The sequence below is a fragment of the Lytechinus variegatus genome, chromosome 7, assembly GCF_018143015.1.
Source record: "Lytechinus variegatus isolate NC3 chromosome 7, Lvar_3.0, whole genome shotgun sequence".
Lineage (NCBI taxonomy): Eukaryota > Metazoa > Echinodermata > Echinoidea > Temnopleuroida > Toxopneustidae > Lytechinus > Lytechinus variegatus.
The window spans coordinates 21761981-21822928 of NC_054746.1; the positions used below are offsets into that span (position 1 = coordinate 21761981).

The 60948-nt window shown below is 35.7% G+C and overlaps 4 protein-coding genes and 1 long non-coding RNA gene across 5 annotated transcripts; 2 read left to right on the forward strand and 3 right to left on the reverse strand.

Annotated features, from left to right (window-relative positions):
• Positions 1-904: 904 nt before the first annotated feature.
• Positions 905-11534, reverse strand: LOC121418742 (prolyl hydroxylase EGLN3-like). The gene is made up of 7 exons (XM_041612821.1): positions 11433-11534; positions 6074-6927; positions 4672-4791; positions 3823-3956; positions 2940-3010; positions 2292-2393; positions 905-1586 (listed from the first exon to the last, which is right to left on the reverse strand). Exons 2-6 carry the CDS (start codon positions 6770-6772, stop codon positions 2293-2295), a joined length of 1125 nt encoding a protein of 374 aa, XP_041468755.1. The 5' UTR covers positions 6773-6927; positions 11433-11534; the 3' UTR covers positions 905-1586; position 2292.
• Positions 11535-16025: 4491 nt separating this feature from the next.
• Positions 16026-18546, forward strand: LOC121418743 (microsomal glutathione S-transferase 1-like). The gene is made up of 3 exons (XM_041612822.1): positions 16026-16273; positions 17642-17730; positions 18254-18546. Exons 1-3 carry the CDS (start codon positions 16163-16165, stop codon positions 18501-18503), a joined length of 450 nt encoding a protein of 149 aa, XP_041468756.1. The 5' UTR covers positions 16026-16162; the 3' UTR covers positions 18504-18546.
• Positions 18547-22381: 3835 nt separating this feature from the next.
• LOC121418744 (kelch domain-containing protein 3-like) lies at positions 22382-40374 on the forward strand. Its single transcript, XM_041612823.1, has 10 exons — positions 22382-22641; positions 29781-29987; positions 30754-30927; positions 31742-31857; positions 34484-34555; positions 34886-35099; positions 35548-35743; positions 37436-37515; positions 39069-39147; positions 39857-40374. The coding sequence occupies exons 2-10, from the start codon at positions 29834-29836 to the stop codon at positions 39927-39929; spliced, it is 1158 nt and encodes a 385-aa protein (XP_041468757.1). The 5' UTR covers positions 22382-22641; positions 29781-29833; the 3' UTR covers positions 39930-40374.
• A 4002-nt stretch (positions 40375-44376) lies between these two features.
• Positions 44377-47325, reverse strand: LOC121418745. The gene is made up of 2 exons (XR_005970510.1): positions 44828-47325; positions 44377-44794 (listed from the first exon to the last, which is right to left on the reverse strand). It is a non-coding gene; the product is annotated as an uncharacterized LOC121418745 (long non-coding RNA).
• A 1157-nt stretch (positions 47326-48482) lies between these two features.
• Positions 48483-60175, reverse strand: LOC121418746. Its single transcript, XM_041612824.1, has 9 exons — positions 60025-60175; positions 58096-58262; positions 57409-57552; positions 55157-55315; positions 54066-54381; positions 53119-53436; positions 51932-52176; positions 51338-51513; positions 48483-50847 (listed from the first exon to the last, which is right to left on the reverse strand). Exons 1-9 carry the CDS (start codon positions 60152-60154, stop codon positions 49491-49493), a joined length of 3012 nt encoding a protein of 1003 aa, XP_041468758.1. The 5' UTR covers positions 60155-60175; the 3' UTR covers positions 48483-49490.
• Positions 60176-60948: the final 773 nt, after the last annotated feature.

Consider the following 60948-nt stretch of genomic DNA (forward strand, 5'->3'; position numbering starts at 1 on the left):
ATGTATTTCAATGCATATACTTTCAATATTTTTTCAGCAATTGGCAAAAATATAAATACTATGTAAATATTCACAATTAGACATGATTAAATGCAGCACAAGAAGATTTTTAAAATGATGCTATTAGCACTCTAATAAGAAAATGACACACCATGAAAAATAACACACAGGAATATACATCAATGTTATGTTACTGTTACTAAAATACAAAATAAAAATGAAGTTAATTCATATTTAATGGAAGCAATGAATATTTTGATTTTAATATTTCAGAGGACAAGTCCACCCCAGCCAAAAAATGAATTTGAATAAAAGCAAAAAATCAAAACCAGCATAACACTGAAAATTTCATCAAAATCGAATGTAAAATAAGTTATGACAAATTTCACAAAACAGTTTTATGTACCGGTACATCCTGGTCGGTATGCAAATGACATCACTCACTATTTCTTTTGCATTTCACTACATGAAAAATGAAATATTCAAATTTCCTCCTTATTGTCATGTGAAACAGTGAAACAATTTATCCCCTTTGAACATGGGGAGTTACCATTGTTTTAACATTTTTTAATTCAGTCAAGTTGATCCAGATTGTAAAATCTTTAAAAAATGAAATAATGTATCATTCAAACAATAAAAAATAAGAAATAGAAAGTGAGGGACATCATTGACTCTCTCATTTGCATATCACTGAGTTGTGCCTAAAACTGTTAAGCGAAACTTTAAAGTGTCATAACTTTCTTATTTTACATCCGATTTCGATGAAATCTTCAGAGTTATGCTTGTTTGATTTTTCTCTATTAATTAAAATGAAACATTTTTCTGGGGTGGAATTGACCTTTAAATGAGTCTAATAAGCTTGAAAAATGAAGAGCAAGAAAATATCTGAGCTGTAACTTGTTAAACTTACTAATACTCAAGCTGCCTAGAGACAAGATTTGTCAGTATTATATCAAGCACATTCATGAGGCAAATCACAAATTTGTGTCTACACTTTCAGGGCAGATCCAGTCAGAACAATAATTCATTTTTTTTCCCAAAATATATTTCAGCTTCTGGCAAAGTTTCAATGGTAAATGTTTTAGTTCATCGCTACATGGGAATGTCGAGTTGTTAATTATCATTCAAGAGTTGCTCAAAGAAGTACAAAATGAATCATTTTCAAGTAGTTCAAGATCATAAAAAAGGAAATTTAGAATACCATGCTCTTGATATTCTTTCATACTTGATGGCATTAGTGACGGTCGTGAAAATTAAAGAATTTATCTTATATAAGGTTTGATTTCTATTTTTAAAAGGAATTTTGGACCAATGAAAAGATTACCTTATAACATACCCTCAAACTCCGTGGAATAAACAGTTCTTTCAAAAAAAATTGCAGCATATACATAATAATTATACAAAATATAAACAACAATAAAATTGGATCATTAGCTTGAATTGGGCAAAAAGAAAGGCATAATATTGGTCTGACCTCAGGAATATAGAGCTTGCAGCTGAGAATTAATGAGATGGACCATTGGGAGGCTACAAGGGTGTGGCTTCATCGTCAATTCTGTAACATCCTCTTGAAAGAATCTCGTCCTCTGATAACAAAAAGACAAAAGGCAACAGGTCAACAATGTTAATGAATACATCGCATATAAACAAAAGACTGAAGTTAATAGTAAGGTCAAAATGCAAATGAATAAAGTGGTACACATTATGAAAAATCCTCAAGCAAAAATCTTGTTCTTTGATGAACAAAAAGGACATGTCAAAAGTCAAGTGTTAATGAATACACTGGTATACATAAACAAAATAAATATGGTGACAGGGGAAGGGGTGAGGTGGGTGCTATTCAAATTCTCGTTCAAGATGCTTGGCCCATATTCTGAAAACGGAAGTCTGTGCTAAAATTAGAATCAAAATGTCTGAACTCTGATTTTACTGTAGTTTCTCATTATTTCGTGTTTAGTGGGTTTTTTTTCATGAAATATTAATTGCAATTAACAATACCAGAATTGAATAGATATTAAATAGATTGGATGCCAAATGTGCCAAATAAAAGCATCTTCTACTAAAAATATTTGAATTCTTGTAGTTGAACCAAACAATTACACCAAAGTTCCATTCGAACCAAACTTTAGAATCTAGGCCTATGAAACTTAAAATTATTTCCAACTTGTTTCAAGTAGACATTTCATAATTTGAGTCACATGAATTACCCCCCGCCACCCCCCCCAAAAAAACCTTCCCCAAATTTATAGAGTCGGATTAGACAAAATGGCTTAACACTATGTCAGACATACCTCAGGAAGGAACTTCTCTCTTCTCTCCTTCACTTTCATCCTTTTCACCCGATTTACTACTAAGATTCATCATGGAATACTGTTGCTGTAGTCTACTCACATCTGTCACAATAGATACAAAGATACAACTTCAAGCATTCAGTTCAGTTTATGTAACTATATCAGGGGCCCGTCTTACAAAGAGTTGCGGCTGATCCGATCAATCGCAACGAAGGAAAGCCAGCAACATCAACATCTAACATGCATGTTTGTTCAAAATATTTTCTAGATTTATTGTTTTCTTGAAAATTCAGAGTGACTCAAAGGACATCATGCAACTTTTTTTGAGAAATAATTAAGGGTATGACATTGATGGATTTCAACATAGTTGAGATTGATCAGATCAATCGCAACTCTTTGTAAGATGGGGCCTGGATCTAGATCTAGGATGATGTGGGGACAATTCACCTTGGTTTAACAGAATATCTCATGAAATCAGTGTTTACCGCCACTACAAGTGGTGGTGTGATAGCCAACTGCTCTTGATTTCAAACACTTCCCCAAAATTTTGTGCTCAATATAACCACTCGAGTTGGGCTTTAATTCTGGAGTAGCTTGTGGATTGAATGGCTAAGCCACTGATTATTGCGAGTTGGTGATTTTCATTACCTTCTGTGTTGGCAGCCTTTCGAGCTTCCAGACGTTCATGCTTATCCAGATACCAGACTGTGATTGCGTACCTAAGATTATGATATTCAAAAAGGAAAATTGACTCCATAATCAGATAAATTATTGAATTCATTATTCATTTAATTCATTTTTAATTTCATCCTTTCTACATTGTATTTATTGAACTCTAACGGTAGTTTATCTCCATGTATTGTTCACTGGACTGATCCAATCCAAGCACTGCTAGTATTGGTCCCTGCTTGCTTTATTTCCGGTGTTTTGGACACATTCCTTTCAGTGAATAACTTTGTTAGAAAATACAGATCAATTTTTCTAGTGGTGACTTTAGCTCCATCTCTCTGGAATGCTATTCCACTAAGAATCTGATCCACAGAATCGCTTGAAGCATTTTAAAAGTATCTAAAATCGCATCTGTTTTCTGATTTTTTTTTTAAATTACAAGCTAATTTGATCTGTTCATACACCTGCACATCATAAGCAAACATTGTTTTTCTGTGCCTCAGAATAGTTCACTAAATAGATGGCGCATTAACATACTGTGTTTATTATAATGTGGAAATCGTTGGAAATAAATGCAATTAATCAATTGAGCAACGCACTTACTGTGCCATCGCTAAATTTCCTTTGACCTTATCATTTTTTTTTTTGGGGGGGGGCTAGGTCAAGGGGGTAAGCTAGTGACTTAACTATATGTGGAATGTATGAAATACATAGTGCTAGTCATTACACGCTTTCTCTCCTGAGTGAACACCTGTTTTTTCATGGAATTACACATCAAGACTCCAATGAATGCTAATGATATGGCTTTAGATGCACTTGTGAATACCGGTACTAAGAAATAAAATAGTATAAAGCCCCAGACCTAGTCTTGAATGCAGGCTGGACCTCGTGGGGATTCCTTCGATCAGACCAGAAGAATATGGCTCGGTTTAAGATCGGTTCAACATCAATATAGTCATCAGAACCTTGGAAGAGTCGAAGCAAACCACCATTTTTCTGCAAATAAAACAATGAATCTTAAAATATGGAGACTAAGGTGCATGTAATTATATAGACATTAAGACTATGGGTGGTTTTAAGTTTGATGATTTTATTTAGTGTTGGTGTTAAAGATCTTTTTGTTTACATCAGTACATTACGAAATACAGAATGACGCTTATTCTGGAACAAATCTCTCTCGCTGATGAGCTTTCAATTGCCCATTGAAGCTATGGAAGGCAGTGGAAGGCAGTATGAATTGGGCTTCAAACACCTACAGCAATTTGGAATCATCCAATGTTCTTTCAAAACCTGCCTTTACAAAGTTCAGCCACATCTTTCACTCTGGAAACTCACTCAACTTCTGCTCCTTCTAAACCCTTCCCCTTCCATTTTTACATTGTCATAAGGAATCTAGGAAGCCTTTGTGAAATGTCACATGCGGTGAAGCAATGGTCACGGCCTTTGCTAAGGTACTTAATATATTTTAGAGACTGCTCTCTGGCTAACATATCTATAATCAAATACCCAAAGGTGTTTTAATTTTTACTAAAGCAATTCTTAAACCAGGTTTAGTGAAATGCCCTAGATTGAACTGAACTGTTACCAGCCAGCTATGAAGAGAACTTGAAGCTACATGTAACAATATCTTTTTTCTACATCTTTTCTCAAACTGGAATAACACATTTAGCCCCCAGTCAATCTGTGACTGCTTTACCCTACAAGTACTTACTCTCACATCCCAGCCCTCATTGAGATAGAACAGACAAGTAATACAGCGACCATCTCTGTTAGGGTTGTCGACATGGCAGGCATATCCTGTCCCATTGCCTGGATAACACGCAACCATGGCCTGGGATACAAATAAAAGATACAACATTGTGTGAATGAACTTGATTGTTTTATTTTCTGTTTGGTTTACTACATGACATCCATTATATTACAGTACCTTATTATTCACATCGGTAAATAAAGAAAATAATTTTACAAAGAGAGGAACACACAGGAAAATTAACAAATTATCACAAGGAAATAATGAGAATAAAAGATCATTGATATATAAGAACCACCACATATGTTAAAAAGTTGAGTTTGTTATGAAATATATCTAAACTTGAACTCTTTATAAAACTACAGATAACAAACGTACACTCAAGAATTCATATTACTTCAAGAGAAAAAAAATCATCAATGTGGAGAGGAGGCTCAGACACAGGATTAACTGGTTTCAATTGACACATTTGGGGACAAGTTGCTACTATGTGTTTGAAAAGAAATATTTTAGCTTTTATATTTGAAAGCACACACAGAGGCAGTATTTACCAGGTGTGAAGAGAGATTGTTCTGATATAATGGTCCAGAAACAATTATTGTATTATACATGTACGAAATTGTCCAAATGGATTTTGGATTTCATATGGAGCAACATTGTTAAAGCTCATCTTTTTTAATATATATCTAAAGATCATTGATATCATTTTAAAAGCAATTAAATTAGCTTAGATCTTATCATCTCAATTAGAAAGTAAACTATGATTATAAAAGAAAAGTCAATAATTCAGGCACTCTTGACATCATGCAGTAACTGGGATTTGTACAATTATGAACTCTTCTCTCAATGCTTCTCTGACTGGCATAAAGCCTTACATCTGCCTGATTAAAGTTTATGTAAAGCTTTAGATTTGAATTATAGTAGACTACTATTCATCTGATTCTAATACTACAAATTTTTTATAAGCATTATGATATTTTTATGATAGAGTTGTGATATTTTTATGATCCTACTTTAAAACATCATTCATCAAAAATTAGAACCCACTCACAATAAATTGTTTTTATCTTTCACAATGGCCATTAAAATGCCATCTCATTGATTGAGTTATTGTGTATCATTAAGCTTTACATGTACAAAGCATGGAATAGGTTAAAAATCTCATGTTTTTGCACCATCCATTCTTGTTAAGTGTTGAAATACATTAAGTATCAAAACTATATCTGACCTCTATAGGGCTGATGTTAAGAGAATGTTGAAATAAAAGACCTACAAACTACAATTAACAAAACTGAGACCCCCCCCAAAAAAAGTACATTTATTTTTTAAAATCAAATTTCTAATAAGTAATTTTCAACTTTACCTTTGTTCTTCCTCCAACATCACATTCTCCTTTTAAATAAATGTTCATTTTGGAGAGCAACTTATCCAAGGTCTTCACTAACATGCAGATGTACGGAAACTGTTTCTCGTTTCCTTCCAACCACGTAATCTCATCTCCCCGAATAGTCTTCTTTGTGACAATTGTGTCGCTGCTGTTTCGCCTCCCACCACTCAGCTGGCCGTCAATGAAAATGCCTGAAGAATGCACTTCAATGACTTCCTTTAACACCTCATTGGCAAGGGTTGGGTTGAAGATACTGTCCACAACACAGAAATTGTTGCTTTTCAGCTGGCTGGTCACGTGCTCGGCGAGAGAAACCAAGTCCTTGCCGGTCGGTTGGGGGTAATTCCTAGGTTTGTACGGACGCTTGTCGAATTCAAATGTTAGGTTAATACTGGCACTTTGGTCAAGTTTGCTATCTTGGTTTGTCTCTTTAGAAGAGGTGGAATGGGTGATGGGGCTGCGATCGTCATTCTGCTTCCCGTTCTGAAGTAGTTTCTTGCAGTTCTTTCTATGTTTCTTCCAGTCCTGTACCTGATGTTCTTTGGAACAGTATGCAACTGACAAGCACTTGGCACACTGCTTGATGTTTTCGGTTGACCCACATGTTACGCAGGAATTACAAGTAGTTTCTGACTTACCACTCCGCGGATCAACTCTCCCCTCCTTCTCAGCCATTCTGAAATTACATTTTACTGTCAAAGTATTGCTTCAACTGCAAAAGTAGCCGTATGATTAATTCATTTCACTGATTTGTTTGTTGATTTAGGTACTGCAGAAACCTATCTTGCTGTCTTGATCAATGCTTTACTTCATTCTGGAATGCATAGTATCTGAAATAGAAAAAAGAATTACAGAGAAGGTACTATTATAGGGAGATATCCACTGAATTATCATCATTGTATTTGTAGTTGAAAATGTCAAATTCTCGAAAACAAATTGATACCTAAATATATTTGATTTATGATTGAAGAGTCATGCAATGTACTCTGTCACTTAAATTCTTAACATGGCATCAAACATCCATTTCTTTTTCAAACAGAGGTCTACATCTATATCATGATGTCAATCATAATGATTATAAGACTTGGCTTAGACCCTAGAAAGTACAAAAATAAAATCCACTTGGAAATAATATTTGAAGTTCACAAAAAATATTATCCATCCAGTAGAACCTCAAGACTGCACAAAGAATAATCTATACAAACAGATCATGTGGGAAGTCAAGTGCATTAGTGCATCAATTAAATGGGGTGTTTTGCCTCACTCTATTAAATAATAAGAAATAAATAAACAGTACATAAAAATAACGATACAGATTTATTTTATACATTGAATTAGACATAAGAAAAGAGAGCCAAGGACACGGTCATAAAGTGACACAGGCAGGACATATTAAACATAATGTATTAAACAGTAACATGAAATCCGGGCATGAAATACCAAGACTGTTATGGAAAAGAAGAGCAAGGCAAATTGTCAGTACCGGTATCTTATTTTGTATATTTTAACATGCAGCTGATCAACATCTAACATATAATTTGTGACTTTTTTAATGTGGAAAATCAGCACCTTGATCCTGTTTGGGGTAGAGTAATCAATTAATATCTACCCCAATCAAAGTCAAGTTGCACATTTCTACAAATGTGTCAAAACAAATTCTTTTTCTTTGTTGGTGAAAAACACATGAACCTTTTGGAGATCAAGTATATCAATATATATGCACTTTTGTGACCCAAAAATACTAATTTCCATACAGTGGCAATTCGTTTTTCATTACCGGTAGTAAGCCTACAGTATTTTGGGAATTATTATTGTATTGACCAGAGCGCTCAAAAACTTGAATTTTTGGCATATTTTTTTGTATAGTGAGACCACCACATATCACGTATTACAAACGCTATGCACGGGCAGGGTGACCAGACGTCCCGTATTTCCCGGGATCGTCCCGTATTGTCCCCCTGTGTCCCGGCGTCCTGAAAAACCCTTACCGGGACGCCTATTTGTCCCATATTTCAGAATATTGAACAAAGTATAATTAAAAACGTAGAAAAGTGTAGAATATTCATCAAATAACCAAGATGACAAAGCAGAGATAACAATAAAATCGATAACTGTTAACTTATGCAAGTTCTACGGTGATTTTCTTACTACCCAATGCACTTGCAAACAAACTGGCCTCCTGCCTGTGTGTGGCAGGCTACTATAGCTAGGCATGTTGGATCGGAGCAGATTCTCAATGGTGCAAACAGATCTCACATGATAAACAGTTCTTCCACCAAAATAATCAAAAAATCGGCAGGAAATTTGTATAATTATATTATGGCTTCTCAGATTACTGATTAGGTAATGTAATCGGAGTAGAAAATTATTGAGTTTTCATAACTAGATCTAGTTGTTTCAGTTTTCGTTTTGAGTCTTGTTGTGATAGGTGCGAACTTTGCCAGTGTGTGATGCTGTGAAGTTTGACATTGTTTTATTTTGAATTCTATCCATTTCTAAAACATTTTAATCAGTGTTTTTTTTTTAAGTTTTAAAATATATTTAAAAACCCAAAATATATCATTATAGATTTTTGTTAAATTGATTGGATTTTTTTGTTTGCTTGAAGTTTGAACTTTTTCCTCTTTCTTTTTTTTTTCATTTTTCTTTTTTTCTATCCTTCTTTCGTCATCCTTCTATCCTTCCTGCTTGCATTTTTGTTCCATTTATCCTTTTTTCCAATCTTTCCTATCTTTCTTTTTCTGATCAGCTCTCTGTTCTTTTGTCTTTCCTTCCTTTTTAATGTTCCTTGTTTTTAATTCCTTCATTCTTTCTTTCCTTAAACTTTTCTTTGCTTTGTTCTCCGCCTTCCTCCTCTTTTTCTTTTCGTTCTTTCTCTCCTTCCATCTCCTTTCTTTTTTTCATTCTCTCATCTCTTCATTATTTCCTCCCTCTCTTTAATTCATCCTTTCTTTCTCTAATTCTTTATTTACTTTTCCCTTCCAATTATTTTCCCTTATTCTTTCTTTCCTCCCCTCCTGATTTATTCTGTCTTTCATTGTTTCTTTCAAAGAATGAATGAAACATTTTTTTTCCTTCATTCTTGAATTCTTTCTTCCTCTTTTTTTTACTTTCATTTTTACTTTCTTTCCTTTATTTTTTCCCCACACATTGATTCCCTTTATTCATTCCAAAGAACGACGGACACCTTTTTTATGTTTCTTTTATTCTTTCTTTAATCATTTTCTTATTCTAACTTTCTTTCTTTTATCTTTTTTTCTTGTTTCCTTAATTTTCTTTACTTCATTTTCCCCTTCATTTTTTTTCTTTCCTCTCAATTAATCTCTTTTCTTTCTTTCCTTCATTCTTTCATTCATTCACTCTCCCTTCCTTTTCTTTGCATTTTTTTGGGGCAAGTCTAACACTGTGTAGCCTTATTTGTTTATTTTTTAGAATTCTTATCATGACCTGGCTCGGTCTATCCGCTCGTGCAGCATGCTTTGTCGATTGTCCCGTATTTCATTTTGTGAAATCTGGTCACCCTGTGCACGGGAGAGTAGGCGCAGTGTCCATAGGAGCAGTAAGAATCGATTTTACAAGAAAAAAAAGAAGCTAGAGAAAAAAATGTGACAATTTAGTAGAATTCATTTAAATTGTATTGACCAGACATGAATCCCACCGAAAAACAGTTGATCATACCAAGAAATATGATCGTGAAGAGCTTTAGAACAAATATCTGTTGTCAAATCATGTGCAGGAGCTCGCAGTGGAAGTAGTGAGACGATCACTTACTTAGCATGTGGACATCATAGAACTGATTTGGAAGAGTCAAAACATTTCACCACCATGACAAGAATCTGCCATGAAATAAACTGAGTGTATCGCGTGTGGTCGGTTTCAAAAGAAGGGTGCAAATTATGCATGAGCAAATGCAAAATCGTTGCATTCTTTGTTCACCGATATATGCATGAATAGAATCGGAAGCTAGATATAACTGATAAATATTTTTGCAAATACGATGCTTAGAAAATAAGGTGGTCAATAAGGGGTAGTTCCGACCATACTCCCTCTATTGGTGGAAAGTAATGTGGCAAGAAATTGTCATATTTCAAATTCAAGCTCGGTTTTTAATTCAGAAAAAGTCATTAAGAGAATCGAAATTACTTTAAGAGCCTAGTTATATATGATAAATAGCTGTAATGGAAACTGACAGTGTAAAAAATAGCATTTGCCCCAAAGAAAAAAAGAAAATAAGCCTTACATTGCCAATAATTTGCCAACCTTATTTTGTAACAGAGAACAATACCGGGGGTGGTATTCTGAGATCCATTTTATCACAGATAAAATAAAATATTTTATCTCCGTTAAAATCAGTGAGATAAAATACCCTTAAAATCTCTCCAAATTGGTATTCTGAGAACCATTTTATCTCTTTAAGACACACCTAATTTTAATCAATATCCAATTAGAAACGCGCTTTTATAGCTCTTTCGTGTCAGTCAACCAATGGAAATCTATTCCACAAGGAGGTGTGGCAAAGGGGTGAGATTGCATCAATTTTTTACTTCAAATACGCTTGCACTATACGCTCGCGCATCTTTACAGAGATTTCTTTTTAACAAAAAGGACAATGCTCTCATCTTTTTTCGAAGTCTATATCGCATCTTTTCAAGCATCATTTCAAAGACAATATTAGTAAAGACAAGTCTTATGAAATACTTTCTTATTGTTTGTACAGGAATAACGTTAAGGTGTGATTCTTAATAAATTAAATAGGCCTATATAATTTTTCTTCATTTTCATGTCAACAATTGGGGTTAATTACCTAGAAATATTGGTGAAATCAACGTCGCAGAGATAAATAACCCCTTCCCTCTTTTAAGTTTTATTTTTTTCTTCAAACTATCTTGGGCGCAAGCACATCATCCGCGTTGCAATACCCAGATACGCGATGCCTTTGTCTACGCACGTACTGTTTTGTTGCAAAGTTACGCAAGATAAAATTCATAGCAAGATAAAATTGTAAATTTTATCTGAGAGATAAAATGTCATCTCAGAATAGCAATTTCATTTTAAGAGATAAAATAAAATATTTTAAAGATAAAATGACCTCAGAATACAACCCCGGCCCGGGGCGGTAGATGGCAGTGCCAGTGGTAGTGCGGTACAGTGCAGTACCGTACGTGTGTAGTCATGGCATACCGTACCGTACTCCACAAGGCACAACCCCACACAACAAGCATTAACAATAACAACAATATTCCAAGAATATAAAATAATTTTTGTATTTGTCTATACAGTCTTATGAACCGATAAAATGAATTTATTTAGAATCAAAACAATATTGTCGACATACCTTATTTCCCCATATTTCACGGTAATTTTCGTAGGAGAAGGAAGTTTGTTTGGTCTCTTGCACCAATTTTTGCACGTACACTCGATTTGGTAAGTAATGGTATCTCATACAGGAAAATAGAAAATTAAAATGAAAAGACATCAAATTTCCCCCGAAATTTTCCCATAGATGAGGAGGCCCGAGGGGAACAGGGGCGGATCCAGGACCCCCCCCCCCAAAAAAAGGGGGCACATTTTCCCGTGGAAATGTGACAATCAAAGAAAAAGGTTCTTAATTTTGTATGAACGACGTATTTCCATTCAGAATATATGCTGTGACTTTGAAAAAAGGAGAAGAATTAGAAGATAATTAGAAGAAGAAGTCGAAGAAGGAGATAGGAAGAAGGCCGGAGGCGAAGAAGAAGAATAAGAAGAAGACATGCAGACTTTTTCCCAAATAAAACACATAAAACTAAGCTAGATTACACCAGAGGTAAACAAGAACTGCCCATCGATTTTCAATTTAAGTGATTTGTTATCGACTGCGCATACAAATGGTGACATATACAGTTCCAGACACGAACTGCGCATCAGGCCCTTAATTCGACAAAATTAGATAGGACCAAATTTTATTCAGGTGATTACTAACAGTCATCTGTTAGTGAATTCATTATACAGGGGGCGCGGAAGCACAGGGGGGGGGGCTTCAGTTTCACCCCCCTCCCCCCATTTTTTTTTCCCAAATGTACAAGAACGTAAAAATGACCATACGATTGTGATTTTTTGCATGGTCATGCAGCCCCCCCCCCCGCCCTTTGGAAATCGTTCCGCGGCCCCTGTTATAAGCGATGTCCATCCATTCATAGGTCCAAAGCCAGGTCGGTATTAAAACGTGATCTGAGCAGGGGCGCTCTATATATACCTCTAGACTGGTCATATACATAGAGAATATCTCTATGGTCATATACGACCCAATTGCAAAATACCCTTTCCCGGAACTAATTGCAACAAATGGTTTTCAACGGTATTTGGTATTATTTGACCTCAGGAATAACAAATCCATCAAAATCCGTGGATCGGAAAGTCGAGATTGGGTGGTCCTTTTCAGGACCAACACTTGCCCAAGAAAGATACATGGTGTACCGTGAAACCTATTACACTGCGCATATAACTGTTTTCACAAAATATTGATAAAATTTGAAATTCAATAACTTTGTTATTTATTGTCAAATTTCGATGAAATTTTCAGCATTTTGCTCTGTGAATTTTATCTATTTATTTAGATATAAATATTCTCAGCCTGGACCATCCCTTTAAGTTATGGTTCCTATAATAAAAAATTGTTGCCGCAGTAGATACACCAATTAATGCAACCGATCTCAGACCAATCAAATTACATTTTTTTCAAATGACCATTGATTGGGAGGGGATGTGGCTGACAGAACAGCCAACTACCCTGCTTTGCCAGCCCCTTCCCTTACCCCCTTAATTAATTGTCTTAAAGGGGAATCCAACCCAAATAAAAACTAGGAAAAGAAAAATTGGACAAGTTGCATGATAGGTAAAAGTTTGAACAATATTATATGGACAAACAACAAGAAAGTTATGAATTTTTAAAAGTTGTAAATATTGGTTATCACTATACCCATGGAGACTCCAAATTGGCCGCATATCATGCATATGGGATGTCATAGTGATGTAAGGCAAGGACTACTCTTCCATGTACTCCAATACATATAATGGCTAAAATGTCATTTTCCCAAAAGTTTTATTTCAAATTATATTTTTCTTTCATGAAGACATAAAACAATATACTAACTGGGTTATATTTAGATTACTGCCCCAGGGGAATAGGTACTTAGGAGAAAACCACAAATCCCTGATAATAAAGTACATGCATGGCCTATGAGAAAGTTGTCCTTGCCCCTTGTCATAATTTACTTACTCAGTTGCCAATTTGAAATCTACATAGTATTAGTGATTTCAATTTTAAAGCATCTATAACTTTCTTATTGCTGGTCCGATTTCTTTCAAACTTTCACCATTCTGTTTAATTTTTTTTTCTCCTTCCCAACACAACATTTTATGGCTTAGGCTGGATTCCTCTTTAAAGCCGCTCTTATAGGTTCAGTAAATCCTCCCAAAATGGCCAAAAGTGCCTGTCGACATTTCGGTGCATATAATCATGGTCATCATTGTCCTATATAGTGTCCTGTTATACAGTGCGTATCAAAAAAAATTTACACTTTGAAAATATCCTGTAAAATTATACATTTGTAATATCCTGAAGATTTTTCCACATTTTAAAATTAGTCACTATACAGATCAATTTAAGTAAATGACGATATAACTGTCGAAAAATATTTCCGCTTGAGTGAGCACCACTTACTTTTGAAAATTTAGTTAAAAATGATTTGCGCAGAACTTTGAAAAAGTTATGCAAATAAAAGTAGACCTTAAAGAAAACGTGGAATTTAGCTAGTAAAATTGATTTAAAGTGTTCTTTTACCTTTTAAAGTTGTTTCCTTGCCCAAAACACTTCGAAGAGAGCATTGCACCCCACCACACTCTCCCACACACAGAGGCCATCGAGACGATATTTGCATTACACTGAGCTGTGATTTACATGAAATGGCTTATAGGCTTGATTTTAATTTTGTTAATCATTGTCAAGCTTGGGAAAAGTGTGGAGAAACAAGTATTAAATGAAAAATGAAATGTTAACCCACTTTAAATGATAAAAACTCAGTGAAAAAATGCTGGAGATGTCTGACAAACTTTTGTTCAGATTCATTTATGTCCTCAGATCCAGCTGGCACAAAAAGGGTAAAGGTTGTGCTTACTAAACGTTGATATTTCAATTTGGGTGGCAAAATTGTTACAAAATGTTTGAATGCATCCGTTTTATTTCAATTGAATAAAAGTGCAAGGGAAATGTATGAGAAATGTTTCGCAGGGTAAGTTTGATTTCGCTCTTTTCCCTTGACACAGCGTGAAAACGAGCATTTCTGCGCAAACAGCTAGATTTCTGCGAACTTTACAAAAATGGACAGTGCTCCCTCAAGTGTAACATTCTGTCAAAACTTTTACTTTCATTGGATAGATGAGACCCATACCCAAGATTATATGTGAACAAATTACCCACATGTTGTATATTTTTGAATTCCCAGGGCTTTTTCAAAGTGTAAACTTTTTTTATACGCACTGTAGTGTAAAAAAAATGGAGGAGCTAGGATGCAGCGGGAATAAATCCCTTTTTATAAATGAATGGGCCAAAAAAAAAATGTAGGTGTATAGGGCCTGCTAACAACGAACAAAATAATTTTCAATATAGGAAAAAAAACAGATGATATGTTATATTAATTGTATTATTTTCATAATTCATATAGCCACGAATTCATAGCCTCCATTCAGTTTGATTGAATTTATTAAAAGTGACTTAGCATTGAAATGGGAAAAGGAAAATTATGACATATTTTGATTTTCCAAATGCAATGTTGAAATATGTTACATTTTAAGAGAAAGTCTACCCTATAAAAAAATAAAACGAGAAAAGTCTGACATACATGACATAACAATATATAACGCTGTAAGTTTCATCAAAAATCGGATGTGAGATAAGAATCACAAAGCAAAACACTGACAATTTCATCAAAATCTGATCCAAATCCATATTTATTGTTCGAAATAGACATGAAATGAAATACTCCGAAAATTTGCTTTTCCCAATTGATCGTGTGCCCGGCAGCCTCTGTGCAGCGCCAGATCAACGAGGCTCTATCCATTTAGTCGTTAATAATGAATAAATAAGGAAGTTAATATTAAAATTTACTAATATTATGTGAAAACAAATGCACGCCGTCATGAAAAGGTGGGCTGATCATGTCATCCATCCACTTTCCCTTTTCATATTGTTATTACATGAAATTATAATAATTTCATATCTTTCATACACGTGTGAATGGTATACCCTTTGTAACAGAAGAAGTTTCATGCACCAATTAATAAGGCCTATCTTATGCATTAAATCATTTGTCAATCTAATATTTTTAATTCTTGGTTGGAAAAATTTGATATGTGATTTCATTTAATAAAATACAAAACAATAAGTGAGGATAAGACATCATCAGCTTGCTCATTGTATATTCATGAAGACCTGCATATATTTCAAAGAAATAATGCCAAACTTTAAAATATCATAATTGTCTTATTTGTTGTCCAATTTTGATGAGTTTCCAGTATTTGGTTTATCTCATTTTTATTGAGATTTAATGTGAATTTCTGAGAAAAACATAACAATTGCAAAAAGAATTACGATGGTGAGCAACTTATTCAGCTGAAGAGACGACTAACACCTTTTTAACATGTTTAAAACAAATTCTACATAAACATGTGTTAAACGGAAGAATAATGATATGTGTTAAAATTTTCCATTTTCCAGCTTGTGTTCTTTAAAACCGACACGTATGAGACCTCAAATACAGCTTTATTTGTGACCCGAGTTTGGACTACCGCTCGGATCCAAGGTCATCATTCATGATTTTTGAACAGGTTATTTTTTTCTCTCCAGAAAGAGTGCCTCTCCTTTGTTGTATACTAATAGTCGAACAAAGGTCTGTATAAGCAGAAAGGTATACCACAGACAGGTGCGTTTCGCTACTACCAGTAGTGTAGGAAGAACCCGGATATATAATTTCCAAGTTCAACTCATTTTGTTGTTTGTTATTCCGAAGATTGATTCGGGTTGTAATCATGTCAAACCCAGAAGAAACCTTGAGATATTTTGCCACCTATGCAGGGCTGGCTACGGTTAAGATGATGATACTTGGACCAATGACTGCATTCTATCGATTAAAAGACGCGGTAAGGGAGATTTATTTTCAATTTTAAATGGATGTGGAGAAGCATATTAGGTCATAACTAGCTAGTACCAGATAGCCATGACTGTATATCGCTGACTCCAAAACCAATTAATTTATTGGCAAATCATGAGATGATATAGGCCCAAATTTGGAAGTGTCGTTTATATTTTGGTTTTGGAGTTTTTTTGTTTGTTTTTGTCACAAGTGTCACAAGTATTCATTCTGATCATAGACCCATCCCGGAGGCCCATTTTCTGATGGATTAATTATTCCGCTGCCTTTCCATAATCACAACCACATGCATGCACATATAATAATAATACATAACATTTATAATGCGCTTACTACTGTTGTTTCTAAGCGCACTGTGTTCTGTTTATGGTTTGTACTTGGGTTTAAAAAAAAAAAAAAGTGGCAGGGGATAATGAAACAGGTAATACAACTATTGTAATGATCAAAACTCAAAACTGGTGTGCACCTCATATGAACAACAAGTCATTAATGAGTTTTTTTTTCTTTTCTTTTTTTCCTTTTGACATATATCGGGACCAATACCTCCATTCTGCAGAAGAGGATCTAGAGGGGGGGGGGGGGGGGGGGGGGTTGCAACCCCCCCCCAAAAAAAAAAATCCGGGGACCATTTATTTAAATCTTATAGTGAGTATCAGTGACAAGCTGTTCATAATAAAAGTATTAGGCTAACAGTGCTTATTCCAAGGTCCCCAATTCTTTGTATCTGTGTTGTTAACTGGCCTTACATTGCAGGAAAATGCAACTTAATTTTACAAATTTTCATGGGGGTTAATTTGGCAACGACCTCTATACCAAAAATAGTGGTGTTTTAGATGCAAGAAAACGCCATTTTCACACACAGATTTTCAAAAAATTTTCCCTAATATACTGTGGGAGGGGGAATACCCCCTCTCACACCCTCCCCCTCGCTCGATCCGCTCGCTTGGACTCGGTCGCTACGCTCCCTCGTATACCACCCAACCCCCCTTTATAAAAAGCTGGATCCGCCCCTGTTCTGCCAATTTTTTTTTTTTTTGAAATTCCTCGGGACAAAGTTGATCTCCATTTTGGAGTGAACCCTTTTTTGTTGTTTGCTTTGCAAATTTACATCAGCACCCCCATTAAAAAAAATCGTTCCAGAGCGCCCTGGGTAAAGCACCGTAAAACTCATAATTTCAGCGATATCACCGTCATGAAACGGTCGACATTTTAGTGCTTGCCCCGATCCCGGATCGAGGGGGAGGGGGTTGATTTTCCTTCATCAAAAACCAAACAGCCCATATTATACAAGTGACTATTCAATATTTATATATCTAGCTTATGCGGTTTCATTTCCCCATTGCATATTTACATCCAGACATTTGCAAACGAGGAAGATTACGCTCTGTCTACCAAGAAAGATCGACGACCAGTTTTCAATCACCCTCGTATTGAACGAATTAGAAGGTTGGTATACCGTTTTTATCCATCATTTTGATTGTTTGTTTTAATGAGTTTATAATCTTATAAAGGAGTATTTTCATATTAAACTACAACGTTTTTTTTTAAAGAACATTCTGATACGATCGGAGTTAGAATGATTTGTATTTCAACTTTTTATTTCTTGTTTGTTTAAGAAAAATCAAGAGAGAGCCTTGCATTTTACCTGCTTATGTTTTAAGATAAAAAGTTTTAAAAAATTTTTACAAGACTAAAAATTATTGGAAGCCAAAGGATTATGAGTAGTACCCCCTGTTGCCACCTCAGTACCCCTCCTTGATTTAGAGTTAGGACTGAAATACTTAGTGATCGGTCCCTTTTAAAGTGGGGGCGGGAAATTATGTCAACGAGAGCCCTTCTCTCTCTCTCTTTATTTCTTGCAAACATTTCTATATAACATTATTGGATCCGTTTTCAGTTATACGTCTCATTGCAAAACCCTTGCTCCGTCTATATACCCTTTTAATTCTACACCTTACCTCCTAAACAGATGCAATTTGAATGACCTTGAGAACATCGTGCCCTTCGTGATCATTGGCGGACTCTTCGCGGTCTACTCGGGCGCCCCTCTTACCACCATCATCTGGCACTACCGCATCTTTGTTGGTTCCAGGTTCTTACACTGCATAGCATACCTTCTGCCCCTTCCCCAGCCTATCAGGGCTCTGTGTTTCGGGGTCGGATTGAGCACCAATCTGTCCATGGCCATCCGACTTCTTAGTAACGTCTGGCAGCTATAAACTTAAATATGTTAAAGATTGACCTTTGTTAAAGCAGTCATCATTTCACCACCCTTCAAACAAAAAATGATAAGAAAACATGCAACAACGTTGACTTGTAATGCACCTTGTCTAAACATTCTGATACTGTAAAATAAACCTACAAGAGACTCGATCATAATAATTAAGTTTAAGTTCCACGTCATTTAGATACTCAGTCTTTACTTTTTAGATCTATAGGGGGTTTTAGGGGCAAGGGCGGCGCCACAAGGGGCAGGGGCAACCACTCTAATGATTTGCAAGTGGTGAAAAGGGGGAAAGGAGAACCGAAAAGGAAAAGGTTTCGATCGTCTATATTATACCCCTAATATTTAACATCGAGGAAAAAATTTAATTATTGTACTACTTTGGATGCTAATTCAGAGTGGAAGGGAATGTGAACCATTGGCGGCGGAAGCCAAAAAAAGAGGGGACAACCCAAAAAAAAAATTAGACAAGCAAAAAAAAAAAAAAAAAGGTTCTCAACCTAAAAATTTTAGGGGACACGCGTAGGAAAATAAATTGACAAGCAAAAAAAAAAAAAAAAAAAAAAAAAAAAAAAAAGGGGCTTCAACTACAAATTTAGGGGGGGACCGTCCCCCCCTCCTCAAATTTAGGGGGTACACGTCCCCCCCCCGCTTCCGCCGCCTATGATGTGAACCGATTTATTGTTATAGCAAGTGTTGATAATTTTGTTTCAATTCTGTTATATACATTATTTGAAAATCTGTAAAGATCATGTGGCGTAATGAGCCCAAAATTTGAGGGGGCTCAATATCGTGCAAAATTGAAAAAAAAAATTGCGAGCGAGCACAAATTTCGATATTTTAATAACAAAAATCCCAGTTTGTTATAGATTTTTCCATGATCAGAAAATAATATATTTTACCCTTATCCCTTCCCTTTTTTTTCTTGGTTGTGGATTTTTTTTGTGGGGAGGCAAGAGCCCCCAGCGGTTCCCAGTGCCAGTGCTTAATATAACTAAAGACTGATATTGATATATTTTGAATATCTCATTTATGAAATGACACCGAAAGGACAGATTTAACGAACACCAACCCTTTCAACCCCCCCCCCTTTTTTTTAGTTCAGGATGTAAAAAATGGCTTGCACCAGAATTAAAGAGGGTATACTTCAATTAAATGCATTGATGTGATTCTGTTTGAGTTTTGTGTTGATTTTGTACCATGTTACTATTTTTTTATTAAAGTTTTAGTTATTATTATTGTGGATTATCAATGTGGTTTACCAGACATTTAGATTGGACGAACATGAAGAAGTGGAGTACCAAATCCAACCCAAAGAAAAACTTGTGTTTAGAGGAAAACCCAGACAATTTGATATGTGAAAGTTTGAACAATATCGGACAAAAAATAAGGACGTTATGAATTTTCGAATGTTGTAATTTTGATAATCACAATACTCATATAGAAACTTCAAATTGGCCGTATAATGACGGCATAGTGATGGAAGACCATAGAGATGAATTCTAATAGTAGTATATCTCTATGTGGAAGAAAAGGACAACTCTTCCATTTTTACTCCAATACATAAAACGGCTACAATTTATTTTTTTCAAAATTTTTACTCCAAACTTCTTATATTTTTCTTTTTGAGGACATACTACCTGGGTTATATATGGGCACTTGGAGAAAACCACGAATTCCTGAAAATGATAAGATCATGTCCGATATGGGAAAGTTGTCCTTCCCTTGTCATAATTCTAAATAATTTGTGCCTATCTAAAGATATAGGCACAAAAAATAATACCCGTCTTAACTGATAGGCCTATACCTTTTCAATACCATGACTACCCGAGCAATGGAGACGGGGGGGGGGGTAGTGGAGAGGAAGAAAGCGAGGTAGAGAGAGAGTGTGTGTGGGTGTGTGAGAGAGTGTGTGTGGGAGATGGAGAGAGGGAGGGGGCGTGAGAGAGCGGGGATGTTTTTATTATTTTGTTTCTTTATTTTTGTTTCTGTTTCCGCTTATGGTAACTCCCGTATAGTTACTCGACTGATGGTAAACGCCAAGCTGGTGTAACCATTTAGTACCTAGGAAACTTTTTTTTGGTATTCTTTAGTCAGATATAGATATAGGAGAGATATAGGGAAAGGTAGAGAAAAGGCAAGGGTGAGAGGAGTATAATATAGAGAGCTTAAAGCGGAAGGAAGAAGGCACACATTTTTAAGACAATAATAATGATGATAATTATAATATTAATAATATTATTATTATCATTGTCTTAAAAATGTGTGCCTTCATCCTTCCGCTTTAATATATATTATTATTATTATAATATATATTATAATAATAATAGACACAGAGCGCATATCACATTATGTCTCTATGTGCTTATACAGTGCGTATCAAAAAAAAGTTTACACTTTGAAAAAATCCTGTAAAATTATACATTTGTAATTTCCTGAAGATTTTTCCACACTTTAACATAGGTACAGATCCATTTAAGCAAATGACGATTTAACTGTCGAAAAATATTTCCGCTTGAATGAGCAGCACTTACTTTTGAAAAGTTAGTGAAAAATTATTTGCGCAAAACTTTGTAATAGTTATGCGAATAAAAGTAGACCTTAATCATGATGAACACGTAGAGTTTAGCTAGTAAGTTGATTTGAAGATATCTTTTAGCTTTTTAAACTTGTTTTCTTGCCCGAAACACTTCGAAGAGTGCATTGCGCCCCACCCCACTCCCCCACATGCACACCGAGGCCATCGTGACGATATTTGCTTTACACTGAGCTGTAATTTACATGAAACGGCTAAGTCTTGATTTTCATTTTGATAATCATTTTCAAGATTGGAACTTATGAACAGCTTTATGAAACGACACCAGGCTTTATTGGGGTCCAGATGGAGATGGACACTTTCTAAATGTGGGTTTTCGTAGACCACTAATATTAGTGAATAAGAATAAACATCATACTCATTCAGTTTAATTTCGTCTATAAATTCTTTTTTTTTATATCTGTATTAATTTTTCTACAAAATAAGTATTTACTTTGTTCTAGATGATTCGAATGCTATAATCTGTATTTTTTGTACAATTTTTTTGTATTAGGAATAATTATTCGACTCTGTGAAAAGTGTTTTGTTGATATACTATTACTTGTATGATTTTGAAATGAATGATTTTAATAAATACTATTACAAAACAAAAAAAAACAAAGTAATTAAACAAAGCCAATTAACTCTTGATCATTTACCCGATAGGCACCTTATAACAGGCAAGTTTTGATGTGGGTTATTTAGTCAGTGTAATTGGGGCATAGGCTAATAGGAAACAGAAATGCTATTGAAAATTCGCTGAATGACTAGGCTCACATTCAATATATTTAGGCATAAGCAGGCCTAAGCTAAGTAATTGCATTCATTTGTCTGAAGAAATATCGATTTTAAAAAAAATTTGAAGACAAACATTTTTTTTTAATGCTGTATAGAAGTGATCATGCATGGCCGGGTCAATCCATTTCTGTTCTTTTTCCTGACAAGCTTTAACTTCCGTATATTCATCAGCCGTTGTCGTCGATTTACACAGAAGGCTGTTGAAAATCAGTAAGGAAAACGCAAAATTGTTATAAAAATAAATGATATAAAATTATGTTAGGGATCTGCTATCTTCCGAAGAAAGTAAGTGCATGACCAAATATTCGGAACTTCTTTTTGCTTGTTTCTTTCATATACTACAGTTGATTGTTAAATTTATCTTTTTTAGAAAACATTTTATATAATTTCATTCTGTTTTTATTACTATTTTATTTTGTATTTTTCGGGTTTTTTATATGTTGGACGATTTCTGCCCCTGCTTCCCTGCTTGCCATTATGCGTGTTGACTTTGACTTTGTTGCGTCATTCGTGAGTCATTTACCGTGCGGATATATCAACACTTACATTTGGCTAGTTGGTAATTCCTGGTATGATTGGCTTGTACGAGATCTCATACACACAAACAAATAGGGATCATCACTTTTCCTTGATAGCAGTATTCGAATAGCACACGGATGAAATCATCGATTTTACGTTTTAACCTTGTTTACCGTGACAGCAACAAGCTAACAACAAAGTTCCCCGACTGAAATCAGAATAAACTTTAAAAGTGATATCTGTAAGTATTCCCATAATTATTTGTGACATAAAATAATTCAATATTAATAGTAACTCCAGGCAATGATTGCATTAAGTTTTGGTTCTTGAGTCTTGGTTCATAATAAAAAAGAAGAATATTAATCACTGATTAAATGGAAATCCATTTCTCTGCGACATTGATGCCGACCGCTGCCTTTGTTACGTGTCCCACATATTGATTATTTTGCACCGCGTACCGTAGAATGATCTGCAGTTGTCACCTGTTAAAATCACGAAGAATTAGATTAGAATGGGAATAATGATCAAGCATAGGTCTAGACCCTTATCATGCTTATTGTGTTTTCCTTTTTACCTTTTCAAACTGCCTTAATGAAATTAACAGCTTGGTTGACAACAATCAACATAACATTAGTCATTAAATTTTAGCGGATCCACTTTTTTCTTTGAGTCTGACTCACTGTCTTTGACTTTGACTTTTTTTAATTCGAAGGGTCTCACATGCATCACGTGGTTAGTATAGGCACGTATTGTATTACCGGACACTATCATATTTCCGGACGCGCATATTACTGCACTGTGTACGAAATCAATTTCGCTCCGTAAGACTTCCGCAGTCATGGCAGTTCAATTTCACAGATCAATTCAAAGAACAAGATTGCAAAAACAAGGTGAAAAAATCAAACTCTTACCTTATTTTTCTCTAAAATGACAGAAATTGCTTAAAATATCATATAACATAGTTTTGCATTAACAATTGATTCCAACTGATCTATTTTCTGATGGAAATACGGACCTAATTATTTGCCGAATTTCAATCTCGTCCGCTCCATCGCTCAGATCGTCGACGGCCGCGGCTAGTTCACAAGGTACCCGGTACCCCGGCCGTGCGCGAGGTTTACCGTGCATAGAGAGCCGTCGACGATCGACATTGCATCGATAGAACTTGATGTCTGAGGGTCACAATATGAACGAGCATTAATACTTGAAAGTGCCATATCGAACGCGCAATAATAAAAAAAAAATGAAATTAGTTTATAGCAAACACAAATTTATTACAAAGATCTGCTCAGAATCGATATAAGAAAGCAGACAAAAACTTAGAATTTACTCATGATATATGATATATCATGAAAAAATCACATGCAATTCTTTCTTACATCATCATAATCAAGAATATTTTGACCCATCCGGCGCGCGTCCGGAAATATGATGTAATTTGTCACGCAAGAAAATAATTGTTTTTCGCGAAGGGGTATGCGGCAAGTGCGGTGCAGTTGAAAAATATAAAATTATTTCATCATATTCATAATTTTCAGAATATTTGGAATAGCAAGTGATAAGTTTTTCTTGATTGTATTTCCTCTAGTTGTCATTTTTAAAGCACTGAAATAAAAGTGTCCGGCAATAGGATACACTGCACTGCCATACTAATAAAGTATTAGTACACTCACACGTATCGCGAGGTTATTAGTATTCTCACCTCGCACCATGAACCACTCATATACCTTGTTGATTGTTCTCACTCTCAGTTACACCTCTAAATCTAAATCTAATCTATGTGTTGCAAAATAAGTATGACAATTTTTTGATTATTTTCTCTTTTTCTGTTGGACAAATGCTTAATTTTTTTACAGTCAGTTTCCATTACTGTTTTTCATTATATAACTTGGCTCTTAAGTAAATTTGATTCTTTAAATTATTTTTTATTTATTAAAAATAGAGCTTGAAAAATGATTCTTGCCATATTTACTTTCTACCAATAGAGGGCGTACAAAAAAAATACCAAAAATTCTAGTTTTTGAGCACTCTAGTCAATACAAAAATTATTCTATGTTACTAATGAAAATTAAATTGCAACTGTATGGAAATTGATAATTTTGATCACGAAAGTGATATTTTAATTATTTTTTTAAAGTGTGTGCTCAATACAGCCTTGGCATACCATGGTCCTACCTGTAGATTCTCCACAGGCAGAGTGGTAGCAGTGAACAAGTGCCATGATCCATGTTTGGCAGTGGATGTCTAATTAGTGGGTCACGCATGCTGCGATCCCACTTCTGGTGTCCACAACACATGACTTCTATGGCTTGATTTTTCTTTGTGCGGCGGCATGTAATGAACCCTTGAGTGAGATGGGTCTAGACTCTAGGCCTAGTATAAAAAATTGTTACAAGTTGTTCCGAGTTTTTGTTCTGCTTACTGATTGAGTTCATCTGCTTCTCCTTAAAGAATTAACATCTTTCACTGCCTCAATGTACCATGTATTTCCTGATCATCACTTTCCATGGCTCCCCACTCAGATTGCAATAAATCCATTGATATGAATTCACGTTTTTATTCATGTTTTATTTGTGTGTGCTTATTGCTTTGATATGTTTTGAATTTAAATTCATGTAGCTGGGTGCCAAATAAAAAAGAAGAAGCTTCTCTTCATGCACCTCTGTCTCTCTATCTCTCTCTATGTGTGCACCCACGTCTTCATCCATCCTCAACTATCTATTACACAGTGCTAATTTAGCTAATGTACATGTAATCTTGAATGCTAATGTAACCTTGAGAGTTTTTAAGCTTGTCTCTCTTATTATTCTTGCACTTGATGTCCCCACTTACTTTATTTGTCTATTTGGTGAAAATATCAAGGTCAGGTTGTGAGGCACATCGAATCAAGGTAAAAAAAAACCTTGATTTCCCCTGGGGAAATATGCCCAGCAAATGAAGAATCGTGGAAATATATCCATTGCACCCATGGGAACATTAGGTCTACATGATAGCCAAGAGGCTCCTAGAGAGTAAAAATCATTCACTAACGTGTCCTTACCCTCCACGTAGCCAGGATTGCGTCCCATTCATGTGTGTGTACCACGAAAAAAATGAAAATTTCACCCCAGAGATTTTTATTTTCCTTCTAAAAGATCTAGCCCTAACTAAAAAATGGGATACAACTTCATTTCCGACATTTACAGTGTATACAATATTGATTTCATTTTTAAACAAGAATTCATTCAACAAAATGAGAAAAGACGGAAAACTTGCCAATGTTTACGTTGCCATCTTGGTTTTTTAAAAAAAAAAAGATGCATACCAGAGGATATGCACACTGAATATGTCGACTGAAATAATCTTTCAAGTCTTTGTCAGTATATTGACCAAATCACATACAACTGGAGGCAGCCATCTTTAACTGAGTAGATGCTATGCCAACATATCAAGCATTTTTCCACTTCATCAAGAGAAAATAAGCGAAACATTTTCCAAACTTTGCCAACCACACATGGGTTACTAAGAACAAACTTCTCAAAATCTTGTACATTTGATGAGTGATCCAAATCCATACATTGAAATGCACAAAATCTATAAATAAAGACATTGTGAGGCATGGGTTGTCAGTGGTAAAAGGCTTTGTTTTTCAAACACCCACAGTCAGTGTGCGGCAAGAAGGCACAAAGGATTGTTATCATTGACTTCACTCTTTACAAAACGGGGCCCAAAATTCAAATGTAGAGTACATGCATGGAAGTTTCTTGGTACATGTACCTGTGTGAATTATCACTAGCCATTCTATCAAAGTGTTCATGTCCAGGGGGCCATTTCCATTTTACACCCTGGCAAAGGATTTTCTTGATTACATTGCAACGAAGCTCCTGGATTCAACGTCTAGTGGGCTATGCAGCAGTCCGCACCACCGCTACTCGCACATCACACAACAATGTGCAAATCAAGCTAGCTGAGCGAGCTCGAGCGCAGCAACTCTAACACGGTCATCTCTATTCTTGATTCATTTACCTAAGACAAGTTTCAAATTGCTTGTAATTTGCTCATTCATGTCATGGAAGATGACATTCTGTCAACCTTGTTGGTACATGTATGACAACGTTAGTATTTTATGAATAGGTTCTATTCTTCTAGATCTATGCTTATTGTGATGACTATAATGGGATAGATCGACTAGATCTAGATCTCTCTCTCTCGCAGTCCTCTTTCATATCTAAATTACTAGTAACCAGCGATGTGTGTAGATTGTTCACTAGTCGCCTTGTATTACTATTTTTGCCTTCGCCAGGGTGTAAAACGGAAACATGCGTCCAGGGGGGGGGGCACTTACATACATTGGTGGTACGGGGACGTGTTGCTTTGATGACCCCCTTCTTCAGACCTAATTATCAGTTCTTTAGATAATCCTAATGACAAAAATTCAGTTCAGAAGTCGCCCTGCTCACAAGACCCCCTTTTACATGTACAAGACATCTCAGTTCCCCAGCCCTGCCAAAGTTGTCAAGCGCAAGCACTGCATGCTAGCCAAAGCACGTACAGTTTCGCAACTCCCTACATAATAGCCACTCCATGCCTGGCTTGCGCATGCTCAGTGCTATACTTACAGTGCCATGATCCTGTTCCGTAGACCCTGTTTTTCACACCGCGTGGTATGTATTTAGTTCCCAAGACCCCGTACTTTACCCTTCCTTATTTTTTTAGACACCCATTTCAGAATTTGGGAGGCACACCCCCATCAAATAAAATAATTTCAGTGCCCCCCCCCTCTGGTTCATGTGTTGTTTCATGAATGCAAATCGAGTTGCAAACATGAAATCTACGATGCTAGTGCCATGCCCTTTGTGCTTTATTGCACTCAATTCAATTTCATCTTGTGACATGAAGTTTCTATGAGCCATCTTCAACTTTTATTAATTTTATTCTCAAATTTTTGTCATAAAAAATTTGATGAGATATGCAGTTTGTAGAAATGAAGAAGAAATATAATATTCTGTTCTTGCATGGAAAACTAGGCGGTTTCAAACCGCCTCGATCACAAGAATCCCCGTTAAATTACGAGAACTTTTTAAGGCTAAAAAATACCCGTTAATTATTCCTGCATTCACACCGCCCCGAAACACATCCTTCGGGATAAGTTCCCGAAGTTACGAGCATGCGCAGTGTGGTCTGATAAGCAGGCAAGGCGGGAGATTCAAAATCTCTAGCCCAGCAGCCACCCACGCCGCCGCGCCCAACGACACGCTGGGATAAAAGTTCCCGTAATTTGCTTTCACATCGCCAAAATACCTGCGACCTTGGAAAAATCCCCACGAAAGTTCTCGTAATTTCGCCAAGTACCTACTATTTAGCGGGTATTTTCTTTCGGGGAGATTACGCGTAGTTTGCTTTCACATTACCAAAATACCTGGTATTTTCTGATCGGGGTAAATTTCCCGATCAGAGAATACCTGGAACTGGCGAACTTCGAGGCGGTCTGAAACCACCTACTGTAACTTTAATGGGTTTTATAGCCATACATGTATTTAACTTTAAGGAAACTTTTTTAAACTTTTGTGTGTGAACTTTTGCAGCTGAAAACATATGACAAGAGGTAGCTGTTTGCATGTGATGCCACAAAATATATATTCATATCTTTTTTTCTTTGACAGATTTTCTCAAAAAAAATCTTTGATATGTTTTTTTTTTTTTAGTTTTCTGTTTGAAGATGAAGTCATCAAGTTTGCTTGATGAAGAAATGTAACAGAGACTATGAGAGAAACATACTGTAACAATTATCTGAATTATAAATAGTGTTTTTCTACAAATTACAAAGCATGACTGTATTATCCCAGCTTTAGCTCGAGCTGCTGCTTGATCAGCATTACTCTGTGGATTCAAGGAATTAATCCTTCCAATTTTCCTCACTGGGTTCAAGTGCAGCACAATGTGGTGGATAAATTTCTCATTAAAAGAATAATTAAAGATTAAAATTCAAAATCCCTTTGCCATGCATGACATCAGAACTGCAAAATTCAAACCCTAAAATACAAAAGTTTTAATGTATTTTAAAGTAAAAATAGTTCCATATGTGAACTTCCCTTTAAGGCGTACATGTGTTTATGTAATCATATCCTTCACTGTTTCATGTAGGTGTTGAAGGGGTAGTATGGCCAATTGGTGATGGAGATCCATAATGAACTAGACAGGATTTTTGTAAGGTTTCAGCCTTGTATGTATACAGTATAACTGACTGAGCTTTTGTACACAACCAAATTGAAGGCTTAATTTACATGTACCACATTGGTAATATTATACTATTGCACGGTTATCCAACATATATTCATTTAACTATTAAAGTAAATAGATGTTGGGGCATTACAAGTAGGGCCTACTGGAAATGTGCACCATTTCTGCAGATATAGTTCCACCGAGGCATATTGCTCAGAGATTTAGCTTTTTTGCTTTCAGTAATTCTTTCCTCATTTTCATTGATGAACTTAGGAAAAAATTGACTATTTGTATCCTTGCTATTTTTGGCAAAATTCTTCTTTGTGCCAGTTCATATTTTGTTTTGGTAAAAGAGAGATGCTCTATTCAACGAGGCATAGCGAAGATGACACTCAATTCATCTTCGCCATGCCTTGTTGAATAGAGCAGCTTCACCATGCCTCATGCAAAATCTCTTAAAATTACACTTGTGCCTATTTGCCATTTACTACCTTCTGTCTGTCTAAAAGTATCTATCTGTCTATCCAGGGAAGTAGGTCTAACTCCCACTTCCCTGGTCTATCTGTAAAATCTATCTATCTGTCTGTCTGTCCGTCTGCCCGTCCGTATGTCTGTCTGAAATTATACAAATTATAATAACAGCATAGATTGGTTATCTAGAACAGAAAAAATCACATTTTATTTCATTGTCTGAAATGGGAAAAGTTATACTATAAATGATTGATAAAAAAGTCTAAGGTATTAAAAGTACATAAAAGTAATTATGATTATTTCTGTTGTATACCTCTGACGAAGTGACTTCTTGACCGATCATCAATCAATCATGTTCATCTTGATTAAAATCCCTGACCTTATGAATGTTTGCACTGTGCGTGTTGATAAATCAACAGTGTCTAAGTCAGTTTGCTTGAAAGATTTAGCCTTGGCAGGGATAGCCTGAAGTAGACAACATAAAACAATAGGTTATTCATTTGAATTCATCACCACTTGTTTCAAATCTTTGCTCTAGTCTGCATGTTCATGTGCTCAATGATTTAAGCAGGTTTTTTTATTTTTTGTTTTCTTGCTACATACACATACATTCTATCAACAGGCAAATGTTTCTTGAATCTTTAAGTTTACTTGACACTTTGAAAACAATGAAATTTAATATTTCTCTGTGTTTTTTTTTTCTTATAGAATCCAATAAACAAGAAACAAACTGTGCAAGACTGGTAATCCTTTCTCATGTGATGGCACATTGGATTGTGCATACTGACGGTGGACCAAGAAGGGTTAACCATGCAGCAGTTAGTGTAGGTGATCTCATCTACTCTTTTGGAGGTTATTGTACTGGAGGTGACTATGAGCACAGGAATCCGATTGATGCATTCGTATTTAGTGTTGGTAAGTCAACAACAAGTATCTCACTTATTTTCCTATTGTTTTAACATTAAAACTCTGTGTACACGTGCATTTTCAAAGTGTATTTGCATAAGATTTTACTTCTCAATGTATCTTTCACTGGCGGATCCAGGATCCAGGGTTTTTTTTTTGCATGTCGTATTTTTGTGGATGAAATGTCCTTGTATATTATTTTTTTTTGCTTGTCAAATTTTCCTTGGGAAAATGTTTGCCATCCCCTTTTGGAAAATCCTGGATCCGCCCCTGGGATCTTTGACAAATGAATCAATATTCTCTCTGTGATTCTTATATGTTAATATAGGAGACCTTCAGATTCAGATTAACATTTATTTGGTATAAGATAAAAATCAAGTTAACGTAGTACATAAAATACCAGGATTGCTAAAAAAAAGTTAAAAACTTGTAAACAAGCAACCCTCGACATATGAAATGATGATATAGAATGAGAATACAATTACATGAGATACAAAAATATATATATGAAGTAAATAACGCTAAAAATATAACAATAAAGTCATACAAAAACTTAAGAATTAACTAACATTAAAGAATTGTGTCAATTTATTTTCCAAACTGAATATCCTATGATACTTTGACATGCCATGTTATGGTATGACATTAGTGAGTGATTCAATTTGACTTTGTTATAGATTTCTTTACTTTCATGGAAACATTTTCTCTGTGTTTGAGAAATATTGGAATCATGAATATTCTACCAACCCGTATTCATTTCTTCTTGTTTCCACAGGAAGATTAAAATGGTCCAAACTACCACACTCCAATGGTCCCAATGAATGTCCTAGACACATCCCTTTCCAGAGGTATGGGCATTCAGTGGTGGTTTACAATGATAAGGTATACCTCTGGGGTGGTCGTAATGATACGTCGGGAGCAGATAATAAACTCTACAGCTTTGACACCAGTAAGTTGAATGTTTGAACCGATTATGATATGTGACTCTAAATTTTTTAAGATTATCTTTGTAATCATCCTCAATCATCATTAAACTGTCACCACCATCATAATCATTACCATCATCATCTATCATCATAATTTATCATCATTATCATCATCATCACCACCACTTGCACAGTGAAGATTTCAGATAACAAAATGGTGGCATTTAAAGATAAATATCAGTTGTGTTAACGATCTCAAAATGAGTTCGAACAGAATATAATTAAAAAACCACCCAAGTGTTTGTATTCACAAATAAAAAAATATATGCCAAGTGGCTCTGGAAGAAATTGCGCAATTGCTAAGAAATGAGCAAAATAAGCACGGAATTCCATCAAATGTCGAATATTTTTCCAAGCAATATTAATACAGTGTCCCACACATGCTTTTCTATGTTATTGATCATCAGAATTATCAGTTTTGAGCTAAGATTTCATGATTTCACAAGATAAGTTTTCATTAATATATGGTAATATGGTGACAATTAGCCATGATTTTAAAGACTTTCTCATGAAATAATTGTTTGCTGCAGCTACTATCTTTTACCTTTAACAAACTAATTGGGAACCTCTGGGTTGTTAGAGCTCTTACACACAGGTGAGGTGACATATATGCTGCAGTACCATCTTTGATATTTCATGGTGAATGATACTGTATATGTATGTACATGAAAAATACCCTCTAAAATAAAATTTTCATGTAATTTGCTACTGTGTGAAGGTGATTGTCCAATTAAATCTTATAGTTACTAATTTCATTTCATCATTTTTTTTTTACAGAAACCAGTCGATGGACCCTTGAGACGCCTACAGGTCAACTACCTGATGCCACTGATGGCCATTCTGCATGTATAATTGGACACAGGATGTATGTCTTTGGTGGTTTCATAGACTTGGTATGTAAAACATGAACTGCTGTCAACATATTTTGCATTTATTTTTTATATTGGGTTATAATTAGTTTATTCATTTTTTTTCAATTTTTTTTAAATCAACAGCAGAGTTTGCATAAGTTTAGCTTTGATTAAGTTGAATAATTGCCAAAGACACAACATTTTTCTGACAAGAATATCATACATGCATTATTGAATATGGAACAGATTTATGTGCTTCATACAGATTTCTAAGGGTCTAATTTCATTACAAAAATTTCCTGTTTGATTCTCGACCGCACTTCGGACTGCAAACTGCGGTCGCATACCCCATTTTTCGTTTGGAAAATCTCAAACAACATTTCCAAACCCAGATAAACCCATCTTGGCCAGGTAATCCCCTTGTCTCAATTTCACCACCACGGGCCAGCTAAACGAGCGTTGAGCCAAGGACGAAATGATAAACAACAGCTGTGCTATTACGTAAGACTTGTCTGCCTGTAGAAGGATCTTCGGAATGAAATTATTGTATTTGATATTAATCACGTTTTCAAAGGCATATTACATTCAGACATCCAATACTAGTCCATTTTCAATTTCGAACGAAGAAAATCGACCTCGAAATAAGGAAAGTAAGCGGAATAAAAATTACGGTATGCTTAGCATGGAAGGACCGCGATGCATCCCATATAGTTTCTGTCCGTCCAGCAAGAAAATATGGGATGCATGCCGTTCACTCGCGCAATGATACAGTCTTAACGAAAGAAAGAAAGAAAGAAAGAAAGGAAGGAAGGAAGAGAGAGAGAGAAAGAAAGAAAGGAAGAAACAAGTTTCTATCAACACGTGTATACATGGAACTCCATGCACTCACCAGAACTACACAGATTGCAATCCATCGTGTGTGGCCCCCTGCTGTGACCGTTGATGCTGGGGTGTATTATCTTCGGACCGAGGTCAAGAAACAGGTGTTTCTATACTTAAATTTCATGCTTGAGGGCAATAGGATTTGTAGTACTGGGAGAAGAGATTTGATGATAAGGGAAACTGGGGTATACTGCTCTTCAAAGCAAGATTTTCGTCATGTTATAGTTATAAATGTATGGGTGGGTGACACTCCATCATTGATTGTAAATTTGTTAACTAACAAAAGTATTCAGTGCCTTTTAACATGAAACTATCTATTTGATCTTATGATTAATTGTATCAAATTGTATTTTTTCTGTAGACTTCGATATTGATTGTGAAATTGATATCTTTTATGATATTTGACACGCCCGCATGTTCTCTGGCCCTCTGTGTTCTATGGTACTACCAACTTAAATGTAATAGTCACCCAGTATTAATTTTTGACATTTTTGCATTTTGATATAGATGGTGAATTCCAAAATAGTGATTTAATGTTTGGAAATTCATTTGAGAGAATGATACTGACAAACTGGTTATTTTATGGTTAAAGTGCTAAATATTGTATAATCTTTGTGTCTCATATTTGTATTGTATAAGATTTTGAAATGTATGACCTTAACTGGTCATGTATCATTTACTGGTTGTACTGGTAGTTTTGCTTTTTCGGTTTTTGTCTCGCCTGCATAGCAGAGCGAAACTATACATGTAGGCCCTGCTTTTCCGACGGCAGCATCAATATTGAAAGGTTAAGTTTTTGAAATGACACCATAACTAGGTATATGGACCTAGTTCATGAAATGTGTATATAAGGTCAATAAAGTATTACTGAACATACTGCCTGAGTTTCAGGTCACATGTCCAAGGTCCAAAGGTCATTTAGGGTCAATGAACTAAGGGGAATCAACATTGAAATTTGTAAGGTTAAGTTTTTTAAATGTTATAATTTAGAAAGTATATGAACCTAGTTCATGAAACTTGGACATAAGGGTAATGAAGTATTACTGAACATCCTGCCTGATTTTCAGGTCACTTGACCAAAGTCAAAGATCATTTACATGTAGGGTCAATGAACTTTATCCATGGGGGTATTTTTTGAATTACCATCATAACTTTAAAAGTTTATGGGTCTAGTTCATAAAACTTAAACATAAGAATAATCAAGTATCACTGTACATTCCATGGGAGTTTCAGATTTCATGACCAAGGTCAAAGGTCATTAAAGATCAATGAACTTTGGCCATGTTGGGGGTATTTGTAGAATCACCATCATAACTCTGAAAGTTTATGGATCAAATAAATATTACTTGGAGATAAGTGCAATCAAGTATCATTAAGCATCCCTTGCAACTTCCAGGTCACATGACCATAGTCAAAGTCATTTAAGGTCAATGAACTTTGGCCATGTTTGGGGTAATTGTTGATTTGTAATCATAACTTTGGTACTTTATGGATATAGTTCATGAAATGTGGACATATGGTAATCAAGTATCACTGACAAGTCTCAGGTCACATGATCAAGGTCAAATGTAATTTAGGGTCAATGAGGTCAATTATATCATATATGAATGGTGCTTTTTGTGAATAATCATTTGATAGTAGTTTTCAAAGTCAGCACTGCTGCTCTATTGGATCGCAGAATTCAAAAAATGCGGGCGCTCCACTTGTTTATACATAGAGTATGATTCTATTTTGTCATGTAACATAATATCATGTTTAAATTTTACCTTTATGATTGTTTCTACAGCTTCAGAGTTACTCCAACCTCACATATGCTCTGGATTTCAGGGATATGAAGTGGACGTTATTACAACCAAGAGTATGTTTATTATATCTTATTCTATTTCAGCTTTTTTATGTTCCCTACATATAGCTTACAGTTTAATCTTATTAAATGCATGCATCATGTTGTAGCAATATAGATCCCCAATTGAATGCAGCTAAAACTTGCCTACAAAGTTGAGATGTTAGCTTGGTATATTCCTTAACAATTTTCCATCTAATTCTCTGCAAAATGTTAAATATTTTCAAATAGTTGAATGTACATGTAAGGACAAGTGATGAAAATACTGCATATTACACAGGAAGATTTGGGTCATCATAGTAGACGTAACTAGCATCATTTCATACATTGCTGTCCCTGTTACAGAGATATGTACCACATTGGAGGGACTTTCATACTGCCACCCCAGTTAATGATCAGATCTTTGTGTTTGGAGGTCGTTCAGATCGATCAGGTCCTTGGTATACTGGACAAGAATTCTACTGCAATGAGCTCAAAGTATTTGACATCAAGAACTGTGATTGGACCTCACCTAAAGCAACCGGTACACTACCCATCGGTAGGAGGAGCCATTCAACTGGTAAGTAACAGACAACAGTGTTGTTGTTATGTGAATGATACAAACTTGAGGGAAAAATTGAAATATATGTTGCATTGACAGTTTTTATGCCCCCACAAAGTCCGGAGGGGGCATTAAGCGTTGCCCCTGTCCGTCCGTCCCCCAAAGATCAAAGGTCACAGCTCATTAAATATGCGAATTGGTTCAAAGGTCTAAGTTATATTGGTTTCTGCACGATATTAAGTTTAATCATATTGAATGTATTTCTGATCGCATTAAGCGGGGGCATCTGTGTCCTTTGGACACATCAAATTTCTAGTTCAAATCGGTTTGTAACTGAGGTATGCAACAAGTGTTTGCAATGAAGTCTATGTGAATGTGCATTAAAAAATGTCATAAAAGTGTGGTATTCTTCCTACTGGGAAACCAATCAATATTCTCACCCTTTATTTCCTTTCTCTTATGACAGTATTACATGACAATCATTTATGCGTGTTTGCTGGCTTCAACCACACCATTGACACACACTTCAACGATGTTCACAAGCTAGACCTGTCATCATTTGAATGGAAGAAGGTCCACTGTAGAGGAAAGGTTCCCTGTAAGAGAAGACGTCAGTGCTGTGTTATGCATGGAGATAGAATGATCATGTTTGGTGGAACTAGGTACTCTTTTGTTTTATGCTATACCAAGGGGTGGTTTCACAAAGCTATGCATGTCTTATTGAACCATTTTAAACAGTCATATGAGATGTTCACTTGATATGATAACTTTTGAATGTGTTTCCTATTGTATCTTTGTGTATGATCAGGACGTGATGCCTCAAGCAAACTAAGTTTTAACAGCCTAGGTGTTTGAAAGTGATTAAAAATGAATGTAACTCTGCTGTCCCCACTCCTTCACACCCCCCCCCCCTCCTCCCTTAGAAAATGAAATTAACCGCTACAATTTTAAAAGCTATGTCAGGTTTTTGTCTCACCTGCGAAGCAAAGTGAGACTATAGGCGCCGCTTTTCCGACGGCGGCGGCGGCGGCGGCGGCGGCGTCAACATCAAATCTTAACCTGAGGTTAAGTTTTTGAAATGACATCATAACTTAGAAAGTATATGGACCTAGTTCATGAAACTTGGCCATAAGGTTAATCAAGTATTACTGAACATCCTATTAGAGTTTCATGTCACATGACCAAGGTCAAAGGTCATTTAGGGTCAATGAACTTAGACCATGTTGGAGGAATCAACATCGAAATCTTAACCTGTGGTTAAGTTTTTGAAATGTCATCATAACTTAGAAAATATATGGACCTAGTTCATGAAACTTGGACATAAGCTTAATCAAGTATCACTGAACATCCTGCATGAGTTTCACGTCACATGACCAAGGTCAAAGGTCATTTAGGGTCAATGAACTTTGGCCGAATTGGGGATATCTGTTGAATTCCCATCATAACTTTGAAAGTTTATGGATCTGATTCATGAAACTTGGACATAATAGTAATCAAGCATCACTGAAAATTTTGTGCAAGTTTCAGGTCTCATGATTAAGGTCAAAGGTCATTAAGGGTCAATGAACTTTGGCCGAATCAGGGGTATCTGTTGAATTACCATCATAACTTTGATAGTTTATTGGTCTAGTTCATTAAACTTGGACATTAGAGTAATCAAGTATCACTGAACATCCTGTGCACGTTTCAGGTCACATGACCAAGGTCAAAGGTCAATGAACTATGGCCGAATTGGGTGTATCTGTTGAATTACCATCATAACTTTGAAAGTTTATTGGTCTAGTTCATTAAACTTGGACATTAGAGTAATCAAGTATCACTGAACATCCTGTGCACGTTTCAGGTCACATGACCAAGGTCATGTAAGGTCAATGAACTTTGGCCATGTTGGGGTTTTTTGGTGAATCTCTGTAAGTTTATTGGTCTAGTTCATAAAAAGTGGACATAAGAGTAACCATGTATCACTGAACATCTTGTGCGAGTTAGAGTAGTATTCAAAGTCAGCACTGCTGCTATATTGAACCGCGTGATGCAGGTGAGACGGCCAGAGGCATTCCACTTGTTAATTTTATGTTTATGGCAGCCATCTCAAGTAGCTTTAGTCATTTTCTCCAATCATTACCTCTGTGCAACTTTAGCACATCATTATGACAATTTCACAAGAACAGGAAATAAAATGAAGAGGATGAAAAAAAATGGACAGTTCATTTTCTGGTTAAACATAAAATCGCTCAACAAGATTACTGTTGTTAAAATGCAGTTATGTAAATGCAATCTATTATTTCCTGTCATCCTGCCTTTTTTCTCAACAATCATTACAATGTTCATATGATATGATTTGATTACTTTCACAGTCCAAGAGAGAAAGCAAATCCTGGTGGTAGTATTGGAGAGAACCTCATTGATCTTGCCGATCTTCATATTTTGGATTTTGGTGAGTGCATATCTGTGAAATCAATTTGAATGACATTGGCCCGTATTCTGAAGTCAAGTTTAACTTAGACCATGGTCTAACTCTGTGCTAAAGTTATGGGAAGCCAAAAGTGTCAAAATTTTTATTAAGTTGTATGTTTCTTATGTTACTGTGCTCTTTCCTGATTCATCAATGGTGAAGACAATCATCTATTTATACTTCCTAGACAATTATGAATGATTTGAGAGCCAAGTGAGCTGAAATATGATATCTCTACTGTTAGTGATTTATGTAACAATTGGCTATCCATACATAAACCACAACTTTAAATCTGAGTTTAAGTTAAACCCAACTTCAGAATACGGGCCATTGTCTTTGTATCTTGATGCAAGATATAGTACCAGCATTTATAGAATTTTCTATACATGTATTGTATACATTTTTGTGGTTGGTATGGTGTATTTGCATTTTGAATATTTGAGCTGGATTGTTGCTGGTCTAAAGGAATTACAGGATTCAGTAATCAATGGTTTAACCATCTGGCCCTTATTCTATGAAGTCATTATCAATCATGATATCAGCTACTATTTTTGAGCTATTGAAATCTTGTTATTTGCTGATTAAACAAGAACCTTCTGTGCATTATCAACTCTTGGCAGTGTAATATAGACATTTCATTAAATGCCTGTCTAGTGTTTTGATAAGGGAATTATGACTTGTCCTATAAATGAATAGTCCAATACTGTTTCAGGTGATTTTTGTCTCACCTGCATAGCAGAATAGGTGCCATTTTTCTGGCGGTGACAGTGGTGAGTCGTCAACGTTGAAATCTTAACCAAGGTCATGTTTTTGAAATGTCTTCATAACTTAGAAAGTATGTGGACCTACTTCATGAATTTGGGCATAAGGGTAATCAAGTATTTCTAAATATCCTTCCTGAGTTTCAGGTCACATGAACAAGGTCAAAGCTCATTCAGGGTCAATGAACTTAGTTCATCTTAGTTCATCTTAACCACAGTTAAGTTTTTGAAATATTGTCATAACTTTGAAATCTTATGGATCTAGTTCTTGAAACTTGGACATGAGGGTAATGGTGTAGTACTGAAGATCCTTCCTTAGTTTCAGGTCACATGACCAAGGTCAGGGTCATTTAGGATCAATGAACTATGACCATGTTGGGGGTATTTGTTGAATTGTCATAACTTTGAAAGTTTATGGATCTAGTTCATGAAACATAGACATACGGGTAGTCAAGTGTCACTGATTGTTTTGCACAAGTCACATGATCAGATCAAAGGTCATTTTTGGTCGATGTACATAGTATATCATTATCATATGAATGTTTTCTTTTGTGAATAGTTGTTCAATAGTAGTTTTCAAAGTCAGCACTGCTGCTATATTGAATTGCATAATGCAGGTGAGGCTGCCAGAGGCATTCCACTTGTTACATTAAGTGCTTCAAGGCCAAGGGTGACTCAACATGTATCTAATGTGAAAATTATAGATATGGTATGAATTTTTTTCTTTCTCTCTTTTGCTCATTTTCTCTTCCTCTCTTCCTTTATGTCACATAGATCCTTCATTGAAAACAATGTGTCAGATGTCCATCATTGATGAGAGAATTGATACTACATGTCTTCCCAAGACACTAAGGTAACACCTCATTCACAATAATTCCCTTCGTTTAAAATATCAACAAATCTCATAAGTCTGAGTTTTATTTCTTGCACAGTTTTTATTTGTTTGTCATTTCTTCATGCTTCTCATCCCTTTAATATTCCATAGCATACTTGGTGAATCACAGTCAGGCTATGTCTTCTTGAATACTCAATATGTAAAAATGATTGCTAGAATACCGAGTATTACTGATTATTAGGAAATATTTTGCTGAAGGTTATATATTATTCCTAACTGCAGATATGATATCAATATTATTATTTCAGATTCTAAACATTATCAGCCATGATATTCTCTTGACTAAAATCAAAATTCTGATTTTTTTCTAATAAATTTTTTACAGATATTTTTATTTATTTTATTATGTGAAATCCTTTGTCCAAGAACATTCTTATGCCTTTTTTACTACTTTTTTAAGTAAATGAAAAAGCTATCATGCAGACTCACCTTAAAAAATGTCCTTACTATGCAAGAGCTTGTAATCCCGACCAGGGCATCTCGGACTTCGGTGGAGACTTAGCCACCATTGGCTACTTTTAAAATTTTTTTCAGAGGGGAATATCATGCCTGCATTATTTCTGTAAAAGGCGGTTGTGTATTTGTTGAAGTTTTATTATTGAAATGCACAATCATTGATTATTAAAAAATATATATTTATATACATGTGCTTTATTTGTTGAAATAGGTGGGAAATCAATGCCATGACATCGAACAGTGATATAACTCCACTGCCATATGAAGCAACGCAACAAGGCTGAACTAAGCAATCGCTTGAATGTGCACCCACACTTGTGCTGCTTATATACTGTGATGTGTATGCAATTTGTTCCGTATTGAGTTGCGTTGTCTGCATTTAAAGTCATACAGTTAGCTCTATCAAGCCAGAAGAAAATCCATACTATCATGGAAACAAAATGGTTCACGGATGCAAGGTTGGAATTAACAATCTTTAGTTCTTCTTATGGTTAATATGCTCAGTTTGTTATAACCTTGTGAAAGTGACTTGATTGTGTATAGAGCATACAGTGTCTCTTTATATAGATGAGCCAATGTATATTATATAAGCCATGGCATTATTTTATGTAAGATCAAAGTATGGACTGTTACTAGAGGTATAGTTGTATTGGCAGGCTTTTGGATACTGCACAGTATAAAGGAAGGGCATGAGCAACCGTATCTTTTATATTTACCAGGTATTAATGACATTATGGCATTATTTTATGTAATATCAAAGTATGGACTGTTACTAGAGGTATAGTTGTATTGGCAGGCTTTTGGATACTGCACTGTATAAAGGAAGGGCATGAGCAACCGTATCTTTTATATTTACCAGGTATTAATGAAATATACAAAGAATTCTTGCCTTTTTGCCTCACTTTGAGTCTGGCTGCAATATCATGTATAATCTCAGACTCTGTTATAATTGCAGGCAGGTTGCCTACATATAAAATCAGGGGCTTCTTTCATGAAGAACGAACTATCCTGGTAGCGTTGATTGTATACTATGGTATCTGCATGTAACATGGAAACCTTGATTTTGTTTTGCTTCTGAATAGAGAAGCTAGCTACCATTATCATAAGTTCTCTATGAAGCAGACCGACCACTGGTGAACATGTGGGTATCATATATATATAAACCAACAGGGTTTAACCAAATTTGTCAGTCAGAACATGATAAAATTTTCACGGGTATTTTGATAAACACGACTCTACTTTTAACCTAAAAGGTGATAATTGAATTTGTTAAACATGGGTATATAGAGAATCTGTTTATTTGAAAGTTGTTGGAAGAACATTATTTTCATCACAGATAACAAAACAACAACAGTGACTTGGGTGATAGCAAACATCTATTGGACAGGAAATGAAGACAAATTTGCAAGATTTATAAATTACTTGTATGCATATAACCCTCAATACCGAAAGTTTTGCTAAATGACAAAATAGTCATATTATTAACTTCATCGCATATTATTAGAATTTATTTAAAAGATTACAGTAATCAGTCAGATAGTAAGAAAAATAAGTTGATTACATTCAAGAGGGTAAAGTATGCAGCTTACTGTACAGGGTGAAAATATGGAAAACAAGAATGAAATAAATGTGTTGCCATTTTGTTTTCTGTTTCTGTCAACCATGTTATTGCTGTGAATTCAAGAAGAAGGCATTGCTAGTTTGACATCTTTATACTTTGACTGGATATTTTATACTGATTCTCAGTTTAGAGAAATGGTCTTTAAAATGGGCTGTTCTATTTACTGTTTGCTGATATGGTGTGAGCTTCATTTTTTTGTTGTTGCCTTTTTACATTGTTGATTTGTTAAAAAATTTGAAAAGATAGCAGTTAGCAGTTAGTCCTTGGCTGATGACGGTTATTCTATAACAGTTGCAATGCAAGGTTGTAGCAAATGCTTGCAGTACTTGGTATGTTTGTGTACATGTCCTAAGACATGGCTGTGCAGCATCATGTCAACTAATCGAAACTAAGTATTTGATTAATACCCAATGATGTCTGCTGATAGATAAGTAGCTGTAATGTACATATTGTATATTCATAGTTGCATTCCTTGGTTGATCTGACAAATGACATCATAGAATGAGTGCTGCATGCTTACCGGAATGACAAAGTGATTTAATGTATTGAAAAGAGAAATGTATAAAATCAGAGTATATCATAAAACAAAAAAAGTATATATTGTATAATTGTAGGCTTAATCCTAGATTACCTTAAGATTGATTGTTTCTTGTGTGTTACCAAGGAGACATATCTGTTTGGTTACCAAGGAGATATCTCCTTGGTGTTACTGACTCTTTGTCTTAAAGAATATGGATAACTTGTACATTGATGATATTGATGCTATATTTCATAATGAAAATTGTTATATATATGCACACTGTGGGACGAATTGCCTTGCTATTGTAACAGGTTGGCTCCCATGGGCATCATCATTAAAGATATTGGTGGTACTTTCTTGAGGTACACTGAGTCCCAGTCAAGACCACGGAAGAGTGTCAGACTTTCAGTTCATGCTTTACGGAAATAAACGTTTTTGTCTTCATCATTCAATCTTCATTACAAAAATCAGTTTAGTTCATTGCTCATATTATCAATTCTTCTCATTCATCACAATTTTTTTTTTGCTGTCCAGTGATGGAGTGAATCATTTGTATGAAGTAAATTAGTTTGTTATAGTCACTTCAGTAAAGTGTGGAACAAGTTGAGCAAAGGTATTTCCAGGTTTTCTTATTTGGTCAGATGTTTTTGATTATCAGGCATGAATATTTCATTTTTGTTTGAAATACCCTTTTTGATGCATTTTGTTTAGTACTCTTAGAATACCAGCCCATATTCAAGATTAAGATAAAATAATTATTACTCTGAAAAGATTGTTGGAAAGCCATTGAAGTCTATGTTTATATATATATATATATATATATATATATATATAGACATGTATATGTGACTATGCTTGAATTTATGCTTTTGACATGCTCTTGTTAAATACCTGTTGTATGGTATAATAGCAAGAAGGGCGTGCCAATAGGTCAGATGCATGAAAAGTAGCAGTTGCTGGATAGCAATTACTAAAGATCAAAAAGATCATGATAAAAAAAGATCAAAAGATCATGCCTCAGCAATTGCTTTATTCCATATGCAGAAACCTTTGCTAGTGCTTTAACCCTTTTCTTGCCTTCAGAGGGCAATTGCTCGCGGTTTGAGAAATAGCAACATCACACTGGTGCAAACACGACGTATAGAAAAGGCAGGACTCCAAAGAAAAGGTGTGGCAGTGCAAATCACTTCTTTCATGTAACATCTTTTCCGTAGACTGGTGTCAAACTAACTTGTTTCTTTTCAATAAATTTATGTATTTGGCATTTGGTTGGCACCTTCTTGGAAGAAAACATGTTAATGTAGGCTACTGTACACCATTAGGTTCTCTCTCAGTTACATAAACATGATTTTAAAATGCAAACGCCCTGATCAAGCAAACGTTCAAGCTGCTCTGACGGAGCTTGAATAAAAAATCAAGCAAGTGCTTAAATGCATAAGCAAAATGTTCCCTTTATGCATATGCTCTTTAGCAATAGCTTAATCATCAAGGAAGTGCTAGCAGTCAGTTAGCGATTGCTTGAACTTTCTAGCAAAAGCATTTGCTTGCTCAATTTTATGCATGCGGAATCAAGCATAAGCCTAGCTGAACAATTGCAACTTTTTACGCATCTGGCCCAATGTAATGCTTTGCTTGAAGAAACTATTTGGCATAAGATCATATTTCCTTGACCTTTCTTGCATACATGAATCATGTCCCCATGTCATATGAAAGTTATTGGCCTGCTAACATGAGCAGGTTAAGTGGATCCAGGATTTCATGGTCTGAAGGCACAAAATGAATATAGTTTGATAAAAATTTTGACAAAAAGAGCCTAATTCTTCCGAAAAATTTCCGACAACAAAAAGGGACTTTACTCATTTCAAAAAGGGGAAGGATACATGAGTGTGGGGGGGGGGCATTTGTCATTGCAAGGTACAATTCATGTACCACTATTGGCCCAAGGGGTGGGGAGGATGCCTGACCCCTATTCTTTCTTTTCCTGAATCTTTGCCTACCATATTCCTATTTATCAAATTACATCATTATTTTCGTGAATAAAAGTTTAAAAAGCAGATGGCATAATTATATAGGTTTATGCATATAACATAATAGCTCAGTCAGGGGGGGGTTCTGATTTTGGTGACCAGGTTTGATTTTAACTGGGTGCGCTAGTGCCCTTTGGTAAGGCATTTATCCTCATAACCAGGTCCCTTGGAGAGAGGACCTCAAGCCGTCGGTCCTTTGGTTGCTTGCTTACAAAGTTACAACCATTCATGCTTTCTTAGCAATCATCTAAAAAAAATCACCACCACCAATACATGATCATAAGAATAGAAATTTGATGACCAAACATCTCCAAAAGAAGGTGGTGAATGCTGCCCAAGCAGAAGAATGCTAATCATCTCACAAATATATTATTTTTTTTGTGTGTTTTTTTTTTATTTCAATCTGTTATAAGCTGCAGAATTTCAATATATCATATTGAATATTGTACACATTCATTAGGTGCTGCATAGTGATTTCACTATACATTGCTTGATTAAGTGAGGTATTAATGTTTGAATTTTTCATTTATGTAGTTCAAATGGTAATGTGCCTATAATGTTTGTTTTGTTTGTTGTGGATCTTTTCTGTTAATATCCTTTCATGTATTTTATCGCGCATCCTACCCATAAGACCAGATACCAACTTGGTATAAGTATCGTATATGAACTGCAACAAAATAAGCCTCAAGTCAAAGGAATTGGACTTGAGAAAAAAGCTAGTAAAATTACCGATTTAAGCAAACTTAAAGAAGTAAACTAATTGTAATCAGAGTATACTGACAATCACAGATATACAGTCATGGGCATTTTCATAAATGATAGCTTGCAAATAGATGTACCCATCATTAAACACATGGTATTTATTTTATACCTTGCACTTAAAGGTCATTTCCTAGAAATAATTTTGTGATTGTTCCCAGAACTTGCTTTAATTGTTAGATCCTCAAATTGGGTAATTGTGTGATGTTACTTAAGAAGGAACTGTATCAGTATTTTTTTTCCATTCTGTTTGACAATTTTTTCAGAAAGCCTTTTGATTTCCTATGTAATTTATTGTTTTGTGAATTCTTATGCATCTGTTTCTTTTTTTTCAACCTGTTCGGTGATCGTAAATATAAAATATACCAATTTAAACCAGCAAAAGTAAAAAAAATTATCATACATTTCTGATTTTGGGTTGACTTTGTACATGAAATCACATTTTTGAGCTATGAGCTATTTGATGTCTGACATGCCCTTAAAATGTTGCATAATTTTGGAACAGTGTATCTGGACGTCACAAATTTGGCCTAAAAAATGTGCAAACTTGAAAGTAAAGAGTCTGCAAGCAACATGGGAAAAAAATCCACACAGCGGCATAGTTACAAAATTTGTCAAAGGCAGGTAAATTTGACCCCTTCCCACCATTAAGGCTTTACAGGTTTAATTATTGAAGAGGAATATTATGTACTTTATCAGTATTAACCATAATTGCGTAGAACTACCTTGCTCCACATGGTTGAATCTTGCATGCATATCATTCTCAGGAAGCATTTTAGATAGGTGAAGAATTATCATTCTACCAGCACATAAACATTAGACAAAAAATTAGGTGACAAGACTTGTTGCATACACAGATTTCCATGGCATCCTGTACATTGCCTCTTGTTACCAAGGCATTTAAATGTGTTTGCGCCACTCCACCCAGGAGTAGGCAGGTATTTCATTGAATGCTTTCAGAGCCCAGCTGCAGCTAGCTAGCTAACTAGTGAAGTAGAAATAGTCTGCATTATAGTTTAAAACATCGAGAATGTATTTCAAATTATCATCATTGTAACTTATGATACCACTGAAATAGTTTGTTTGAATATCGACATGTAATTTCATGTAAGACAATAGACTGTCCATATGTCATATTTTGAGTGAAAACTGGCATTAAGATATTCATTTAAATTCATTTGATTCAACATCATTAGAAAGCTTTACCTATAGTTTCGAAAACCCATATGTTGGAAATTTCAAAAAATGTTATACAATGATAATTACATTTTATGAAGCCCCTTTAGAATTGAATATGTAACCACTGCAGATATCATTTTCTTATTCATAGGATAAAATACATGTTCTCCAAGTAGCATGATTGAATTCTTCCAGGGTATGTATTATGATGATGATCCACAGCAGTGATATTGCACCATATTTCTGTTCAAAACATTCATAGGTGTAGAAATGAATATTATCAGCATAAATGATAGATCAAGAAGTGCCCATGTAGGGTTAATGATATGTTTACATTTCTATGATACAAAGATATTCGTGTTTGTGTGATTTAAAAGGTTTATGGGGGAGTGCTATATGGGTTTGCATGATATTAAGCTGTTCAATCAGCGATATATTGGAGGGGTATTACCACAGAGTTAGGTTCATATAACTCAGAGTTAGGTTCATATAACTCTATGGGTAATACCAGTCTATGCACTTGTAGTTAAGAAGACTGGCAGTTCATGCAGAGAAACAAAATTGATTTGAGTAACTTTTGATCTAAGTTTGCAAAATGTCAGTTTTTTTAACTTAATACTGCAGCTAATGGCAATGAAAGCAGGCTAAAATGGTCCCATTTCACTCTATTTTCTTTGTATTAATTGATTGAATGTTATTATGATTAAACCTTAAATGTATGTCAGTTTGAAAGGATTTTTTTTATAATCCTGGAAAAAAAATCTTAAAGAATCTTAAGAAAAAACTCAAGATATCTTACTTGAGAACAAAATGGGTGGAGTATTTTCACTCCAGGCTTCTTTTTTAGTTGGGTATGAATTACAGGTGCAGAGATAGACAGAGAACAATCAAAACCAATTTGATATATTTTATCATTGCACTGCATTTTTCTAGATTAGTGAGGATGTTTAATTGTATTGAGCCGGAATTTACATTATTTTCTTTGAATGCTATCATTGTTACTAGTCTAAATTATTTTTCTCTTTACAGTGTGTAGTTTTCATTATTTTTCCTTTATTATTTGCTATTTTGAGTTATTTTGAAATAAGCGTTCGCATAACATGTACTATGTTCACTGCCACGTATGTGGTGATATAGTAGTTCTGGAAAAAAATTTCATATTGTTAGGTTCACAATTGAAATTTATTTTGTTGATATTTGCATCATTTATTTAGAGTTTGCTGGAAATTAACCATCAATGAAATCTGCACAAATATTACTGTATATCATTGAATGATAGACCCTATGAAATATTTAAAAACTTCAAAGAACTTGCTTTTCCAAAATTCTGAATTTCCAGACTGCAAGATGTGGGTTGGTGATCTACCTTGAAATCACCTAACATTCAGTTTTACCAGAAATCTTGAAGAGCAAAAAAAATGTGATATTCTGTTTCACCAATCTGCATCTGTCTTGCTATTTTGTTTGACCCCATGTCAGGGTATTTGTTGTTTGCAACACTTTCATGGTTAAATATTAAAACATCTTGCCAGGATTCATTAATGTTTTAAATGTTATTTTTGTGTTCCTCTCAACTAATATTTTTATGGGAGTGGTGTGAAGGGTTTTCTTTATTAAGTTGAGAGGGGGGTGGAAGATAAGAGGAAGAATCAGAGAGAGAGAGGGAGGGAGAGCAATGAAGAAACAGAGAGATGATTAGAGAGAGTGAAAAAGTAAGAGAGATGGAAAAGAAAGAAATGAGAGGAATGCTATGGTCACAAATACCTTTAAGAACACCATATACCATTTATTGCTTTATCTAAAACTTGTTTGTACATACGTTGTTTGTAAAGCCATTTGAGACCATAACATTAATAATTGTACTGTACACTCCAGGGCCCCCTGTCTTGCAAAAAGTCAGTTGATCCAATCAAGCGTAACTATGGAAATCCACCAGTGTAATAATTTGTTTACAGGAAATTTGCAGAACGTCCTTTGTAAACAAAGGAGAACACACCAAATTGTCAAGAAATCAATTAATTCATGGATAAACAATCATATCTAGAATTTCATTTTGAACAAACATGCATTTTATATGTTATATGTTGACTTTGCTGGCTTTCCATATTTGCGATTGATCGGATCAATCGCATTGAATTGTAAGACCCCCAGGACACTAATTATACCAAGATTAAATGCAGTCATAGTTAAATAATGAAAATGAAAAAATGCTTTTTACAAACTCATCTAATTCGCCTCATAGATATATTTATGTGTAGTAAAGGTGGATATAATTCCTTAATGGTCCACAGAGGTTTCTTTTTATTTTTTTTATTATGTCTATTTCTGTTGTTCTCATTCAAATTTTAGTGAATAAGAGTTTTGATATTAATGATGTAATTTAAATTGACCTCAGGTGATCCAAGAGTCATGCTTGGCTTGTCAATTTTCAGTCATAATTATACGAGCAGCTCTATGAAGCACCGCCTTTATCTTGTGCACCAACATTCCTGAGAAAATGTAAAGGAATTTTGATGGTAAAATATACCTTGTTATACCCTCTTATTTTTTTCTCAACTCATCTCTCTCTCTCACTCATACAGCCTTCTATCTCACACATTTATTTTCTCCCCTCCTCCTTTATCTAGCTCTCCCTCCTCTCCATTGCACTCCTTTCTTCTTTCTGTCCCTTATTCCTCCCTCTCTCTCCCTTCCCTCTTCCTCTCTCTCTCTACCTCCCTCCCATCTTCCCTTCCTTCCCCCTCCTCTCATCTCTCCTCCCTCTACCTCCCTCCCTATCTTTGCACCCATTTTCTCTCACTTCGTCTCTCCCTTATGCAGTTCCCTTTCTCTTCCTCTTCCCTCAATCAGCATAACCATCTCATCTGTTTTCATTTCCTCCTGATGCAAACACATTTACAACTCTCTTTGTCCACTGATTGCGACATACATGTACAATAAATCCTAATATAATATTGATTTTAATTCAGTGTCAATAAAAGGACTCGTACAAATTTTACCCACTTTGAATGTAAAATAAATTTACTGGATTTTCATGTTGTGTGTTGCCTCATTGACTTGTGACATGTGGTGAAAGCAGTGGCACACAATCAGAGGCACTCACATTTCTACAATTATTATCTTTAGGCAGAACTCGCAAAGGTAGTTGAACTACAGAGCAATGGAGCAACGACATTGTGGGAACCCTCCTTTTAATAATGAAATGCATGACTAGTATATTACTTGTTCCAGAATCAGATGCAGCAAATTCCTGCTCTCACTTATCAATTATGCCACAATGATTGGTATAAGAACAATAATGGAAGACCTACAAACTAAGCATACAAAATATTTCTATTGGAAAATTCTCTTAAGAAAAAAAAAATAATAATCTCTTTCTCAAGAAGTAAAAGAGGACAACCCATTCTACTTACAGCATTAATGAATTTTGAAAAATTATTTTTGGAAGATGACACAAATAATTGGGACATTTTTTGTTGTACGTTGCAGTGCTGTTCGGTTACACTTGAAGAATGTTAAAATAGTACACAATTAAGTTTGGAATAGATACATCCATAATGCAGACAAAGATTACTCTGCATGCATGCCTAAACATTGACTTTACCTACTGGGTGTGAATTGAAGAGAAAATATTATCAGAGTTTCATTCCATGTTATGAATAACTATAGAATTCAGAAGCAAAAAATGAATGCTCTTCTTTGTAAAAATAAATAATTTCACTAATGAGGGTTGTTTTCATTACGTAACAGATGGCACTCTGTCAAGTTCAGCGTCAGCAACAGTGACCGTTATACCTTGGTGTACGGAATCAATGATGAAATGTTCATGGTCAATCTGATCAACTGTCTGAATGATAACACCCTCAGCAGACATGACCTCCTGGCCAACAGGAGCGTCTGTTACAATGGTGATGTTGCCATGGAGATTGTGATGTTCAGCTTCTGTTCCCTCAGATCCTTGAGCATCCACATTTAAAGGTAGGTAGTTACCTGTGAACAGATTCTGGTTGAGGACGATAGCTTCTATCATGTCACTACTGATTTCATTACTGCTGTCCAATGTGGTATTTTGTACATTACGATTTTCATTATCATGGGGAAAGGCAGCACTACTCGCACTTTGCTGACTAGTTCCAGAAATTTCTTGACTACTTTCCGCAGCAGCTTGGTGAATGTCACTGTTTACACAAGCAAAGACATTTGGAGAGAGTTGTGTGGCCATACCTTTTCCACTTAAATGATCATCTTCCACAGCTGATGGGGCTTGTGCATGTTCAGAACTGGATACAGTGCTCTGATTTTTCTTGGTCATGCAGTCCAAGTCACTTTGAAGTTTCCTCTTCTGAGTTTTTAAAGAAGTTCTGTGAGCTGTTAATACAGTTTTCTTCTTACCTCGAGTCCTGATACTTTGTACTCTGTGTACTAGCTTTTGGAGAGTATTAAGCATGTCCTCAAGGACAATCTTGTCCTTCAAATGAGGAACCTGTGACTCCAACTTATCAAGAAGGTCCATGTTCTTTTTTACAAGACGTTTACAGGTGACTGCAGCTCGCTGTGGCCTCTTTGACTTTGATGCTTCCTCTGCTTGAGCATTCGACACTTCCTCAGCCGAAGCCATTATTGTTGATTCCTCTATAGAACCTCCTGGCTCTGCTGGTTTTCTCTCCTCCGTGGCAAGCTTTTGGACTTCTTGAGGATGCGTTTTAGGATCACTGGCCATCAGGACATCCCCATCTAAGAGAAACAGAGGATTGTCACGATATGCTGCTCCAAGCTGGTCCCAAGACCAACCAGGCACATGCCGAAAGATAGCACAAAAGTGTTTGCAAGGCAGATACAGTTTGGTCCAGTATGAACAAGTACATGAGGGATACCTCTCCTCGTTTCCAAAGAACACCTGATGTGCCTGATTCCTATCCCCCTTGACAACAAAGTGTCCATCCTGGCCGGCCTGGATGTTCTCTGGAATGATGGTTGTAGTCATGCGCTTCTCCACATGCTCTACAATAAAACGAGGCTTACTGTGCAAGAAAGCAGGGATATCAGAGCTGTACTTGAGGTAACTGCTTGAATAGCGTGCATTGAACTCCACATACCTGTCAATCAACCAGAATTTGAAAATATATATATTTATAGGGGTTATTTCACTATTGTTTATAAAGCACTTGATCTCAGGTGTATTCAAGAAGATTTGATATTGAATGAAAATAACGATAATTAAGTTTTATTGAATAGCATATCATTAACATTCATGTCCATCATTATTTCCCCAGCTTTGCCACATCCAAGACCTTCCCCATCTCCAGTTGTTTTCTATATGAATAATGGGAAGGAATAGAAGTTGACTCTGACTGTTACAAAGAAGTCTAACTTAACTTCTCACCATGAAACTGATGAGATTCTTGTTCATAATTAAGAACAAATTCACTCGTTATTCAACACTAATCAACCAAAGTCACATTTTAATACATTTAATGTAAACAAGGAATAAAAAGAGTGGAAAAGAAGATAGAGTGGGTTCAATTCTCTTGATGGATTATCATGAAAATATGCCTCAAAACAATAATCTCTGATCTCTAGACTTACTTTCGATATTCTCCTGGAAAGCATTTTGTGTAGAGTATAGTCATCATCTCACTAAGGCTGCAGTCTTTATTGTCGCTCACATACGGATGGTTGAACATGTCATTCTGTTGCTTGCAGCCATTGACAGCATACATTGCTACTCTAACCCTTTCATTCTGAAACAAGGTTGTCCATCTCTGGGTGTGGAGTAGAAAAACAATACATTTCACACACATGATTGATCTTCAAAGATACTTTCTAAATATGTGTATATCCTACTATTACTATTACCGTATATCCAATATCACCAATTTGTTGATTTTCTTTTAATATATCCTACTACTACTACTTACTGCATATCCAATATTACCAATTTGTTAATTTTCTTTTCATTAATTAGTTGTTTATACAGAATGAATGCAATTAATGCATGATATTGTGACAGTATCATCTCTTGTGAACTGTTTGTTCACCCTATGTATTTGTACTTTTGTTCAATTCTTATTAATTACGTTTCTGTATTGTTTGGATAGTTGGCTATGTGAACTGAAGATATATCTATTGAGAGTTATTTTTAATGTCATACAATACATAAAAATAGCTAGGATAACTTACCTTCATACAAGATAACCAGAACATGCTGAACCAGGTAGAAACAGCCTCATTCTCTTTCCATACATTCATTGTCTTCAGTCCCTTCAGACCACATTCCTGTTCTCTCATTGTGGTTGCCATTGCAATCCTTCTCAGTGTCTTGATCATACGAGCTCTCACTAACCCATCAGATATCCCAGATGAGTCTCTGAGCCAATCCTGCCATAAGGTCTCACAACGGTGGTAGCAGAACAATGCAGTGCATCCTGTCAAAGTGAAAGATAGTTCAAACTTCGCTATTGGTATTTTATATTTCCCTTTAAGAATTACATCACCACATTGGTGATTGATTGGTGGTGATTTTTTACCTGATTGCTATTAAGCATGAATGCTTGTAAGCAAGCAAGCAACCGGAGGACCGACGGCTTAAGGTCCTCTCCGAAGGACCTGATAATGAGGATTAATGCCTTACCAAAGGGGACATACTGGTATAAACTGGACTATCATAAGAATCTGATTCACTGACTTGATGAAAGATCAGTCAAACTGCAGAATAACATGTCCAATTTTTTCCAGACCAACAGACACTTCAATACATAGTAGATGTGACTCAGCTCTTCCGTTAGTTCATCTTAGAAGTGTATGTTAAAATGGACATGGCACAGAAAAAACTTATTACGCAAATAACAAACGACACAAGATTGAGTGTAAAAAGGTTGCATGAGGTGACAAGTGATTGATCTTATAAGTGTGTGACTTGCAATCCATGCCTAATCTGCAATCTACAAGTGATGTCACAGATGAATCAAAAGAACTACAGTATATATTACAAGAGCAGATATTGATTTTTTTCTTCATTTCGGCCCCAACGACAATGCTGGCATAAGCACCCAAGGCAATTACTTGGGCTCCAGGCCATCTGTCTTGCCACACTTGATATTCCCCATTGCAGACAGTGATTCTCAAGCAACTTTAGAAAAAAAATGTCTTTCACTCCTGAGAGCTTACTACAAGGCTTTTTGTTTGAGGTCACACAGCTGTGAAATGGTACATTGTGGATGGTATGTGTGGGATGTTACAATATTATACATTTCAGCTCCAACAAGCTTATGTTCAACAAGTTGAGTAGTTGTTGGACTGCATCACATAACATTATATCATTTATCAATAATCTCAGTGTTTCATGTCCATTACATGTAATAACAAACCTGGGAAAACCGTCTCCGTAGCTTCAATCTCCGGATCAAAATAATCCACCATGAACCCCTCCGGATTCCAATCGGGATTCCATCTTCTAAATACACTCAGCGCCTCTGCAATGTCCTCTGCTGTGTCGCTATGTGAGACAAACATCCCAACTGGGGTATATCCCATGTTGGTCCTCACAGAAAGAAGAAAGAGTGGAAGGGAGTATCCAGCACTTCTGTATACAGCATCCAAGACAGTGAAGGAGTTGCCATACTTGTTGAGGAGTCGGCTCTGCCAGCGTGTTTGGCAACAGAAGAGGAATTTGTCCACTTCAGAACCTGCGGGTAAATTGATATTCATATTTCAAGATTCATTTCATTTCTCATATTTCACAGACAATATAGAATACCTGAGAAGTGTGACACTGCACTCTTTAAGTGTTTGATTTCGCATTTCAACATCAGCATTTAAACTGAGAATGTAAATGGTCCAAATAATGATCACACATTTTTAGCATATATGGCATTGGAAAATTCAGTAGCGTGAACCATAGTTACAAAATAACTGTGTCAGCAGCACTTCCGTGCTCTGTAATGGATTTACCACTGACCTATTTCTGCGAATAAATATACAGACTACTTGTACTATTTTTTTTCAAATTTGCTATAATGCTCAATACAGGGCAACCAAGAGGTTGCTTCACAAATCTATTAACATAAAGAGCAAAGGGAGTGTGTACAATATCACCTGCTCTTTCATTGCATTACTCACATAAGATGTACATACTGGTTATGCCAAGCTTTGAAATGTTGTAAATTCACTATTTTACATTTTTTCTGATTTTTACTCCTTTATTAAAAAAACTTTCTGTAGAAGTAGCTAGGCTTTAATATTAAAATGGCACAATCAGCCAGTGCATTGTATTCATTGTCGCAATCAAATTTGCTACACAGACCGTTCAACATACCTTGCTTCAGTGGTCTGTATTCAAAGAAATCCTGACTTTCCTGTTTCCACAATGAAATCAACATCGAAGCATTATTCTGGTCAACCTTAGTATGGACCTCTTTCTTAGCTCTTTGTACAGCATTGCGGATATCAATATCTGTTGGGTAGTAGCGTCTTCTTGTCCTTTCCGGTTGCTCAGACGAATGGAAGAGGGCACTCTGTACATACTCATCAAGATGTTTTCTGATTTCTGGAACTTTGTAGATGCCCTTTGCTGTCAATTCTGAGATTTTGTGAAGTATCTGGGGATCTAATGCTTCTCGTAGCCCTGCAGCCTAAGACAAACAGATCATAAACAAATCCTCTAAGGTGGTATATATTATGCTACAATAAATAAATTACATAACTTATCTTATATTTCTACACACCTAGAGTGTTGATGTCCTATTGTGATAAGAAAGTCATGTGATTAATTGTACATTTATCCATTAAAACACAAAAGAGTGTTCAGCTTTTCACTGATCTTTCAGCTAGATAACTACGATATCATTATTTGGATTCAAGAGTAAGGGCAAAATGAAAGTGTATTGTTCTGTATCAATCTTAATAAAAGATTTTTACCCTGTGTGCTATCTTACCCATTATCGCAAATAAATAAACATAAACAACTACTAGCACGTATTACCTGTAATTTGCAATTAAAGCAAAACACATGAGCGCACTAAAAGCATACGGAGGCATGCAACAATGCATTTACCTGTTTTAGCTTTGCTTTAGAATAACTTTTAGCCATTCATTTTATTTTAGGTACTATTTCTTGGAGAAATGTTTTTTCTCTATAATAATATCATCTCTGATGTAGGATAAACTGCAAATAATCATCTTTTGGTTCCAGTCAAACTATGACTTCCCAAGGAATATGAATGCACAGTGCAGAGCCTGTCCTTCCTCAGCGGTGCTTTGGAAAGACTGCTACATCCAAATTTGCCTTGGAAATATAAGTTTGTCCAATTACTCTCACCAATGGAAAATATTTGCTCAAATATGAATTAGTTAACTAGACAATTCCCAAAGAGATATTTTAGCTAATTGAATAGAATCATTGCTTACAATGTTATTGACAGGATGGCCTCTATGTGAAGACAGTGGTGGTAGACTGACATAGAACAGTGTCTCAGTACGGATGGAGCTGGAATCAGTCTGGTATTGTTCTTTCAGTTGTCTTTTGGCAAGGACCTTGGAGTGACCAGTTGGTTCTAATCCTTCGTACTGTGTTAAAATCATTCAAAGTTGTTTATAACAATAAGACCACCCCAAAAAGAAATTTGAAAATGTCAAAAAAGTTTCAGTCATAGAAAAAAGGTACACATAGCTATATTGTATCATTCAAAACACTTTGAAAAAGTTGCAGTTATTACAAGAGGTACATTATTGTATCATTCACAATACTCAAGAGTTTTTTTCTACAATTCACTTTCATGAAAAGAAATTATCTTTGATTGGTCTTTGATAATAAACTTCCATTGAACTTGATTTGGACTAGCTATTGAGCAAGGTTGCTATGGTAATTGCTAAGCCTGAGTCGAATCGATTTTAAAATCGGTGTTCGATCGATGTCATCGAACACCGGTGCAGATTTTGCAAAATCGATGCATCGAAAAAAAAAAAAATACGTCGGCCGGCCGATTCGTTTGGTTTACACAATCAATCATCAAAATATCAGTGATGCCCAACTTTACTTCTACTTACTTGATTTCTATTGCCCCCAAAATGAAACCGATTGAGTAATTATGATGCTATTCACCATTAATTTGAAGTTTATTTCGATCATAGTTCGAGTCTTACTCGTCTGCTCGTGCCGAGATAATTTATGCACGATGAATTCATGAATGGAAGTCATGGCCATCGATCGTGCATGCGCAGTACTGTTCTTTAATCAAACCAGAAAATGGCCGGAAATTGACGCGATCAACGTAAAATAAATCTTGCTTTCATGAACAATATTAATATCATGGCCATAGAACATTATTTAATGGTAATATTTAACAATAATTTGCGTATGATAATCATTAATATGAATTTAGAGCTTGATGTGAAACGTTTGTATTTCGTTTCAATTTTCAATGGCGGACATCTCATGACGATCGACTTTTTCGAGCTAGTGCACTTGTCTAAAAAAAATAATCATCACATTAGGATTGATTCTCGAACATTGTCTACATGCAAAAACTCTGTTCAAGTTCGTAATATCACCATATAATAACATTTTACATGACAAAACAGAGAAAATTACGTTTGATTTTTTATCCCATCAATTTGAAGCTAGTTTGTGCCCAACTTTGGGCTCTGATTTCATGAATGGGAAAATATGTCATACGTCATGAACACGCATGCGCATTGTGCTTATTTTCTCGGAGCTTGGATCTGGAGGAGACGTCCGTCCAATAACAATAGAAAAATCCGGCCAGTATTGATTCTTCCATATGAACATAACATACTTTGCTGACATCGTCAATATTCTTAGTATGACCATAAAATCTTGTTAAATCGTAATAATTTAGATGAATTTAGGGCTCGATTCGAAACATTCGTATTTATTTTGATCGCATGCTCAATTGCGTCTAAAAAACTGGATTGTCATTATCAGGATTAATTTTCGAACATCGTCATAACTCATATTCCACAATCTTTCCTCACAATCGTAATATCAGCATTGAATAGCAATTCAAATGACCATCCAGAGAAAATTACGTATTTATTCCCATAAATTTATTTGGAGCTCATTTTGAATCCAACTACACAATCTCAGGCAAGTTACAGCGCTCTCCGTTGATTGCACTTGTTTGCTGGTGCTGACGTCAAGCACGCCTGTCGTTTCGGGAGAGTGAGTGTACGGAGCTGCGGACGGGGCTGGTGAATGGACTGCGAATGCTAGTTGACCGAAAATCATTCGGATCGACTCTGCGTGATTCATGTCTTTATTATTGTTTCATTTTTAAATTATATGTTGTCATCTTCAAATATCATTGTTGAAGATATTTTGGGAAGAATTCTGCTTTGGTCCCCGGCCTCTTTTTGTGTGTTTTGTGATCATGGAAAATACAAACGAACTTTGCTGTCATCTGCTAGCGCATACCGTCAGTGCGTAGTGCATATGCAAAGCGAATCGACGCAAAAACAAGACTAAATTTTCCCCGTCTTAAATATTCGATGCATCGATGTTCGATCGAATTAGAGCTGTCGAACACCGGTTTTCAAAATAATCGATATGACTCGGGCTTAATAATTGCAATAGATGGCAGAATTAGAATAATTGCTGACAAGATATATGCAATATGGTGATGGACTGATGGCATCATTACCTGTAGTTTGTAGTCTATGAATCTGAGAATCTGTACAACATACACACTGGCTGGACAATCAACTTTTTTCGTATCCTGAACTAGCTTCCTCTTCTTTCTTTGAGTGTGTTCTTGATTCGTTGCATTACTAAACTGTACCAGAGCCTGAATATGCAACCCAGACATATCATAAATAGATTATAAATTTCAATAAATCAATAGCAGGGGCCACTCTCAAATAAGAAAGACCATACATCAAATTATATTTTGGTTCAACATCAATCTACATGTAGCCTTTGGTACATTAAAACATAACTTTTTATTCAAATGGAAAATTGAGTTATCCACAACTGACTATCATAAATGTGACATCAAAATTATCCGACCTAAATGAAGCAGAATTCTTTAAAAACAAGACAAATATGAGGTGATCCCAAGATTTTCAAAGTAACTGGATTATTGAATAGTAAGTGGTTCTGCCTAATATGACAAGTTATCATGGTCATTCTTAAAAGTCACAGAAAATTTCTAAGCATTGGTATTTTTCAAAAAAAAAGGACATACACGCATATAACTAATGGACAGTTCTCAAATAAAAGTCTAGTGTAATTCAACTACCATAATTTGGAATATTATACCACAAGATTCTGTGTAACTTCTCAGATGTGTCTATTTTATTCTAAAATCTAAGATCATTAATTGCTCTACCTTTCTCCTTGCTTTGGTTTTCTCATTCCGGTCCCTTCCTTGATGACATATCAGGACATGACGATGCATGTAGAAGAATGGTACCCCATCACATTCTATCTTTGGAGACTGCCCACCATAGTCAAGTCGAAATCTTAGAAAGGACTTGCCAGGGTCAGGGATACTTTCTATAAAAAAAAAAACGAAACCGGAAGATGAAGTATTTATATTACAGGCTGCCATACTACTAGACCAAAAGCTTCAGTCTCTGTATTTTGGTTGTTGCGCTGAACTACGTTGGCTCCACTCACCATGCATAGAATGAAGAGGTTGGGGGTCCGTGGCTACAGACAACGTATAGTGAATTAGCGTTTTTATAGATCGCGATTTAAAACTGTTTTTTGAGCGAAATTTACAGTTTTATTATCAGGGAAATATAAATAACTTAAGTAATTGCATACCTTGGACCGGAATTATTGAAAAAAATCCACTGGATGATTGAGGAATCTGTCATCTAAGACATTTTCTCCTGACCTGGCGGTCTTTCTTGCAAGTTGCCATCTTGAATGACATCATTATCGTTAATGTCTCGATATATCGCGAATATAACTATTATACAGATATTGACTAATGGGGTGTGTAATATAAACATTCTTTGGACCGGTGGATTTATATTTTCCCGAGGGGTTATATTTTCCCGAAGCGCGCAGCGCTGAGGGAAAATATGATCACGAGGGAAAATATTAATCCTTTAGGCGGTCCAAAGAATTTTTTTTTACACATCCCATCAGTCAATATCTGTTATATTAGATAGCCTTTAATGATGAAGATAGAAATGGCCTAACGATGCGTGCAGCCTGTTGTTTACGATAGTCAGTGATTGATGGAACTGGTATAGATCTAGATGTAACTTTAGTCTACTACTACTACTCTAATGCAGTGAATGGCCCTTTTCTAATCAACTCAAGTTTGTTTTAGGCCTAGCCCTAGATCTAAGTTAGAGTCCAGTCCAGATACTTTCGTCCCACGTATTTTATTTCCGTGTAGTTGGTAACATCTAATCCACAAGAGGGCGCGATACACATAGAAAAATATATTCACGGACCGGTTGGTCAATATATTCATCGAAGGTGGACCGGCTGGGAAAATACACGGATTTCGATCATATCACGTGACGCGCAATTGACCAATCGCGCTTGGCTATCTGTCTTGGCTATCTAATATTATCGTTTGTCTTCGTGAGTGTATCGTATTATTGCCTTGTAGGTGTGCTGGTGGAATGCAATATCGATATCACATTCGTACATTGTTGACGCCCTCTCCGTTCGTTTGTAAATATTTCATAGTTTGGCTGCCATTTTGACCTGTTTTCCTGTGTCGTACCCAACTAAACATCGGTAAAGTATAATTTTCATGCATTTTCATCTATATCGTTTAAAGTATTTTAAAATTGAATAATTAAATATTTTGAATTTGTAGTTTACATATCCTTAGATTGTAACCTCGATGTGTTATAGAACCTCAAACTTTGGACTCTGGTCGGACAAAGGTGCTGGTGTTATAACAAATGGGAGCCCACACGGACACTTTACCGTCGGTGAATGGGGATTACAGTAAAATGTCAGAAATTGTTGAATAATCCCCAGAAACGATGGTTATTCCTGTCTACCATACTAAATTACTACTACTACTAGTTCACGCCCTTTTCACGCTCTAACTAAGCACCAACATAATTGCAACCTTAACACCAAACATCGAACTCTAAATCCCCCATTCTGACTTTATTGGATGGAATGTTGTGTGTTGCAATATTACTTTATGACTGAGAGGATACAACTGAGACAACTTGTATTTCAGCAGATGGGACTATTGATTGTCGTCTTTGTTTGACTTTGGTTAACAAAAAGTTTATAAATTGATCTATGGTAGTAAAAATAAGTTCGGACTCACCGAGAATTTTCCCAAAATCTCTATCTTTATGTGCAGTGATGAATTTAACCCTGTAACGTTCTTCATGATCAGCAATGCACCTATAAACAGCCTCAACATCTTGATATTTTATGCTGCTTTCGGCAGCCATTTCGCCGTCGTCAAGAATGGGATCGGTCCATGATCGAGCTGCGCTGGCGCGCCCGCCCGGCCCGCCGACCGACCGGCAAGACCGCCTGTTGATATTTTGTCTATGTGCAAGTGATGTGCTCCGTGGCTGCGGAACTGAGCAGGGGAGGGTACCGTACGTAACTGGTATTAAAAATTAGATCAGTTAAAACGGACCACAACGGACCCCAATATCTTATTTTATTTGTTTCTTTCATATCAATGTTGCAACAAGTCATGATCATTACATGAACTGACAACTTCATACGTCTCACTTAAGCCTCGAGTGAAGGTACCAGTGAAATAGAGTAAAGAAAGCCTATAGCGCGGCTATAGGCATGCAGGCCTGTAAATTACTTGATGGATACATTTTCCTGAAAAAAGCAGGAAAATGTATCCATCAAGTAATTTACAGGCCTGCATGCCTATATCATAAATCATCTTTATTTCATAGTCAAATAGAGAAGTTACAATGAAACCCGGGGGGGGGCCACTTCCATTCACGAGTGGATACCATGCGCGACCAAGGGGTCTCGGAAAGCACCCTAAACACGTAATTTCCATATTCTGAAAATGAACCCTTTAACAAGTATTGGCGTGTGAAACCCTACCCTTAACAAGTATTGGAAACAAAAACGATACTCTTGGCAAATATTCCCTGAAATGAACCCCTAAACAAGTACAGGAATGTTTTATTGTTACGGTTCCTTCGGTCGTCGGCTTTACCTTATTTCACTGTATTTGGTTTAGTACGACCCCACTTCTACACCTCGCGCA

Bases quoted from the DNA above. Each gene is read 5' to 3' on its own strand.
- LOC121418742 (XM_041612821.1), bottom strand. From the start codon at position 6,772: ATGGCTGAGAAGGAGGGGAGAGTTGATCCGCGGAGTGGTAAGTCAGAA. The intron at 3,957-4,671 runs GTAAGTACTTGT...TTTTATTTGCAG, and splicing joins ATGAGGGCTGGGATGTGAGA to AAAAATGGTGGTTTGCTTCG. The intron at 2,394-2,939 runs GTAATGAAAATC...CTATTGTGACAG, and splicing joins AAAGGCTGCCAACACAGAAG to ATGTGAGTAGACTACAGCAA.
- LOC121418743 (XM_041612822.1), top strand. From the start codon at position 16,163: ATGTCAAACCCAGAAGAAACCTTGAGATATTTTGCCACCTATGCAGGG. The intron at 16,274-17,641 runs GTAAGGGAGATT...ATTTACATCCAG, and splicing joins TCTATCGATTAAAAGACGCG to ACATTTGCAAACGAGGAAGA. The intron at 17,731-18,253 runs GTTGGTATACCG...CCTCCTAAACAG, and splicing joins CGTATTGAACGAATTAGAAG to ATGCAATTTGAATGACCTTG.
- LOC121418744 (XM_041612823.1), top strand. From the start codon at position 29,834: ATGGCACATTGGATTGTGCATACTGACGGTGGACCAAGAAGGGTTAAC. The intron at 30,928-31,741 runs GTAAGTTGAATG...TTTTTTTTACAG, and splicing joins ACTCTACAGCTTTGACACCA to AAACCAGTCGATGGACCCTT. The intron at 35,100-35,547 runs GTAAGTAACAGA...CTCTTATGACAG, and splicing joins TAGGAGGAGCCATTCAACTG to TATTACATGACAATCATTTA.
- LOC121418746 (XM_041612824.1), bottom strand. From the start codon at position 60,154: ATGGCTGCCGAAAGCAGCATAAAATATCAAGATGTTGAGGCTGTTTAT. The intron at 58,263-60,024 runs GTGAGTCCGAAC...TTTTTTTTATAG, and splicing joins AGATTTTGGGAAAATTCTCG to AAAGTATCCCTGACCCTGGC. The intron at 54,382-55,156 runs GTAAGCAATGAT...TGTTTGTCTTAG, and splicing joins GCCATCCTGTCAATAACATT to GCTGCAGGGCTACGAGAAGC.